The sequence below is a fragment of the Pavona decussata genome, unplaced genomic scaffold (genome assembly GCF_977016875.1).
Source record: "Pavona decussata unplaced genomic scaffold, jaPavDecu1.1 SCAFFOLD_250, whole genome shotgun sequence".
Classification (NCBI taxonomy): Eukaryota; Metazoa; Cnidaria; class Anthozoa; order Scleractinia; family Agariciidae; genus Pavona; species Pavona decussata.
The window spans coordinates 7501-64721 of NW_028145654.1; the positions used below are offsets into that span (position 1 = coordinate 7501).

At 38.3% G+C, this 57221-nt stretch overlaps 3 protein-coding genes and 2 long non-coding RNA genes across 6 annotated transcripts; 2 read left to right on the forward strand and 3 right to left on the reverse strand.

Moving 5' to 3' along the window:
* Positions 1–41: 41 nt before the first annotated feature.
* LOC146456983 (uncharacterized) lies at positions 42–1002 on the reverse strand. The gene is made up of 2 exons (XM_085092474.1): positions 781–1002; positions 42–185 (listed from the first exon to the last, which is right to left on the reverse strand). Exons 1-2 carry the CDS (start codon positions 949–951, stop codon positions 42–44), a joined length of 315 nt encoding a protein of 104 aa, XP_084948600.1. The 5' UTR covers positions 952–1002.
* A 4752-nt stretch (positions 1003–5754) lies between these two features.
* LOC146456984 (uncharacterized) lies at positions 5755–8587 on the reverse strand. Of its 2 annotated transcripts, none has more exons than XM_085092447.1 (3): positions 8332–8587; positions 7856–8154; positions 5755–5883 (listed from the first exon to the last, which is right to left on the reverse strand). In XM_085092447.1, exons 1-3 carry the CDS (start codon positions 8414–8416, stop codon positions 5755–5757), a joined length of 513 nt encoding a protein of 170 aa, XP_084948573.1. In that variant the 5' UTR covers positions 8417–8587. The 2 variants fall into 2 exon arrangements, with proteins under 2 accessions (XP_084948573.1, XP_084948572.1); XM_085092446.1 differs by having other exon boundaries at positions 8326–8587.
* A 16296-nt stretch (positions 8588–24883) lies between these two features.
* On the forward strand, positions 24884–32278 carry LOC146456985 (uncharacterized). Its single transcript, XM_085092475.1, has 7 exons — positions 24884–25073; positions 25168–25251; positions 25766–25920; positions 26010–27032; positions 27704–28703; positions 29046–29935; positions 32135–32278. Exons 1-7 carry the CDS (start codon positions 24884–24886, stop codon positions 32276–32278), a joined length of 3486 nt encoding a protein of 1161 aa, XP_084948601.1.
* A 14449-nt stretch (positions 32279–46727) lies between these two features.
* LOC146456986 (uncharacterized) lies at positions 46728–48862 on the forward strand. The gene is made up of 2 exons (XR_014858645.1): positions 46728–47364; positions 47578–48862. It is a non-coding gene; the product is annotated as an uncharacterized LOC146456986 (long non-coding RNA).
* A 2144-nt stretch (positions 48863–51006) lies between these two features.
* Positions 51007–55263, reverse strand: LOC146456987 (uncharacterized). Its single transcript, XR_014858644.1, has 3 exons — positions 55125–55263; positions 54026–54826; positions 51007–51766 (listed from the first exon to the last, which is right to left on the reverse strand). It is a non-coding gene; the product is annotated as an uncharacterized LOC146456987 (long non-coding RNA).
* Positions 55264–57221: the final 1958 nt, after the last annotated feature.

The window sequence follows — 57221 nt, forward strand, 5'->3', positions numbered from 1 at the left end:
TTTGGTCGTCCATTACGCCACAGATTTGCAGACGAACAGTTCTAGATGATTGAGGAATTTTGCTCCTTACCCTGTTCGCAGTGTGCAAACATAAATCCAGGCGGACACAAACACCGATATCCTTTGTCTGTGAATCCAGATTGGCAGGTACCACCGTTAGCGCAATGGGCACTATCACAAGCACTCTAAAAAGTTATAAAAATAAAGTATGAATGGGAATATTAACAGAGATGACCCATATTTGTTGCTCGATAAAAAATTGTAATGAGCAAATATTTAAGAGTAGCACTCTAAAGAATAAAAATACTTAAAGCTTAGTATTCACTTACAATAAAATTTTCAAAGGCGAAAAAGAAGAAAACGGATGATATAAGGGAACCGGTTATAACAAGTTTGTTCGAAGAGGACCCACCTTGTCAGCCGGGTAAGGGAGTTATCGAGGATACCAACTATCTTACGGACATTGCCTACAAAATGTTATTGAGTTGATACATAAACATTCAGCAAGCACGAGTCGCACTGCTAGATAGACAATAAAAGTGAGGTTTGAATCTCATTGTCATTCTTTTTTTCTGCAAAATAGAGGGGTGGCTATGCAATTAAGCGCCAACACTTGACGTTGAGAAAGGGGGTGCAGGCAGAGAACACCATCTATTCTGTGGTTTGGTGGGTCCTGTTCAGGTGTAGTAGTTTTGACCACTTCCCTAAGAGAAAGTACGAAAGCCTAGAAAGTAATAAGCGGAAAAATAAAGGAGAAGAGGAAGAAAAAGAAGAACTTACGTCTGCCCCACGGTATAGGTAGCCCTCTGTGTGTACAAAATCCACATCATGTCCTCGATGAGTGGCGTTATTCAAGTCACATCTGTATGTTCCCTTGGCACTTGCTGTATTTTTAAAATTAATACTGACGCAGTTGGGTTCATTGTAACAACGTAGTTCACAAGCATCCATATCTCGGACTTCGACAGTGGTTATGTTGTGATTCTTCAGACGCTTGTTAGCAAAGAAGAAAAAGGAAGGGAAGGCCAGTTCACGATATGCAACTGAAAGATTCGAATTAAATTGAAACTGATGAGACAAAAAGTGAAAGGTGTGATTATTTTTGGAAGGACCTAGATCAAAAAAGGTTTGCCCTCACAGTGTTTGGGCGTTTTAAAAAAGCCTACGTGTTGAAATACTTGTCTAGTCAAACCAAACGAGACATGCATTAAAAAACTACAGCTAAAATAGTCAATGTTTGGATTGTTCTGCTTTGTTTGAGAGGATTCTTTCACGTTTCTCTTAAGGTGCCGGGATAAGTATACCTACCTTATCAGAATTGGAAAAAGATGAAATAATGCAAGCCTGCCTTATTTTGCACTTTAAAACGACACATGCCTCTGCAAACAGTGTAAACCAAAGTAGACTAGTTCTCCAGTGTAAATCTGGGATGGCATTTTGGCAAAGAAAACGACAGCTTTTCCTGCATCTAAATCCGACCGGTTTTCTTACATGATAAAGTCCCTCCGAAAAGATATTTCACTTAAACGAACCGTTGTCTGCCCCTGTTGTTATGTAAACTAACGTTACTATTTCTGACAAAATATTGCAACTGTGTTTGACGATCATGTTTGCAGCTTTACTTTAAGCAGAGGTGGCATTGGTAGTTTTGGTTGGTAGATAAAATTTTGTTGAAAAAATGTTTCTTTTTTTTCTCGAAATTTGTATCTTAGTGGGTGCAAAGTTATCATTAAAATCAGAATAAGTGGAAAATGCAACTCTAGAGTTTACCGGCCTAGCAGCCGTGTGATATCAAGAATTATAATATATAACCGAGAAAATAGCCGTCATTTAATCGCTTTCGTCAACATTTCTTTGCTGCTTTCAAATCCACGTAACATTGGATAAAGAATGATTATAATAATTTCGTCCGGCTTTGCGGCGTATTTCGCCGGCTAAAATGGAAAATTCAGTGGGCTGAAATATATTTTATCCCTTTGTTCTAACCCAACCCGACGGCGAGGTGAATGTAAATTTGTCTTTGTCCAGCGAAACCCGCTCAGTTTAGCAGCTGCACAATTAATTTTAAAACTTGTAATTTACTATTTCTTTGCTGTTTAAAGAATTCTGTAATTTTCCTTTTGAAAACTTAGAAGCAAAGATTCTTTTGGCAAATTTTGAGGTGTTCTGCCAAAGTTTTAAGCGTATGTGACAATAAAATCTTTGATTTATACAAGAAATAAACGCCTAAGCTACGCCGGCAGCGTTCCAGATAACGCTTATTGTACTGTCGTTGATTGCCCTCTCAAATTATTATAGAACTCATTCTAAAATGAGCCTGATTCGGGTTAAAAACATATTTACGCCCGCGAACATCAACTATACTCCTATTGCTGTTCATTTAGAGAAAATACGCAATCATTTGCACTAAAGCCTGGTTTACACGTACGACGCAAGCATAAACATAAGCACAAGCATAGGCACAAGGATGTTTACACGTGCTATAAGCACAACATAAGGTGACATACGCAAGCGCAAAAGCATAAAAAAGTGGCAGAATCAAGCGGCTGGACTGCCTTTTGGCGCGAGATTTGATTCCAACATGGCGGACTAGCTATGTGCGCTGACAACTTGTCACTGTTTTTCAGATTCTTTTCTTTGTGCTTGCGCTTATGCTTGCGTCGTACGTGTAAACCGGGACGACGTAAGCATAAGCACAAGCGCAAGCACAAGACGCGTATGCTTGCGTCGCACCGGTTTACACGTAGGTTTCTTGTGCTTCTGGTTGTGCTTGTGCTTATGCTTGTGTCGTACGTGTAAACCAGGCTTAAAAGTCACATAATATTGCGAAAATACATTCATTTCCGCCAATCGGCATTCAATTACGCGAAATGCACCCTCCACAAGGATATCTGTATAATTTTGAACATTCAATTAAGTTTCAAGACTTTCATTAACGTCTTGCGAAATTCAAATTCGTCAAAGAGATTTTTGCGAAAAGAATGTAAAAAACACTCTATTGTTTGTATAAGCGCGCCAATGATTATCAACAAAATTGTATTGGTTGTTCATTGATGCTATTGACTGTTTAGCTATGGTTTAAAATTTTATTGAATATATTGTTCACTAAAATTAATGTGCGATCACGCAAAAGAATATTTTTTTGATGTTACTGAATTTATAAGGCGCGCAAATGAAAGGTGCTTCGACGAATTTGAATTTCGCCTTACGAAGGCGACGACTGTAGCTAGTTTCGAATTTTGTGTATAAAAAAAAATTAAGAAAAAACGAAGAAAGACTGCGAAGGGAACATTTTTAGAAATGTGGCGGATTTCACCTATATGCTAACAGGAATAAAATCATAAACAGATTTCAGACGATGTTTGGAAAATTTTCGAAGACGATTACTGTGTCAATAATCCCGAACATTTCCCGATAGCTGTCAGTGGGTAAGGCGAACATGTGAATTTTTTTTAAATAAAGAAAAACGCCTATTCGTTCAGCCCTGTATCTACCAAGTTGCAGTTAATCGTTGCTGATTTCCTTTCATTCTGTTCCCGATAGCAGATAAATCATTTAGAATGAATACATTAATAGACTCCATGCAAAAATGGCTGGTGTTTTCAAATATTCCGGCCTTTGCTTGCATTCAAATTAGCCTTACCAACCTCTTTCTTGAGTTCAAAAATCAACATAATACTTCACTTCAACGAGGCTAATGAGGCTAATTTAAATGCAGACAAAGGAATAATATGTGAATATTTAGCCAAGCCTAAAAGCGGAGCTCCACATTTCCTTTTTACTTCCATTTGTAGAAGTCTGTTTATTGTACGAACCTAACAAGTTCCTCTTCCATTCTGCAGTTTTTTAGTGCATATGCAGCGAACTGCTCATCGACAATAACAATGACAATCTTATACAGAGGGCAAAATTACTGAACGCTGATTTGTTGTAACAGAAGGCATTTTCTTGTAATTTTCCTTTAACTGAGGGTAAAATTAATCCTAATTGGCCGAGCGACGAAAAAGGGGCATATAAGCACTTTGATCGGAGATCGATTAGTTGGTTGGTTTGTTCTGTTGGTTGGTTGGCTGGTCGGGTTGGTTGGTTTAAATGGTTGATTGGTTGGTTGGTTGGTTTTGTCGGTTGGATGATTTGTTTATTTGGTTGGTAGCTTGCTTGCTTGGGTTGGTTTGTTTTGTCGGTTGGTTGGTTTGTTTGCTTGTTTTTTTTGTTTGGTTGGTCGGTTTGGTTTGATTGGTTGATTGGTTGGTCTTACTGGTCGGGTGTTTGGTTGGTTTAGTTGGTTGGTTGGTTGGTTTGTTTGTTCGCTTTTAGCTGGTTGGTTGAGTAGTTGGTTTCGTTTAGTTGGTTTGGTTATCCGATTCCTTGCAGTATTGGTTGGTTGTTTGATTAAATTGGTTATACAGGGGCGTAGCCAGGATTTCTAGGAGGGGGGGTTCCAAATTGGTTCCAACGAAAACGGTTGGTCTAAAATCCTTACATTACGTACGCACAAGACTTTGGCGTTTACGCTACGCAAACAGAAGACGCCTTAGTTGCCGTTGAGCAAACGTGTTTATCACTTCCTCGATATTTGTTTCTCGGTGGTAATTGATGTTCATCAACGCCAGCCCAGAATATTTTAGATAAAACTAGTGAGCAGCACGTCTGCGAATTCTTTCAGTTGTAAAACGATTTATTTTCTCCTATGCGTTTCGTGTGACTAACGCACCCGTCGTCAGTGAGTTTTACAATACAACATATGTGACCTGTATATATACCTACCTACATACTATACTATACCTATACCTACATATACTATACCTACATAAAAGACTAAAATAAATTTTACATTTCGTAAAAACGCACCTACGCTAGCGGATTTACATGTAGGAAACAGGCGAAAAGGTGTGCAAGGTGTGACATATTATGTGCGTGACATAATTTTGGGGCCCACAGTTTTAGCTAAAACTTTGACTCTTTTATGTAGGTATATATACAGGTCACTTATGTTGTATTGTAAAACTCACTGACGAAGTGTGCGTTAGTCACACGAAACGCGTAGGAAAAATTAAATCGTTTTACAACTGTAAGAGTTCGCAGACGTGCTGCTTACTAGTTTTACCTAAAATGTTTTTGCTCATGTCTCCGAAAATGCAAGTGAAACGCATTAAATAGATACCACAATGACGTTCACTGTACTTATTGTAAGCATAGAAGAGTCCATTACACTCTTGCTGGGATAAAATCACTGTTAAAAATGGGAGAGGGGGGGTTCCTTGACGTGAGAAGGGGGGTTCCGGAACCCCTGGAACCCTCCCCTGGCTACGCCCCTGTTATAGTGCGTTAGATTTGGTTGGTTAGTTGTTCTGGGTTCGTTGTTTGAATGGTTCATTGGTTGGCTGGTTAAGTAGTCAGTCCATCGGTCAGTTTTAGACTACTGTTCCTCAAGATTTCCTCGCTAATCAACAACAGATCAATTGTCTACTATTTCCATCGTTATTTTGTTTGTATTTGTTTCAGTTCCATTAGCTTCAAATTAGTAGAATTCTAGATACACCGCATTCAGATGTTCTTTTTCTTAGTCAGTGATATTATGTCTGTCTTGTGTTTTTTTTTTTTTTTCATCGTTGTATTTTGTCTGTGGCGAAATACCTAAAGCTGTCTCCTAAGCGGATTCTCAATTCAGATCGGAGCTCTAAAGCGGCTACTAAATCGATCTCATTGGGACTGCATAGGCCATAGATTGTAAACAGAAATCTCAGTACAACATCAATGGTTCTTGCCTGTTTCGCAGTTCTTTCCCGTGAATCCTTTCTTGCAAGCACATACGTAGCTGTTTTCCTCGTACAGTGACACACACTTGCCATTGTTCTTACAAGGCCAACTGCTGCAAGGTGACTGCAAATACAATAAGTAGTTTTTTAGTCATTTTAGCCAGAGGTCGTTTTCTAAAATTTTAACCAATAATAATAATAATAATAATAATAATAATAATAATAATAATAATAGTACTAATCAGTTACTTCATTGCTACTAGCTTTGAAGATAAGAAAAATACAGTATTTAGGCTTCTAACGGGCGACTCCTTTCAACATTTAGTAAACGATCATGACTGTGGGCCGATGTTTCATATAAATGCGAACACGTGCACGTGTTGTATGAATGGCCAGCTAATAGCGAATAGTTATGCGCGCCGTGTGCGTTAAGCCTTTGGATGTCCCTGTAAATGAGACTTCCTCTTCATATATACTTTTTGTAAATACTAGTTAGATGTTATCGTCTCTCTCAGTTACTTTTTCGCCACTATCGATGTTGTAACATAAAAAAAGGAATCCTCCAAAAGTCCTATGTTCTGCAAACAGTGGTGACACGGATATCTTTTATAGTAAAACAGATCAGATACAATATTCTCCCAAGGTCCCTCGGGTATGTTGTTCAGTAGCAGCAGGCATGTCATTTTTGAGTTTGTTCCAATAAATTGGTCTTTGTTTGAAATTTCCTGTGCAACCCGCCGTTTCTCAGTTAGCACTCATAGAGTAGAAGTTTGCTTTTGGTCTGTTTGTAATATTTGGATCACGATTTCAGGGAAAGAATATTATCATTAGAGATGCCTGGCCATGTCTCAGTTCTGTTTTGCTAAAATTATTTTCAGCTGCTGTAAAGTTTACATTAAAGGGGCATTGTCACGGAGACATTTCTGTATGTTGGCCAAAACAGCTCGAATATTTGACAAAGAACCCCTTCTTTAAAGTGAAATCGCTCTTAGAGCAGCGGGAGGAAAATATGAAATGGTTTCTTCGGGTAAGAACAAACTAGAATCACTTTCTGGCAATTTCTCCAAAATTCGTTAGAGGAACTTGAAAAAAATGGCCAACTTTTTTCAGTTGCAATCCGTTTCTACCCTAGTCATCCGCAGGCAAAAATGATTGATACTAGTTTCTGTGCCCTAGTAGGGCTATTTCTAACAAAATTGAACCATTGTTTTAATGTCCCCATCGAAACAAATATGTTTTTTCGCTATTCAAAGTGACAGTAAAAACAGGTGAAAGCGCCCCTTTTAAGACGCCATTCTTGCTGGTTTTCATGTTTAATTGGAGCAATTCACGACTGAAGATGTATTTCTTGGTAGGAATTAAAAAGGACGATAATTTCTGGTTGGAGAAAATAAAGGGATGAATTTCTCTTTGCTCCTGTTTGTGATAAGCAGTTTTGTCTTTTGGTGTCCGTTTGCAATGTTTTCGCTTCCGCACGTTTCCCTCGCAAAGAGTGAAGACGCAGTAAAGGATCCCTTTGGCTTTGCTGGAAAGTTGCATTGTGCTTACAAAATGTATATATTCCCTGTAAGACTCCTAATACGAATAGCATTCATGTGCAACTTTGTAGGTTTCATCTTAGGCGACTCGTTCTTGTTTTCTCGTGTTGTATGTCAGCCATCTATTCGATTACAAAGGAGTCTTCAGATGGTCGGCTTTTTGTCCATGCAACGGACTTACGCGATAGTTCGACGTTGTCACCGAGGTCAAGAAATACCCCCATCTGATATTTGCCTTATTTCGACCAATTTTCTAACCAGAGAACTGACATTTCTGGCGCAGTCCTTTGTCTTTCGAGACCGGCAGAAGGAGACAACAGCTATCGCTTCTATTTCACAAGGTGCAAACGTTATGTCTCCGTCAAAGAATCTCGCTCGCGAAATGAATTGTTCCCAACAATTTTTAGGATATAACGGTAACCTAACACCTTAGAGAATTTGATCACCCGCTAAAGAAATTTTACGAGGTGGTAAAAAATTAATTCGCATTACAGCTGAGGATAAAATTTACAGTTAATAAGATAACGGTTATCATACTGAATTAGAAATTTAACTTACCGCGATACTGAAATGATGAGAGTAATTACTGTGCACGAACTTATGCGAGTTGTTGTACTTGTCCGATGGCAGCAGCTCACACCAAAGTTTTCCGGTGTTGATATCAGGGAAGGCAGCCAAGTTAAAAGAGAAGCACGGTGCGGTTTCCAAACAGGCCAGCGCGCAGACAGAATCCCCCTCAACGAGACTTTCACCAAGAATTGTTATGTTCAGGTAGGAGAATTTGTGCTCCTTAAAATTGGCATAACCTATAGGACGGCTTGGGCCTCCGCGGCTGATCCCTTTGTTAGCTACAATCTCTAAAGTAAAAGAATATGAGTGTTTCAGTTTAGAAATAAAAAAAGTTGGCGAAACACTAGTACGAAAAACGAAACCATTAATAGTGCAAAAATCGTCCGTTTTATCGGGATACACAAGTTGTCAAAGGCCACAGAGAAATTAAAAAGGTAAGAATGAAAAGTAGAAAAAACCTTTACCTTTGGTAGCATGAACAACTGAATATGAGGCGACGACTGCCACTGCAAAAATCAACGTTTTCCGAAGTACTGAAACTTTCTTCATCGTCACTTTCAGTTTCCAAGCTATGGGCTGTATTTCAGTTCCTTCACAAACATCGTTTAGATGTTTTTCAGCACCTGCTGAATGTGGCAATATATAAAATGTATAGTTAGGTTCTGTTGATGTCACAACTGAATTCAATTCAATTGGTTAATTAGGTGTAATTAATTTAAAGCCGGCATATGTGCGTCTGTAGACGCCCCAAATGATACGTTTTACGTATTTCTTCAGCAAACATCGAAATGGTAAAGAAAATGAATATAGTTTCATACAGTATCTAGAAGCTTGAGAAATGCAGTGTAGACTATCGGCCAATGTACTCCCAGTGTCACGTGTTCACATAATCAAAACAGTGCATGCAACTCCAAAACCGAACAAGGGGCTTAATTTTCGTTGATCGCTGTTTGTAAAACACGAAATGTTAATAAAGTATAAAATGACAGATAGGCGCGCTGAACTTATGGGAAAACGAGACGTGTTGTATTTTTACCATTCGAAAATATTATTGAGAAATTCCTTTGTGGTAAAAAAAAACTTGTATTTCAAATATGTACAACGGTTGGAGAATCGCAAAATTGCTATAAACGTTGATCAAACAAACGTTAAATCAGTCCGTGTTCTTTTCACCCTTCCTCCGGCGTTTGACAATTTTTGGTCTTAAATTTGCTTCGATCATTACTGAAAAATGCAAATGAAACTGTGTCAGTATTTCAACTTTGCCGGAAAGTGTTTTGAGAGTGCTGAGATGTTTCTGAAAAGTCAATTTGAATTAAAAACAATATTGTAAGGTCGTTATTGTCTTCAAACTTTCTTAAAAGCTGTGGGACTTCTTCTGATAGACGTCGTCATGACCTATTTGAATAGGAGTAGGCGGAAGAACCGTTTTCAGAGCTGTATGAATAATTAATTACAGGTGCCATTATTAAAAATAGTAGGCGAAAGAACCGTTTTACAGCCATTCTTAGTAAAAAGCTAGGTGCAACTGGTGTAGCATCAGCAAAACATAATTTTTTTAACTGATATGCGGAGACACATAATTTTTATGAAATCTTTCTTAAACTTTCATGTAATAGAAGTAATATGAAAATTTAAGATTGCCGGTGATATGTGTTATTATTTTTTTTGGCTCCCTTTATTAAAAGGAAGTCTTTAAAATCAGGTGTAGCACGGCTTAGAATGGTAGTAAAACATTGAAATATTATTTTGTTTTGCCTACTTTCTCCTTATCTTATATTTTCTCATTAAAGTTAATATTGAGACCTAACTCAATGAGCCAGTAGCGAGCGTTTCGGATGAAAATTTTTTCTGAGGGGTACAAAATTACAGCTGTCGGGAAGAAAGGCCGAATTTTTCTCAAGAAAAAAACATATTCATGTTTATGTTGAGACAAGAAAGGGTGCAGGCTTTAATGAAAACGGTAGTTCGAGCCAGTACATCAACTTTGCCGGAAAGCGTTTTGAGAGTGTTGCGACGTTTTTGACAAGGCAATTTAAATTAAAAAACTCGCATTAATAGCTGAAGAAGAAATGAGTTTTGAAATAGACGATCCGCCCGAAACAAATAATATTGCAAGCTCGTTATTGTTTTCAAACTTTCTTAAAAGCTGTGGGACTTCTTCTGATAGACGTCGTCATGTGCTATTTCAATACGGAGTGGGCGGAAGAACCGCTTTACAGCCATTCTAAGTAAACAGGCACAGCTGGTGTTGCATCAGCAAAACATAAATTTTTGAGCTGATATGCGGAAAAAACATTTTTATGAAATCTTTCTTAAACTCTCATGTAATAGACCTAATATGAAAACTTAAAAGCCATTGCAAGAAAATATTGAGAAAGCCAAATCATTTCTAAAAATTGGAATTTTTACTAATACCACCCAAACATCCCTGTAGGTGAACTATTTCAAGAAATGTTATCAAGAAATCCCCAAGCGGCTTACATTTTAAGAACTTTAGAAAAGTTCGAAAATTCGCTTAAAAATACGTGTTTTATTCAGGAAATGGGTGCAAGTTTCAACAGTTTTCATCGAAACAGTACAAGCGTGCAAAAGCTCCTATTGAATTGATATTGGTCATGTATTTAGAAGAAATCCAACGCCTTAAGACCGCGTGAAAAGGTTTTGCAAAATAACTATTGTAAAATGGTTTGTGGCCTTTATTGTGTGTGGTTTTGGCGGTCAAAATAACGCCCAACTTCTAATCAGCGTCAAAAGTCGATCCTGGTATGTCAGAAATTGGGAAAAAAAAAATACTATACTCAACCAAAGAACTGTTATTTTATTAATTACACCTGAAGTTTTAGTTCTGTAAATTAAGACGTTTGCGAGTAAAAAATTTTAAATTGGGGCCCCCAAGTCAACGGGCGCGACCAGAAGTGAAATGCAAACAAAGGAAAACACATGCAAATTGAGGAGAAAATCAGACGGAAGTTATGACTAGCCCATCAAAACGCAAAGAATTGACGAAAATTATGTTCTCTAAACAAGTATTGCTACCTGGGAAACTAATAAAGCGAAATTGTTCGTCGAATAATCTAAAGCAAGGAAAAATCCTAAAACAAAGTAATACTGAATAAAAAAGGAAAAAACAGAAACAGCGATGGTCACGAAATGTGGTCGGGTGAATTCCCGGTTCTGAAGTAACAGGCGTTCGGTCTATTAATCATTTTAACTTCAACACCCCATCGACAAACTATGTCAGATAATAAATTTACTTTGATGAAAATGAACTATGAAATGAAAGTCAAAATTATTATAGATGACCTCTCAACAAAATGGAATGACAGCGGCTAACAAGACCACAAAGAAAACGGACCGTACTAATTGTATCCCAAATAAAATAAACAATAATTGTTTGTGCTCAAACCCAAAAAACATCCAGATGCAAGTATATCAAAGCAAACATTTACAACAATGATGAACATACCTTCCAGGCAGGGTCTTCTACAGACGTCTATCTTCTCCAAGTTCTGAGTGACTCTCACAAAAGAATTGGCTTCTGATGTTCCTCCAGGATTTTAAGAAACTTATACCCTCCATTCAGTCACAGTCTTAGCAAATGTTCACCATCTTTCTCGTGATGTAAGGTTCTGTAGCTTACCTGAATAGAATGACTTAAAAAGTAGCGAGTAACTGAAATTGTAACATATGTCCGTTCAAAGGCGCCAAATGTTGGTCTTTAATTTGGTGCCAAGTTACATGTATAGTAATTTGAATAAATTACCCTCACGCGACATTCCCCGTGTACACTAAGGCCTTCCACAGACTAGGGATTTAGTTGTCGACAACTATTTGTGATCGACAACTAAAACACGTAGTCTGTGGCGCAAGTTGTCGACAACTAAACCCCAAATTATTTGTTATCGACAACTAAGCAGTTTCCCTTTACGAAAAGGGAAACTGCTTAGTTGTCGACAACTAATAATTGTCGACGGCCTCATTTTTTGGCATTTTTCAAGTGTGTGAAAACGTTTGTTTTAGTTGTCGACTACTTTTAGATCTCTGCGCTATTGTGTCAACGGCTTTCCCCGCCAGCTTAAAACATGGACGATTGCAGAAGTAAAATAGTTAGCAAAGAAAACATTCATTTTGATCTTCCTTCTCCACATCCCGTTCTTAGAGGTGGAAATGACACCAACGATGTCATTATTGCGGCAGCTTCTGCCCACCAACAAGTTCTGATGCAAAACGATTGAACGGCAAATTTGGCGCAAAGTTTGTTCGAGGGACTTTTGGCCAACGTGCCATATAAACTGGAATGACGGCGATTTTATCACCAATTTGCGAGTAGACAGGGGTACGTTTCTTCTTATTGTTGAAAGACTGACCCCTTGGTGCCCAACCTCCCTGCGTATTGGTTGCTAAATCAGTGTTTTAACGCCAGTGTGTGGAATCCCTTTATCGGACTTATAAAGTTGTCGATAACTTTTAGTTGTTCATCACAAATAGTTGTCCACAACTTAGTCCCTAGTCTGTGGAGGGCCTTAATCACCTAATTCTGTACAGTATTTCGAAATAAAAAACACACACACATTGCATAAGCGATACATGGCCTTGAAATCTCTCTGAATTGGCTCCCTCTGGCTGGGAGACGCTTCTCTCATCGATGTACCGCCGTAGAAAATGCAATCAAAGGGGACATTCCGCAACATTTAATTTTGAGAGTTTTAATTTGACATTAAGAAGTTCACATGGTTACAACACTAGAAATGGCTACTTATTAAGATTACCAAAACCTAAAACGGAATGCGGAAAGAGAGCATCGTACTACCAATTTACTGTTGACTGGATGTCTCTCCCAGCAATTTTAAGGAAACCAATGCCCATGTGCAATTTCTAAGAAAAACATTACAAGGCTTTTAATGGATAAATATTTCTAGATAAACGCCTTATTGTTCATAGATAATCATTTGTAAATAGTTTTTAGGGTAGTGCGTGTTTTTTTTTTTTTTTTTTTTTTTTCTAGATTTTAATATTTTTACCTGAATGGAGGACCTCCCTGAAAACCATGTTGTTACGTGACGGGCGCTTCCTTCTTAAAAATTATTTATTATTATTATTATTATTATTATTATTATTATTATTATTATTATTATTATTATTATTATTATTATTATTATTATTATGGTATAATCTACAGCGTTTATAATGCTGTGTGTGGTCAGAAAAAAAGTTTTGCAGTTTTTCGACTCTTGCTGATGGAAATTTTAAATGCAGTGTTAGCCAGAAATATCCTAGTCAATACTTCTTAAATTTGAACGAGACATCAAGAGACATCTGGAAATGTATGGTCTTAGTCAAGATCCATCGTTGGAATGTGAAATGAGACTGCCACTAGCTCGTGCAGGTAAACGACATTTGGTGTAATTTTATGTTTTTAATCTTGTTGTGTGAGAGTACTATAAGGAAGGGGCTTTTTTAACCAGGATTTTTTTCGCAGGGTGCAGGCCAGCTAATTGCTGTTGGATCGCTACATGATTTTTACGTAATGTCTTGTAATTTTTACTGAAGTTCTCATTAGAGATCGATAGAATGGCTCTGGTATTAACAAATTCTTGGTTTTCACGTGACGTCACCAATTTCCAATATTCAAAACCATGAAAATAAACTTTTCATAACAAACTTTAAGTCATAGTTCAAACGGTGTTTCACAGAGGTGGTCTTAACTAGAGCTGGTCGCTTACGAGGGTGGTCGCAAGGAGAGCTTCGACTGTATTAATAAATATGGGTACATTTCTCCTCAGTTCCTGCCTCATCGTTAGTATGCTATAGGATACTAGACATCACTGTTTACCACGTTTGTTTTTGTAATCAAGGGCCATGTATGGCTCTTGTTTTAACTCAAATTTGCAGCATTTGACACAAAAGAATCTTTTGTTACAAGAACCAATGCGCTTCTATCCTGGGTTCCAGAGACTTTTATTTCCCGGTTTTCGATTTTTGTCAAGTCTTTATAGTGAGCTGCGTTTTTCTCGCGGCCTCGGCATTCGGCCGACACAGAAGATTCCCCGAGCCACTGCACGCGAAAAAAAACCCTCTGGTACCCAGGGTAACGCACTTCTTGACGGCACATTAATATGAATAGGCGATGTAAGCGTAAGTATCGCTATATCTTCATTCCATGTGCGAAAACAATTGTGTGAAAGACGTATAACTTGGGTAGCAAGCACACAGAGGCGAAAAAATATGGACTGGGATGTGAAATTTTACTTCAGTGACTTTCGTTGTGTGTAGTCGATCGCCGATTATTGATTAAATGAGGCTTATTGCTTATACAATAATCGACTTCTTTGCAGATGCAGTTGGAGAACGAAACTACCGTGCCAGATCATTGTGTAGCCTTTTCATTGAGCGATGCTAGCGATCCAGTCTGAAACGCATGACTGAATAGTCTTGACCTTCTTGACAATGAGACAGTACCCATTGTCAACGACTGGGCAACGAAGTTTCTACCGTAGAGGTACCGAGAATCGCATTCTGACTGATTCAGAAAGCGTGGCATATCCTGTCACATTTCCGTGGTCTATAAAAGATCTGACAGTTAGTTACAGTGGCAAGGATATTTTTTTAATGCAAATGTTTATTGGAAATAACAAGCTTAAGCTACAATTTGTAGTTTTACATTTCAAAAGAGTGCTGACACATATGAAAGTTCCTTTGCATTGTTTTAAACCACACGCACACATTTATACAGCACGGGACACATGAATAAAACGTACACACAAACACAATGTGCAACAGGCATGTTAAATATAGACTAAGTGAATAATGAACATTAGAGAGATTGAACTATGAAAGGCCTTCAATGCGAAGTTTGAAGGCAATACCTTGCTTAAACTCATCAAGTTGATTTGTTTTTTGTTCAGTTTTTGACGGAATAGATAATATTTTGCAAATAACAAGCAATAATTAAACTTTTTCAGCGACATATCTTAAAACCACGATAACTGACCATTACCAGATTTACCTAATAGAAACTCTTCGGTGGAGGGTGAATAGGAGGTGGCGTGTTCCCTGTTGAACCATTCCACAACGTTACTGATAAAGGACTTGGAAACGTAATCCAGTCATGCAGTCCGGACAGTACCTCTGTGGTATCAATTATGCAGGATGTGCTTTGCTCTGTTAGAGCCGATTATCCAAACGTAAGGAAGACCTCTTTTCGGCAGGACAACTCTGGATGCTATCATTCGTCCGCAACGATCCTTGCGTGCCCTGTAGTTTCGAATTCTACAGGAGTCCAAATCAGACGCATTGATTTCAGTGATTCACAGGGTGGCAGATCGTCTTGCAGCCACAATTAAGGCTCACATTCGCAGTTACATCACTGACGAAGGCCACTCAATTAAAAGACACTCTTGTCTCACATGGAGGAATTGGTAGTGTTCGCCTAGCTTGCCTGGATAAAATCCCAACGGCATCACCAATATTTTCCCTTGCACGAAAATATCTTATTTTGTACTTCGTCCCCACCCCAGAACCTTATTAATGGTCTGTTCCTAAAGCCGGGGGATATTTCCCTTTAAAAATCGCGCAGTGCATAGCGTAAGTGCACTAGGAGATTCTTTTACTAATTGCACAGTCTCCTTTATTTAGTGACGATTGTGCGATGCTACCCTAAAAAGATAACTAAAGAATATGTTATATTTCATTTTCACAATACCGTTTACGTGACTTGAAAAATGTGACAGGTAACACAACACCAAAATAAACAAGATGAATAGGCCTTATCACAGTTTTCGACGCCATTTTGACGGGTAGGCAAACAGGCTTGAAATAACAGTGTTTGTATGGAAATCCGATGTCAAATAATTTTCATAAAACATCGCTGCTGAAAAATTCATGAATTGGAAACTTTTAGCACTAGGAAAAGGATTTTAGGAAAAAAAATGGAGGGATGTAACTGTGCCAGAAAGCGTCCAGCCGTGTTTTGAACTTTCCATACATTTGTCTGTAAAGCAAACCAGCCGTGAACTGCTACTAAGAATAGTTTGCGGGAAAAAAATACAGGAAAATGTATGGAAAGTTCAAGACACGACTGGACGCTTTCTGGCACCGTTACATTCCTCCAATTTTTTTTTCCTAAAATCCTTCTCCTAATGCCAAAAGTTTCCAATTCGTGAATTTTTCAGCAGCAATGTTTTATGAAAGTTATTTGACATCGGATTTCCATACAAACACTGTTATTTGAAGCCTGTTTGCCTACTCGTCAAAATGGCGTCGAAAACCGTGATAAGGCCTATTGGCTTCTTCGTTATAGGTGTTTTTGCGAGGATTATTTACTCCCTATCTATAAATAGTTCTAATGAACAAACAAGTTAGTCTTTTTTATGACATGTTTAAATCAGACGAGGGGTTTTGCTGAAGTGAAAAATGTGCAAACTTGAAACACGGAACACGACATAAGCTCAGTGAGTAAACAAATTTGCGATGCAGGAAATCTAATTCCCAAGTGAGTTTTATACTTTTCTTAGATTATTTGAAACTCTAATTTATTTCGTTTAATCTTGTTTCTTTTTGGGCTTAATATCTAGTACTATAGCCAAGGGACGGGCCATTTCAAATTGAATCGTCGATGAGCTGGTGGGCGATGGCCCGTAATAGCCTCTGTCATTTCTTTATATTCTATAAATAATTTTATGGTTCATTTCTATCATACCTCAAAATATCTACTTTTACTGACGTTGTTTGTTTGCTCCATGGTGCACTTTGAAAGCTTCTTTAGAAGCGTTTAAACTAAAAATGATTGATTTATTTTACCTCGAAACCATCCGCGCGAGTTCATCCGACCCGATTTCAAGACCCTTAGCCGTCAAGCCCTTAAATAGCTTTTTATTATTATTATTATTATTATTATTTGACGGATAATTTCGCTTTATTAGTCTCTCAGATAGCAATACTTGTCTAGATAACAGATTTCCATCAATTCTTTGCGCTTTGATGGTTAGTTATAACTTCCGTGTGATTTTCTCCTCGATCGATTTACATGTTTTTCCTTGTTTACATTCCACGTTCTTGTCGCTTACGGCAACCTGATTGGGGGACTCAAATTAAAATTTTATTACTCGCAAGAATTGTTATTTGAAGTGTTTCCCAGAAACTTCAGGTGTAATTAATAAAATAACAGTTTCACTTAGTATTGTATTTTTTTCAATTTGTGACAAACCAGGATCGACTTTTAACGCTTGAAGTTGGGCGTTATTTTGACTGCCAAAACAACACACAATCAGGGTGCACACAATAAGAGCCAAAAACTATATTACAATAGATATCTTGCAAAACCTTTTTACGCGGTCTTAAGACTTTTGATGTCTTCTAAATACATGAGTAATATCAACTCAATAGGAGCTTTTGCGCGCTTGTACTGTTTCGATGAAAATTATTGAAATTTGCACCCATTTCCCGAATAAAAATAAAATGTATTTTTAGCTTGGGGATTTCTTAATATCATTTCAGTGAAATAGTTCACCAACAGGGATGTTTGGGTGGTATCAGCCAAAATTCTAATTTATAGAAATAATTCGAGATTCTCGATATTTTCCGACATTGGCTCTTAAGATTGCCCGTGATATGTATTAATTATTATTTTTTGGCTCCCTTTAATAAAAGCAAGTCTTAAAAATCAGGTGTTGCACGGCTTAGAATGGAAGAAAAACATTGAAATCTTACTTTGTTTTGCCTTCTTTCTCCTTATTTTATATTTTCTCACTAAAGTTAATATTGAGACCTATCTCACTAAACCAGTAGCGAGCTTTTCGGACGATAAATGTTTCTGAGGGGTACAAAATTACAGCTATCGGGAAGAAAGGTGGAATTTTTCTCAAAAAAAAAAAAAAAACAGTTTTAGATAATTATCGAAACAAGAAAGGGATCCAGGGTTTAATGAAAACGGTAGTTCGAAATCTTGAGTAGAACGCGAGCTATCTGGAAAAAAAAAGTTTTATAGGAATAGCGTTGAACGAGTTAGGGTGTCATTATTCAATTTAAACGGGGCCGTGTTAACGTCGTTTTACGCGGCAAAGTTCACACGCGATCTCGAACTACCGACAAATTTGCATATTTTGTTTACATCATGTTCATCGCATGTCACGACGTTTTATACTGAATTTTTCAGTGAGACAGCGTTCCATTGTGGATTTGAAGAGAGCGAAGCAAGAAAAGTCGCCTTGGGTGAAAATTAAGAAAAAAACCGGGATTAAAAAGGCGAAAAAGGTCAAAGTCTAATTTTTTAACGAAAACAAAAAAAAAAATTCACCTGGCAGCGAGCGGTAAAGGTTCGTGGTACTACAAGTCCGATGCTGTTTCAAAACCATCCTCATCGAAAGATATTGGAGTGAGTCGAATGAAAATATCTGCCTCGACAGCTTAGGAATCCATTGACGAACTACCAGATAGTGGAGATTCTAACACCAGCGCTTCTCACAAAGTTCACTCCATCTAAACTATACAGTTCCTATCTAAAGACTATGACCTTCCCCGAATAAAAACTCAAAAATAACCCGAAAATTTCAGATCCTTACTGTACAAACTCAGAAACAGTACTACTTATGAAAAATGTTAGAAAAACCTCCAAATATTCTTGAGTTGAAATCAGCGCTTGTCTTACAATGGAAAGTTGAAAAATAAGAAAGTTAAAATTTATTTAAATTAGCGAAAACGCACAATTTTTTTATGTCCAGCGACAAAATTCGTTCTATTTTTATTTCTTTCCTATTTTTGGAGCGGTAACCCGTAGTTGTAAGTAATCTTGTTAATTTTATGTTTAAAGCGGTATGTATTGAATTGTAAGTAGTGTCCTGTATTGTTAGTAGTGTAAGTAACCAGTAAGCATTGAATTGTAGGTAGAATACTGTATTGTCTAGTGATGTATTTATCCCGTACTGTAAGTAATGTAACTAATGTCATTTGCAAACAAATAAAAATAAAAAATAAAAAAAACAGCGCTTCTCGCTCGGAGTCCGAAATCGAATATGCCGGCGACGATGCAGCCACTTTTGCAGCGAACTTCTGCTCGCAGAACCGATGGATGTATTGATTTAGTCGGTGGTGTCCTCGCACCATACTTAACTTTGTCATTACCATATCGATTTACAATTGCAGTAACGCTGAATGCTTTCGCGCGAATTTAAATTATTGTTTTGTAACAGAACTCCGCAGGGAATGCTTCTTTGTGTTAAGCGGCATGAGCGCGTTGACAAGAATTTTAATGACGTGCGAAAACTCTGAAAATGTTTCAACTTTGTTTTAACGCGCATTCTGCATCTTCAAAGGAATTAATATGATATGTAGATTTGCCAGATTTCAACGAAATTTGGCCAAATGTTCATCAGAAAGCAATGCGTCAAAGTATGTCGGGCTTTTATAAAATTCAAAATATTTTTCCGTGACGGGATAACTCAAATACAATACAATACAATACAATACAATACAAACTTTAATGACACTCCCTGAAAAGGGCTTTTTACTGACAGTAAAAATTATTATATAAAATTTAGTGTAATACCGAGTGGTAGCAAATCGATAAAAATTATATTCCGCCAGTGACGATATCATTTTATATCCACACATGTGTGATATCATTTTTGACCAATCGACTCACAGTATTTTCGCGCGCTGTCAAGCACTCGTGGTTTTCCTTCGTTTGGCTGTCTTTCGGTCTTTTGGAGTTTTTGAGTTGGTCTTTTCGCGAGTCGAAGTTAAGTTATTCTAAAATGGAGACAAGCAGATTTGTCGAGATCACAGATGAGGAACTGATCGAATTGGTAGATGAACAAGAAAATCCGAATACAAAGAGGAAAACTGCGTACGACGTCGAATTATTTAAGAGTTTCATTCAGATATCAAATCCTGGCCTACTTGGTTCAACATCTCTTCATGAGCTTTCACCCCAAGTTCTGAACGACCTCCTTTCGAAGTTCATTTTTGGCGTTAGAAAACAAGATGGCTCCAACTATGAACCAACAAGCTTGAGAGGTTATTTTTAAAGGGAACCTCCACCTTCACAACAAATTGACGGGTAAGCGTTGGAAATAGTGTCTAAATTCTAAATTTTTGTCTAAAACGTAGAAATGACATTCAAGTGTGTTAAAAATTAGATATGATTATCAACAACTTTCGCTTTTAAATTTCCTGGGGGCAGCCATTTTGAATTTTATGACGTGTAATGGTTGCCGCTATTGTTATTCAGCAGAAGTTCTTTTGTGTAAAACAATTGAACAACCTTATTACGTCATGAAATCCAAGATGGCGGCGCGCGGGAAATTTAAAAGCGAAAATAGCCGATAATCAAATTATGTTTTTTCCGACAATGAAATATTATTTTCATGTTTTCCAATGAAATTTCAAAGAAAATTGTATTTTCAATAATGTAACGTTAACATGTTTCGAGAGTGGAGGTTTTCTTTTAAGCATCCAGAGATATCTGAACAAACAGAACTACGGCTTCACAATTTTTACTGACGCCGCGTTAAAACTATAATGGTCTACCCTCAAAGCAAGACAAAAGGATCTAAAAGCCAAGGGATTGGGAAACAAGCTTAGGACATCGGATAGCCCAACATACGAGGAAATTGAAAAACTTTATGCTTTCAAATGCCTAGGGATTGAAAACCCTCAAGCCGTTATAAACACTTTGTGCCTAAAGCAAACGCCCGACGGAAAAGAGTATTTAGAATACTCGGTTAAAAGAGAGAATTAAACTAGAACTGGCTCTGACCCTAGAGATACGCGAAAGATTAAGCCTAGAATGTACTCAGCTCCCGATCTACCAGCTGAGAGAGTTTACAAAATTTATGCAAGCGTCCATAATGAAAGAAAATGAATGACTCCCCATTTTACTTGGTGGTGAATAATCTTCAGCCGTCCAGCCTATCAATAAAAGCTTGGTTTAAAGCACAACCCATCGGGGTAAACATGCTCAACAGTTTGCTAAAAGACATGATAAAGGAGGCTCGTCTTGATCTAGAAAACAAGCGATTGATAAACCATAGTGCTCGTAAGCACCTCGTACAGAACTTAAATGACAACGAAATACCCCCAACGTAAATCATGCAGATCACAGGACACCGGAATGTTTATTCCGTAAACAACTATTTATCCTTGTCGGACAAGCAAAAAAGGAAAATATCTTGTATTTTGTCGTTCAGAGGCTATAATGACAACCAAGAACCACGCGCCTCCATGAGTACAACCAAACTCGTTACGGAAGAATATCAGTGCATTAGTAGCCCTCAAGGACTTTAGATGCCTCTAACAGGGCTTGGATCATTAATTACCGGAGCAATTGCTGGAGGAACATTCAAAATTTGCAGCAGAATACTTCCCCTGGTAAACGTGAAAGCACATTTGAAAGTATTAGTAGGAAATGGAAGCGTGTGAGGGTAGTTGAAAGCAGCGATGGAAGCCAGGAGCCTGAAGTTTAATAGAACAGTATGTTCAGATTTACTTCTTACTTTTAGCCAAATTTCTAACCATATTTAATATGCCATTAGTTTATACCAGAGGCCCACCTGTTTATACATTTTCTATTAATATGGATTTTATTTGTGGCCTTTTCGCTTAAGTCTTGCTTTGTATTGTAATAACTCGGCCTGGTTTACGATTGATACAAATAAACAACTGACTGTAAATCTATGTACTCAATTTCAAACCTTAGTTTTTGAAATAAAGAGTAAAGCATCTTTTGCTGTTTTGTTACGATTTTCTATAATAAAAAGAAAGTTACATGGTCGCTTGGAGATACGAAATTTCTCTTCTTATGTTAAAAAATATTTCACTCCTTCGCTGCGCTCACTTGTGAAATATTTTTCAACACTCGAAGAGAAACTTCGTACCCCCGCGTGGCCATGTAATATCCCTATTCAATCAGCAACATTATACTCGTCAAAACGATAGTAAATGTAAAAGTTACAATAATGTAATGATTTACATAATAAGAGAAAAAATTAAGCGAAAGAATGGTCGCTAAAAATTAAAGAACAAGGTAAAAACTTTATGTAAACAGTAAAGGCTAAGACTCGCTAGAAAGAAAAGCGGTGAATAAGTTGGCTCGAAGTTTACGCTTAAAAATAACAGAAGTTGCAGAGTTTAAAGGAATTGTCAAAACTGTTCCACAGACTTACTTTATGGTATAACTCCTGATGTGACTACAAAAAGTTTCCATTGTTCTACTTTAGGACGGGTTTTCTCCTAAACCGATGGGAATAAAGAAAAAGCCCGACACAATTTGTTAGCATATTATCTGCTAATTGATATTGTGCAGTTTGTTTGGTTGTGCGCCTTTTACGTGAGAATGGGCAATTCAGTTACGTACACGTCGCTAATATTGAGTTTGCAGGTCTCTCAGCGCTTATTTATCCAATAAAACGAAAAAAACAATGATATTTTTACAATATTCAATTACTTTGATATATAGTTTTCCGTGGTTTCATCGAAAGAAGCGCGCGTACGCAAGATTTCCGTGAAGACACCCGTGAAACCTATCAGCAACCTTGAGGTAGTTTGCCGTTATCACATACATGGGCAACCTGGAAAATGTTATTTTTGTTCATTGACAATGAAAAACTGAACATAAACGTTTAATTTAATTTCGATATGACTCCAGATTATGAAAATAGCGGCCGAAATTCTACTCAGCTGTAAGCCTGATGGTGGTTCACGCTTTTGAGCTATAATTTACGTTACCATTAACTGGTCTGACGTCCCTCTATGTAGAGAGTCAAAGGAGTCTATAACTGCATTGTATCGACAGGTATTAGTGTGCGCTTCATTGACAAAATGAAATATCTCAGGATTCGTTTATATCTTTTTCAAAAAGACATTGCGACCTTGTCGATATCATTTACGTTACCGTAACGTAAATCACGCGAGTTTAAGAGTGCCTGACTGTAACTTTCGAGAATCGCCGGCCAGGCTTGAAAAATCGAAACTCCTGATAATTTGCCTGAAGTTTACTTTTGGGGAACTATCTTCGAAAATATTATTTGAATGTTCTGGAAATTTATCGTTTTCGAGAATTTTGGAGAAAACGAAATTACGGGTTTTACCTCATTAATTATGCAAAAATCTCACGCAAAATTGGCCAAGTTCAATACGCTTGTGTTGAAACAGTACGCAACGCTCGAATACGAGGTCGGTTTTGAATAAGAGTATAGCTCACCTTCTTTCTATCAATGCGAACTATGTACACTGTTGTAGCACATTGAAGGGTTTTATGGCTCTTTGAAAAATTGACATTTTGAGGACTTCGCGATGACAAGAAAATTGAGTAAGTTTGAACGTTTAAAATGCATCTTGGTATGTCAGGTATCAAATCGAGAGGAACATTGTGATGAAGCTTGGCTGTTCGTCTTTAATAATTCGAAATAAAAAATCTGGGCAATCAATGCACGCGCTGACAAAAACCAAAGTTAGCGAGGCTTCGTTAACAAATTTGCATAAATTCGCAATTGTCGAGAAAATGCTATGTTGTGGCGACTCGAGGAAATCATTGACCCAAGCTATCCTGAGATGGTCATTTTATCTCACTTATTGCACTTGTTTGTTTCTCTTTCCTGTTTAAGAACGTGATGGGAAAGGTCTGGTCAAAAAAAGGAAAAAACACGCAACGGTAAAAGAAATATTCGCCAATTAAGTTCTGCTGGGAAATTTGCATAATGCAAATCTGCCAATAAATCTTTCTGTAAAGGAAATCTGATTGGGAAGGTTTCATTAAGAGCCTATAATTTGACGGAAAAACTCCATATAAAAGGAGTCAAACAACATTAATCTGATTTCAACAAATAATTGTTGAATCTTAACGTTTTTAAATTAATAGTGCCAAACTGCCACTCAGTATTGCGTTACCTGCGTCACGTCAATAGCTGTCGCTTGTGCTGCGAAATTGCCATTTACAACAACTAGAATAAAGACCTTTATTTACTTGCATATACGCAGTTTTGACAAAAATAAAACTTTTACATATCATTGAAGTCACGATTAAAAAATACACGGTTGTCAAATGAGTGCGAAAGTTAGACAGAGTCGAAAGTGGATATTATTAATTAAATCAAGTTTGTTTACTGGAATGCTTTTTAAATAGCTAGTCCAACCTGTTTTAGTGGCCTTCTAAACAATGATCACCCAGATGCAGGTCAGTAAACTGAAAAACTCTCTATTCGTGCTATTTGAAACTGTGCCTTTGCAAGCGACTGAAAAACAATGTCAGCCGGCACGCCATGCATTTTAACGTAATTACTGGTATGAAATATCACACATGCTTCAGAACCTGTGTGCCAATTTCCGTTTAACAAAATAATAACTCAGTTTCTACCTACAGTCCTCATTGGCTGTAGGGCATGCATTTATCTTTGTTGAATGTCAACAACAGAAACACTGGTATCTCAGTGACACTGTATAGACGCAATGTCTACTGCATACTTGTCAGGCCATGAACAACACCTACATGGTTGGGTACGTGGTTGGAGGATCACGATCAATGATCATCAAACATCCTGCAAAAGCAGGTTTTCACCATATCGAAACCTGAGACGAACGTTAAAAAACTAAAGTGCCGGGCTTTCTTCATAGCGTGTTAAAAATCCAGCTGTTTTGCTGTTTGCACTGTCGATCCTCACTATGTTATTCCCAGTCCCCGTTTTGTGGTTCGAAAACAACAATAAAGCGACAAAAACCGCTATCGAAACTTGATTTTTCCATCTTAAACTACCTGAAAATGAATACAAGAAAGATATGATTTTCAGACTTCAGTTCTCCTTAAAGCCCAGTCCTAAGTCCGTAGTCCTCCTATTATACCCTATTCAATCTTTTTTACCCAGTCCGTGGTCCGCAGTCCCTCGCGCGCGTTTCCAATTTTATACTGACCGCGTTGTTTACGTTGCAATTTATTTCAAAGAATACTATTGCTAGTAATTAAGTTTTCAGATATCGTACAGGGTTTTTACAGGTGATTAGCTTTATCCCACATTACGTTTAAGAATGTCCTTTTGTAGTTTCGCTTCCCTGGTTGGTGGAGCTTGTGGTCCAAGTCCTGAAAATCCGACCGTGGAACAGTTTGTCGATTTGAAAGACTGCAATCGGGATGTGACAGCACATTTGAAGTTTTGTAAGATAATAACGAATGCTGAGGAAATCGATAACGAAAGAAAATTGTTACTTGCCCGTGCAGGTGAGTACTATTAAACGCAATGAATTTTTTCCCCTGTGACTGGACAACGTATTTACTCAGTGGAACTGATTGAAGCTTACCTATTGATTTTCAGGGATTTTTGTCGCCCAAGAATGCCAACAACATATGACAGTCTGCCCCAAACACAGGGATGCGTATGGTATTCGTTGGCGGACTGGTAAGACAAGATGCTGTGTACCAACACAAGTTGCCGGCCATAAATCAGGGTCTAACCGGGGTGATCGAGGAATAGACAGCCAGCAATCATATTTTGTCTTTGAAGAAACTAGACTACTTGTTCCAGCTGGGTCACGTAAGTAACAAAATTCATGTCTACTGGCCGCAAGATTTTTCCACACTTTTCATTTATTTTTTCAGTTTGTGTCGAATATCAATTTTATTTAAAGGGAAACGCTATACGTGATTGACGTATTTTCCACTCTCGTTCCCAGAGGCCGCGTTAAACCTCGTTCAGCGTTCCGCTGGACAAGGGTAACGCGGTCGACGGCCTCTGGGAATGAGATTGCGTTTTTTCTTGAATAACACGCACGCGTTGCCCACGCGCTCTGTATTTGCATAGATGAGTTGTGGGAGGGGGTGTGAAGTGTCCCGTCGCGCTGTCCCCCCATTTCTATTTGAGCCTTGTGATTTCCACACATGCTGTTTACCCGATTTTCATTCCTTTTATCCAGCTATTTGCAGGCAATGTAGAGAGTATATTGGAAAAATGATAGCCCAGAAGAAGTCTTCTGAGGAGCCATCCGAGCAAGGTGCCTTCCCCCTGCTTACTCATCAGTATCCTTCTGCTGTTGCCGAATCATCCATTGTGCAGGCAGAATTAACACTGGTAATTGTTGTACATAGCAAACAATCAGTGCTGTTATAATTGTCCATATTCCACACGACACTCAATTTCTTTTTTTTTTTTTCCAATAGGAGAAAGAAGCGAGTAGTAGTGAGGATATAGCTGAACATATCAAGCGCCTTTCGATTGATGACACCTTCGTCCTTGGCTCGTCCGAAAGTACGGCCTCGTCTTTTAGTGGAGAAGTGGTTGTTAGTTGTAATAAGCCACTGAGATTACTTAATGCTTTCCTTGAGGAGTGTGATGTTAAAACGATTGATAACCCGCAGCAAGGGTGGAACAACTGCGCTGAAAGAACAAAGAGAAGATACATTCAACAAACCAGAGACGTCCTTGTTGCAGTATTGAAAGTAGTATCACCGGAAAACGCAGGCTACCTTTGGACGGCTATCCAGGCATCGAAAGCTGTGAACGAAGTGCTTGGTGTGGAGGGAATTATGTTTCCATCCCAACGTCTATACCTTGAGGCAATAGCAGAAACGTACAAGAATGCTGGCAGCTGGGACACGCGACGACAGATTCTGTCCATCATGACTGGTGTTGCAAGTTTGGCTGCTATCCGAGAGTACATCCCCGGTCTATCGCAGTACAGGTACACAGTGGCAAACTTGCATCGTCTACAACACGGAGTGGGAACACCTGTGCCTATCGAACATATGCATGCAGCGAGGGTTCGGATAGATGATGATCAACTGGACCACTTTATGAACTTCATCGCAAGTCCGCACATTGTGCAAGACCTGCCTTTTGGGCAAAAGTATCTGCACCTATCAAACGGGAACGTTCTTGAAGTTCCAAATGTTATTCGAGCTGTAATACCAGAACGAATAATTGCTCAGTACGAACAGTACTGCAAAGAAGTGAGGTTTAATCCCTTCAGCACGCGAACAATGCGGAGGATATTGTCTGCGTGTAGCGCAACAGTGCGAAAGAGCCTCCAGGGCCTGGACTATTTCGCAGCCGATGGTGCTTCAGCATTTGATGACCTGAGTAACCTCCTTAATCAGCATTCAGACCTGATGGCAGCTGAATCTCAAGAAAAGTGGAAAGATGCATTAAAGAATGCCAAACTGTACATTAAGGGAGATTTCAAGGTAAAATAGTAAAGTTCTAACCCACAAAGCTTTCGGCGATCAATTTTCCCTACTGCAGTGAGAGATCCACGTTCAGCGTTCACAATAAAAAATGCACCTCTTAATCAAACAATAATGCTGCAAGTCTACGCAGGATCTGTAAAAGATTTAATCAACCAAAAATATAAATGACTCAAATTTCTGCAAGGCTGATCGAACTGCGTAGAATCGCCTATTATGCTGGCCATCTCCTAGAATAAGACATCTCCTTTTTCTTCCCTATCGTTAAAATAACCGCTCACTTTAAAACAATCACCATCCAGTTAATGTACGCTTTTCCGCGTTCCTAGCAACACTGACATTTTCTGGATATCAGGGTAAAAAAAATCTATACGGAAGCTTTTTTGATAGACACGCTTGCTCGGCGTTTTCAATGTTGATGGGTGCGCGTTGGGTGTGTGTGTGTGTGTGGAAGGGGGGGGGGGGGGGGGGGGAGAAATTAGCGAAGTGTTTCTCTCTTTCCAAATTGGATATGTTTCATATATTCTATTATTATATTTTTTTAGTTTCAACTTTTACTATTTGTCGGGATTTGTTTTCTTAAAAATGCTTTTCGTAGCTTTTCGTATCTTCGTAGTTTTCCATTATACTTCAAAAACGTGTTTCTCTAAGTAATAAAAAATATTTCACAGGTCCACGTTGCTAATGAATCGCCTATTGAAGACCACTGTATGGCATATGCATTGAGTAACCCACATGACAGCTCCTTTAGTCAGAAGTGCGAGCACATTCACGAAGAACAATGCCTACAATGTGAAGAGCTTAACTCCGTTTTACAGGAGATTCAAACATTTGTTGAACAGGCCACTTTTCATTCCAAAGATGATGGCGACGAAGCCGTATATGTGGCAACGCACAGCAAGGAGATGATTCAAGCATGGAAGGCTCACCAGCTACGCACAGTGAGGCAAGACCAGGCGAGAGTGCAGATTCTTCGACAACTTGACAGCAGCTCAGTCTTAATAACCCAGGACTGGGCCATGAAATTCCTACCCAGAAAGTACCGCGAGTCCCAGTCGGACTGGTTCGGTAAAAGGGGCATTTCGTGGCATATATCTGTCGCCGTGCGCCGCCACAACGATCAGCTAGAGTCTCAAGGATTTGTGCATATTATCCAGAACTGCACCCAGGGAAGCTCGGCTGTCGTCTCAATCATGGCTCATGTCCTGAAGACCTTAAAGAAAGAACACCCAGAGATACAGAAAGCGTTTTTCCGCCAAGATAATGCGGGGTGCTATCATAGCACGGTTACCATCGCTTCCGTACCAGCTATAGAGAAAGAATCAGGAATTCAAGTCGTCGAGGTTAGCTTCTCAGATCCCCAAGGAGGAAAGGGGCCTGCTGATCGCATGGCTGCAACGATTAAAAGCCACATCATAAGATTTGTAAATGAGGGTAACGATGTTACCAACGCCAAAGAGATGGAGAAAGCAGTCCTGTCGCATGGCGGCCTCCCTGGGATTCGAGTGGCGTCACTAGATTTCCTTGGGGAACATGAAAATTCCGGACTGCGACAGAAGATTCCTGGTATTAGTAAACTTAACAACTTCAAGTTTTGCGATGGAGGATTCCAGGTGTGGCAAGCGTATGATATTGGTCCGGGGAAAAACCTTCGACTCGAAGGAACAGATGGTAAGCCTTACTCTTTGTCAGGCTCTGTTGTTTCTTCATTTGATTTCGAAATTCGGTAAGGCAAACTTTACGAGTAAGCCCCAGCTATAAGAGTGATTTTATTTTTACTTACACAGGGGACGATTTGTTTCTTCTTGACGCCATTATTAAAAAAAGGCAGTTTAACAAAAAAAAAAAAAAACGTCACCTTTTATTTTCCAAAACTGTTCACATGTAAGATAGTTTTTGAGTAAGTTCAGCCATACTTTTCAGTAGAATTCGTCTTTTAACTGATTAACATATTTTGTTAAAGGTTGTTCATTGCCGGAATTCGTGATCTAAAATTATGTTTTCTTGTCACAGAATGTTATTTCCAGAAGATTTCGGTTGCTTTCTCACCTGGAGATTTCAAGGAGGTGACTTCCCGCAAAGGCCAAAAAGAGGGTGCTGGTTCAACTTCTACTGCAGCAGAGCCAGACGAAGAAGACGAAAGCCAAAGTGAAAAAGACAAGCAAGTGTTCCTTTGCCCTGAAGAGGGCTGCACTCGTGGTTTCCGGAGGCACTCTTCCTTGGAAAAACATCTCGCATTTGGATGTTGCACAAAGACAATTGAAAGAGAGACACTGCTAGACAGGGCAAAGGTTAAATATGCTGCGAGACTCCAAGAAGGCGAAACCTCACTTCCAACAATAACTTCAACCAGCTCCTCTACACGTAAGTCTCGGGCAGCGCCACTTGAAGGCTGGGCACTGAAACAAGCAAAGAAAGCTTATCGCTTTAACGATCAACAACGCCAATACCTTACAGCTAGGTTCAACATTGGCCAGGAGAGCGGCATGAAGCTTGATGCCGAAGTTGTCGCTAAAGAAATGCGGCGAGCACGAGGATCTGATGGAGAGCGGCTGTTCAAAGTGTCTGAATTTCTGACAGCCCAACAAGTGGCTTCATTTTTTTCCCGAATGGCGGCGAAGGTAAAGCAACAAACTGTTCCGGGCGAAACTCTCAGTGAACCAGATATTCTTGCAATGGAAGAAGAGCAGAACCTTTCCAGTGCAAAGGGGGCTGTGATTACTGCATTGGGTGTGAAGCACCCTATAAGCTTTGAGCAATACAATATTTGTAGTATGGTCAAAGATAACACCCTTGCAAAACTAAAACTTGGTGTCCTAAAACTTCTTTGCGAAAAGTTAAGCATCCCATTGCCAAGTGATCAGAGGAAAAAAGCACCATACATATCTCTTCTGCAAGATATGGTGAGAAACTGCTCTTGTAGTGCAGATTAAATATGCAAAAGGTTGCTTGATGATCATTGATCGTGACCTGATCCAATAAGCCCACGTGCACAACCATGTAGATGTTGTTCATAGCCTGACATGTATGCAGTAGACATTGCGTCTATACAGTGTCACTGAGATACCAGTGTTTCTGTTGTTGACATTCAACAAAGATAAATGCATGCCCTACAGCCAATGAGGCCTGTAGGTAGAAACTGAGTTATTATTTTGTTAAACGGAAATTGGCACACAGCTTCTGAAGCATGTGTGATATTTCATACCAGTAATTACGTTAAAATGCATGGCGTGCCGGCTGACATTGTTTTTCAGTCGCTTGCAAAGGCACAGTTTCAAATAGCACGAATAGAGAGTTTTTCAGTTTACTGACCTGCATCTGGGTGATCATTGTTTAGAAGGCCACTAAAACAGGTTGGACTAGCTATTTAAAAAGCATTCCAGTAAACAACCTTGATTTAATTAATAATATCCACTTTCGACTCTGTCTAACTTTTGCACTCATTTGACAACCGTGTATTTTTTAATCGTGACTTCAATGACATGTTAACGTTTTAGTTTTATCAAAACCGCTTTTATGCCAGTAAATAAAGGTCCTAATTCTAGTTGTTGTAAATGGCAATTTCGCAGCACAAGTTACTTTGTGGGCTTGACGTGACGCAGGTAACGCAATACTGAGTGTCAGTTTGGCACTTTTAATTTAAAAAGGTTTTAATTTGACAATTATTTGTTGAAATCAGATTAATGTTGTTTGACTCCTTTTATATGGAGTGTTTCCGTCAAATGATAGTCTCTTAATGAAACCTTCCCAATCAGATTCCTTTGCAAAAAGATTTGTCGGGAGATTTGCATTATGCAAATTTCCCACCAGAACTTAATTGGTGAATATTTCTTTTCCCGTCGCGTGTTTTTTCCTTTTTTTGACCAGACCTTTCCCATCACGTTCTTAAACAGGAAAGAGAAACAAACAAGTGCAATAAGTGAGATAAAATGACCATCTCAGGATAGCTTGGGTCAATGATTTCCCCGAGTCGCCACAAGATAGCATTTTCTCGACAATTGCGAATTTATGCAAATTTGTTAACGAAGCCTCGCTAACTTTGGTTTTTGTCAGCGCGTGCATTGATTGCCCAGATTTTTTATTTCGAATTATTAAAGACGAACAGCCAAGCTTCATCACAATGTTCCTCTCGATTTGATACCTGACATACCAAGATGCATTTTAAACGTTCAAACTTACTCAATTTTCTTGTCATCGCGAAGTCCTCAAAATGTCAATTTTTCAAAGAGCCATAAAACCCTCCAATGTGCTACAACAGTGTACATAATTCGCATTGATAGAAAGAAGGTGAGCTATACTCTTATTTAAAACCGACCTCGTATTCGAGCATTGCGTATAGTTTCAACACAAGCGTATTGAACTTGGCCAATTTTGCGTGAGATTTTTGCATAATTAATGAGGTAAAACCCGTAATTTCGTTTTCTCCAAAATTCTCGAAAACGATAAATTTCCAGAACATTCAAATAATATTTTCGAAGATAGTTCCCCAAAAGTAAACTTCAGGCAAATTATCAGGAGTTTCGATTTTTCAAGCCTGGCCGGCGATTCTCGAAAGTTACAGTCAGGCACTCTTAAGGTGTGAATTTTAACCTCAGTATTAAGCTACTCATAATGGTAATAGCTCAAACATTCGTCATCGTATAAAGTGTGTGATACGTTAACATAACTTACAAAAGACAATAAGGTATTCAATGCAAATTCGTTGTTCTGAGTTGCTGCCGTCACGCAGTCAAGATAAAAATTTAGGTTCTGTTGAAGGAAACATGTTCTTTCCTTTCAACCACGGCAAGCCTTATAAGCAAGAAGTCTTATTGCACCTGACAAAAATTTAGGAAAGATACGCTTTCCTCTGATGTTATCGTCCTTTGGAACCAGTAAGTTGTTTCCTCTTGACTACGTGCTTTGGAAACGTAACGTAAATGACAGCGTTGGTAACGTAAATGATATGTTGCGGTATGCAACAAAATTGGCTCTGTAACATACAATTTTGCGTTGACATGAACTAAGTGATCTTGCAATTACAAAGGCAACTATACTTCACCATTATTTCTTTAGTTTTTATTAATTCATAGTTCAAAACACAATTTGTTTTTTTTTTGTAGTTACAGAAGACCTTAACACGACCTAAGAAAACTCACAACACTCAGCAGCTGAACATTGGGGGACGAATTCACTCCAAATACGACCAAATCTGGCTCATTGGAGGGCAGAGGAAGTTTATGATGACAATGGAGAGGCCTGTGTGAAATTCATGAAAAGGAGAAAAGGGGAGAGCCGGTGCTCAACGAAACTGTACTTCATGTGGCCTGAAAGAGAGGATATCCAGTGGGTTAAGATGAAAGACATAGTTTTTAATTTACTCTGTGTGATCGAGCCTCCATCACAATCCAGCAAGACCCACAGGACCTTTCAACTATCTTTGGCAACAATGGAACTTATAGAGGAAAGGTTTCAGTCATCAATCGTCTAGTTGACATATAGGAACTTGACTTGATCAAAACTTGTCATTTACGTTATTGTTCCTCGAGTACATTAAAATAGACGGACAAATTGAAATTAGGGTAAAGATTTTAACTCATAGGTCATGTTATTTTGTCGTTTCTGTTCATTTTATATATGATCATCCTTAAAAGAAAAAACAAGTTAAAGTAATTTTCGTACAGAATAAATTAAGCATGAAATTAAGGCACCTTATCCATTTACTTAAGCTTATTCTGCAAGGAACCACGTTCCGTTTAATCTTTTAATGTAAAAAAGCAGCAAAGACTTTATTTTTCTGGTAAATTTGAGACAATCATCTTTAAAAAATGCAATTCTTCTGGCACATTTTATTAATCAGCAGTGGCAAATAAGGTTAGTTTTCTTAACATGCCCCACTTATATATACAAATATACAAGTGTAGTGTTCAAGCATAATTATGCACCATTATTTTCCAATCAGGATAAAGCTATTATGATTGATAATATATTGATAAGCAAGGTGCGAGTTAACGGTTTAGTTGTTGTCATGTGATGTTCTGTGTGAGCGGGTAAATTAAAATACTGATCTGAGATGCAGGCGGTCCGTTTTCATTTGAGAGCTTGTACCGGCGTTCTACAACAAGAATATATGTCTGGTCATATTTAGGAAAATAAAGCATTGCCTTTAAACAAAATGGGCCAGTTATTCTTTTAAAAATACAAGAGTTTTTTTGATGGCAGTGGGTTTTATGCTCAACCTTATGACTTTTTGATGAATAAAGATTTTGAGGACATATTTTACATAAATGTAATTCATACTATGCCCGATAACCAGGATTATTTTTGGAGACTTTTCTGTGAAAGTGATTCTTCAACATTTCGGACCTCCTTTTAACCCCGTTAACTTAGAGTGGCTGTGTAGGAGCTGTTTGAATAATTACTAACAGGTGCTTTTATTAAAAACACGGGAAGACTAAAGGATAAATGATTTTGCAAAGGTTTCCTTCTTGTTTCCTTCAGTCCGCTATCACTATAAAACACTGTACAAGAGAAACACACACAAAAAAAGACGAATAAAGAAATACTTGACTGACGACGACTTTCTCTTTTTCTTTCTCTAATCGATTCCTAAAGGCAATTTACTCTGTAAGCAGTTAAATAGGCGTAAACATAAGCTGGTAGGTTTGTTATAGTTGTCACAAGAATAGTTTATAACTAAGGCCCGGTTCAGGCGCCGAACTTTTCATAAGCCGAACCTAATACCTCGAATTAAGTACATGAAAAGTTCGGCGTCTGAATCAGTTGAGAACGGCTGTTTCAATTTCGAACGGCTCAGCCGTTCTTCCCGCCTGGCTCGGCCGGGAATTTCGGCTTTCGAACGGCTTTGATTCAGACGCCGAACTTTCATGAGCCGAACCTGATGCATAAATTATTATAACGTATTTCAAATTAAAAAAAACGCTAACATTTCGATTGGTTTTGCTTCAAGTAAATTAAGTTCGACTAATTAAGTTCGGCGTTTGAATCAAAAGGCGGGATTTTCGTGATTTGGGCGGACCTTATTTTGAATTAAGTTCGGCTCATGAAAAGTTCGGCGTCTGAACTGGGCGTAATTAGTCGGTTTGTAGTTGAGTTGTCTGTAGAAAATTTGAAGTTTTATAAATCGCTTTGTTCCGGGACTGCTGCCTCGTTGAAAAACGAGCTTGTAATTCTATCTAATACAGGAAAAAAAAATTAACTGTATATCTGCACACGATTTGTTTGAGAACTCAAGTTTTAAGTATTTGCAAATTCATTTTCCTTGTTGTCAATAAATACAGACTGCGAGGGAGTGACTCACCGAAACATATTGATTTGTCATGTCGGTGCAATTTTCGCTTTCTTAATAAACTTTAAAAAGATGGTAACTACCTAACTGCACGCAAGTTAACTACAAAATAAACCGACTTTCGAACGAAACAAACAACCTGGGTCAGAAAATTTGGAAATGTTTCACTTTCAAACTTTTTTGAAGATGAAACACTGATTCAGCAATGTTGCACGGTTTAGGGTTAGGGTTAGAGTTAGGGTAAGAACCGTTTTTTTTTTATTTTTGGATTTTTGTTTATAACTGTAAAAAAAACTTCAATGCTTAAACGAATTTTAAAGGACACCTCTCTGGCTTTCATTTTATTTTTTTTTTCTTCAGTCTGCTCTTGATTCTATTTATTGACAGATGGTTCATAATTTCCAGAAGGAAGAAATACTAGTTTACTTTCGCGGCGTGCCCATTGACATATCAGACAACAATCAAGTCTTCAACATGACATTCCTGTCTTGCTTAAAAAAAATGTTTTTTTTTGGGCTTAACTACTCGAGAAATAAACACTGGTTATAGTTTTTTTCCACAGTAAATTTGTAACGGGGCCTTGCTTTCATTTTTAATTTTGTATTTCGCAGGGCAATCGGGTGTCAGCGACGTGCATGTTCAGCTTGTAGATTACCTTCTACCTAGCGTTGTTTAATTTACGCGCCTTCTTTCTCTTGCTATGTACACTATACCGGATAGCTCTTGTGCTGGCACCGAAAACATATCGGGTAGGGCTTTCCTCCACAGACAAAAAACGCCGATTTTCAGATCTGCTCTGTTTTGTGCCGGAACAATGCTCCGCTGCTTTGGGTATTGAAAGAGAATCGTCACTTTCAAGAATAGGTTTTCGTGACACTTTATTGAGATGTGTGAACAGAGAATCAAACCGAAACGGAAGTCAAAGACGAGGAGCGAAGATTGGACTCTAGTGGAAAGGTGCATGCGGCGGTTTTGGGCCACTTCTGTTCACACTGTACTACACCTTTTGCCCCTCATTATCAGGAAATAAATTTTCATTAGCGCGAAAACATTGGTCGATAAAATTAATGTATAATCAGGTTAACTAGGAAATGAAACATTTCAATTTGTGGCAGAGTCATTAAGGAGTTTTGCATCGAAAAGAAGATTCATTAAGGCCAATTAGAATAGCGTTTTATCGAAAACAACATTCTTTAGTGCGAATGAAGATTCATTAACCTAGGGTTAACGTTCCATTGCGCGAATAAAATTTCAACTACAAAAGATTTTTAGTTACGTGGTTTCTGACTAATTTCCCAATGGATTTATATGGATGCTTAAATTTAAAAATGATGCTGTACATGTGCACACTGGTTTCGCAGTAATGGAGCACAGAGTTCGTCGAAACCGTATCCCAATTGAGCATCGTGAAAGGATAGTTAGGGCGTTTGAAGATCCCCGCGAGAAGAGGAGAAACGTGAACACGATAATTGCCAGAAAATGTGCAGCGTGGTTTAGGTTTATGCAGACTTACATATACCACGATGTTTGAATGGGGAGTTGATTGAAGGATAGCGCTAAGACTTGCTTGATTGTTACGCTGACTGTATCTCTGTTGTAATGAATTTTTTTCCTCGTTAAAGAACATTAAGAAGCGTCTAATGTTTGTTCATTCTCTTAAGAGTTTGCTATTTCCATTAAATTGAACTGATATTCGCATTAATGAACGTTCTTCTCTATGTAAAACGCCTTATTGACGACACCGAAAATTAAAGCGTTTGTCTATTTTTATACAATGATTACACATTCGCTTTCATGATTTAATTTTTAACACTAATGAAAATGTATTTCCTGATATTGAAGGGCAAAAGGTGTAGTTGGAATATTTTCTCGCAAGAGCATGCTATCCAGCATAGTGTAGACTAAATCGGTGTTTCGCAGTTTGGTAAGTGATAACCGTGTCAGAGAATGACAAGGCTTGAGTAAATAATATCCTCAAACATGTTTAATTATTTTCTTTTCCTGATAAATTGTTTGGTTGGTAAAAACTTTGCACAAACATGTTGGTTAACGTTAACATCATCAAAATTGTGTTGTTTTTGGCTTTATTTCGCTCCTGTACACGAAAAACCTAACAGATCGGGGGCTTATAACAGCCGTTCTGAAAGCTAAAGGATACTGATTTCATAGCCTGATAAAATTAGCAATAATTAATCATCTGCAGTATTTCAGTTGCGTCTTAATTTCTCGCGTCATTATCATGGGCACTTTTAATCAAAACATAGTGACTCACGAAGCCCGGTCGACAATAAATACACCCTCATTTTCTCGTACTTAAAGGTGCACCATCACTTATATTTTATCCCGTTATTTTACCCGTAGTCATCTTTTTTTTGCGCTGAGTTTTTTATAACTTATCCTTCCCAGAAAAATAAACTACCGCTTCAAACGTCAACTTGTCCACTAATGCCGGCTTAATGATGTGCGTTTTTGTCAAACATTACGTGTCTTTCCTTGTGCACGATTTCACATATATGGTGAAGGAAAACGCCGCAGTTCGAGGCCAAGTGACCCACACGGCCGAAGCTTAACCCGGTTGTTGAAGCAACTAGGAGCATTGCTACCTACTCCCTGTATGGGATGCTTAGCCATCGCAGGGTTACACCAAGCTGTATGTTGTTGGACCCTGTCTGTTGGTCCCGCCAGGATTCAAACCCTCGACCTCCCCCGCAGCTGTCCGATGCCATACCAACTGAGCTAACCAGGCGGTGGCAAAGTTTTTGTCCATATCGTTAATTCAAACAACGTCAAACTATGTTGTTGTTATTCTTGCTGTATTGTTGTTAAGAAAAGTGCAAAGTTCAGACCTCTTCCTCACACCAACCCCGCTCTTTTGACACATGCATTTTCTCTAACAGGAACAGTTGCCATGGCTACGATGCCAGTCAAGTTATCCTTCCGAGAGGATCAAACCCCTGATGGGTGCGTGGTGGGTGACCTTGAACAAGAATTGGTGCGGATAAACATCTGTCATCATGGAACTGCTCCCTGGACTACAACAAAATGGATAAGACTTGTGTTGGACTGCTTAGGGTTGGTAATAGTTCCATAGCTACATTTGATTTACAGTATAGTTCAACTGAAGGGACCATGTTCGATAACTGGCAATACCCAGTGAGCTGTGCTCGTCGAGAGTATATCCCTTCACACTGATTCTTTGTATACAGTCATTTCAACTAACGTTGTCGGTTCAAAGCATGAAGCTAAAAGACAAGACCGAAAGTTTACGTGGGATTTTTATGAATAAATTCATCAAAATCAGTCATGCCTGGAGAGAACAATAGGTTGTAATTAGCAGGACAACGACTTGCACGTGCAGGGATGGTTTTAATGAAATTATTCATAAAAAATAATACCACGAAACATTGCGGTCTTGTCTTTTAGCTTAGTTTAAATGCGACAACGTTAATTGAAATAGCCGTATCAATCAGGTTCATAGGCGGATTCCTTACTAACCACGTATCCTCCATATACCTGTTATCCTCTAATGTGTGCAACTTTCGTGTTATCGTGATTTCTGAGGATTTCCAGAGATTTCCTGACCGATTCAGAAGTTGTTCGACGGGAGTTCACAATGTAAGGAGTAGATAGGAATTGGGCGTTCAACGTACGGGAGGTAAGGGAGGTATGACGTCACAATAGCCCAGGAGGGTGACATCATCTGAAAACAATGGTATAACGGGAGGTTAGGGAGGTAGGACGTCACAATAGCCCCTGGGTTGACATCATCAAAAAGTGATGACATCATCTAAAAATAGTATAGTGACATCATTGGGGTGGAGGAGTATTATATATATATATATATATAGCATTACAAAACGATGATCTCATAGTTTAAAAAATAGAATAGTCATAAAATAGTTATAGAACTTTCCCGCTATGAAGTAGGAGACACAAAATATCATGGTTCCAAGCAGTTATTTACCATTAGTGAGTTTAAATCATTCGTTAAGCCTCGGTTGGTGGTTTGAAATTTTTTGCTCTACGGAAGGTGAAAGCCCTTTGGCCTTTTGCAACCTACACTTGGGTAGTGTGAGGTCATTATTTTGCCTGGCGTTCCTTTGGTGAATTTTTGGACGGTGTTGAAATCATTCTCGAAGATAACCGGGAGTTAGGTTGTTCATTCATTTGGACCATTTGTATACAGTAGTCTATTTTTATTGTCCGTCAGCGTATGAAAAAGCGATTACTGTCAAGCACATTATTCACGAATTGTGAGTTTCAGTAATAATCATACATTTTCAGTGATTCTATTTTGGATGAATTTGATCGAGATTATGTGATTTTGTTCGTTATAAGAGATGAAATCAGACATCAGACATCGGACGCGTGTTTCGATTCACGCACCGTTACTTAAGCTATTATGTTAATTAAGTTGAGCTTTGTCGGGGATTAAACAGTAAAAATAGTCTTTTGTTGACTTTGTTTATCACATTGCTCCGAATAATAAGAATATTATTACGGTTGATCGATTCCGGGCTGCTTAAATTAATTTGCATGTTATGTTTGGCGCGCACTGAAAAAATAAAACACGCTCAGAATTTACTGAAAATTCTTTATTTAAATCGTTAAACAATTCAAATACAAAGCAAAGTTCTTATTACAGCGTTAATCATCTTTATCCTCTTGATCGCTAGGAGGATAGAATCTCATTTTTGATGTCCTTTCATCCTTGTGTGTGATTGCGCCACAATTTAATTAAAATTCCTCCTCTTGAGGAGCCTTGTATGGATGATTTCTGTTAGTTCGCCGGGATCTTCTTGAGGGATGATCATCGTCATCCAGGTAGTTTTTAAACCGAATTCGAGGTAGTTTTTTTCTTTTCTCTTTAGGTGAGGGTACTGTGGGAGGGGGTGTTAAGATGGACGAGGGAAGTGACGCTTCCGCGGGCGTCTCTTGTGTTGCGATTGGTTCTTGGGCAGCGGTCGCCTGTGTAACCGTGGGCGTTTGGACAGCGGCTGCCTGTACAGCCACTGGTTCTTGATCTGGCATAAGATTGCTAGAAAGTTGTCTCTGTTCTTCAGAGGAGCGTGGATTTGATTCTTTGAGTCTGGAATTCAACTGTTGTTTAAACGTCAAATACTTGTTTTGCAGCTGCATGTAATGCTTTGCTCTTTCGTCATCTCCAAGGTCTGATCGTGAGAGAAGACCATCCATTGAATCTTGTAATTTCTGCATTACTGGTACTACTGGGGGAGTTTTTACGTTCTGTTTTTTGAGGTACTGTAGTAGTTCTTGCAAGGTATTATCCGCTACCGCTACGTTATCAAATCGTTCTTCGCCAGGTAGAACGTTCGTTTGCAATGTACAGTTGTCTTGAGTGGTGGTTTTAAGATCAACTAGGAGATAACCAAAGTGCCTCTGTACGGCCTGCTCATAGGGATTAATAAAGAAATCGGTGTGCCTGGGATACATTTGCTTAGCCAGGGTCAGAACTTGAAGTTTATCCCGGGGGTTCTTGAAAAGGACTAAGTAGTGACTGTTTAAGCTGATACTTCGACTGCCTTTTCCTTGATGAAATAAGTTCTGCACGATGTAAATTATGCTTAGGTTGCGATGATGGGATCCTCTTGTAAACAGGTTGACGATTCGCTTGTCTTCACCGGCATCAGCCATCTGATCATCGATCACCATTAAGTTGCCGTTTGGCGAATGTCAAAATGGGAGTCATGCTCTAGATTGGAAGGAATACCTCTGATAAATTCTATGTTTGGCATTGTTGCCATCAATTCTAGATAAGCGGGCTGCCACTGCCAATAACACCAAACAATCCTCTCTGGTGGTAGGTTGATTGCTCTTTGAGCCTGTTGCAACAAAGATTTTACCTAGACAGTCTTTCCTGATCCGGTCATCCCAGCAACCATACAAGTAAATGGATGTACAAATTGAAACCGCTGACACTTTTCTACAGAAAACGGCATAGCTCTGAAGGGAGTGAAACCAGCATTGCGGTGTTTAGACATCACGTGTCTTTGCATACTATCTTTTCTACTAAAGGATTTTTCGCAGAAGGAACAGAACCAACTCATGTCATTTCGGCGAAGACTTAACGTAAATTGAAAAAAACGTCGAATGTGTCACATTTATATAGAATTAACCCCTATTGTTTTCGCCACTACCCCCACCTCCACCACCACATTTCTATTGGTTTCCTTCACCACCGCCACCGCCCCCACCTCCACCACCACATTTCTATTGTTTTCCCTCCACCACCACCACATTTCTATTGTTTTCCTCCACCACCGCCACCGCCCCCACCTCCACCACCACGTTTCTATTGTTTTAACTCCACCACCACCACATTTCTATTGTTTTCCCTCCACCACCACCACCGCCCCCACCACCACGTTTCCATTGTTTTAACTCCACCACCACATTTCTATTGTTTTCCCTCCACCACCACCACCACCACGTTTCTATTGTTTTAACTCCACCACCACATTTCTATTGTTTTCACTCCTCCACCTCCTCCTTCTCCTCAAGTCTATTGCTTCCCCCACATCCTACACAATAAAAGGGGAACTTACTTTCTTAAACTCATTCCATGATCATGTCTCGCGTTGTAAAGAACAACCGGGGTTTCCTTCAGCTCCTTTCTGATTGCCCTTCCAAGCAGCGTCAGTTTCTCTTGAGAACAGCTACTCCACAACAGTTGCATGCGTTATTGCAAGTTATTTATAATGTACTTATAGAAAACATACCAGTGTCTGAAGAAGTTAGGGCCTTATTGCGTTCGCATAAGGATGCTCTTCTAAATCTTGCTCAGCGAAATGTTCCCTACAAGACAAAGAAATGCATCCTTGTGTAAGAGGGCAGTGGGTTTATACAAGAATTACTGACCCCTGCAATTAGAAGCTTGGGGTATCTTGTGTTATAAAAGAGACCGTGGATTCTGAAATTTGGCCATTTGTGTCTCTCTTTCAACGAGTGCTGGTCGATATGAAAAGAAAGATGGATTGGGATAAAGAGAAGGAAAGTGAAATGGAGGATTACTCAACCTCTGATGAGGAAAGTGACGATGAAGAACCCCGGATAAAAGATGTCTTGAACAACCTTTCCAACGCCGTTTCCAGAAAGCACGCTTCTTAACTATTGCATAGTATGGCTACTTCTAAAAATATCTTGTTCTGGATACCTAGTGGACTGCTACTCCGAAACCAGCGCGCAATACCAGTAACAAACATCTCAGAGCTGGTCGAGTATGTGTTACTCCCTTATAACGCTAAACTAAACCCCGTGCGCTCAATACTTTCCTAGATGGGCTGGCAGAGCTCGGAGTGAATAAGCGACTGATCAAAAATAAAAAAACTTCTAAGCGATTTGTTAGAAAAAGAAAAAAGATACCAGGATAAAGAGGACGAATCAGGTAATGAGGCTAATGATGAAAACTTGTCGGACAGCAGTGAAGAGGAGGAAACCAGTTCTGAAAATAGTCAACTTGAAGAGTCTCATAACAGCAGCCTGGAAAGTGATTGGGAAGAAGAGGCCGAGAATAGTAGCGACTCAGTTGAAAATTCAACGATAGCTCAGGGAAAAGTTCATGATCCGTGCCGACACTGCAACAGTCCACATGGATATGATACCGTAGTCATGAAATGTCCTAAGTGCTTTTGGGAAGATAACTGTAAAGTTTGCCCTATATGTGATCACAAGATTCCTCTTGAACGAAAGCACGCGAAGGAATCTCTCCGTCGATGTTATGATTGTGGCGCAATCACACACAAGGATGAAAGGACATCAAAAATGAGATTCTATCCTCCTAGCGATCAAGAGGATAAAGATGATTAACGCTGTAATAAGAACTTTGCTTTGTATTTGAATTGTTTAACGATTTAAATAAAGAATTTTCAGTAAATTCTGAGCGTGTTTTATTTTTTCAGTGCGCGCCAAACATAACATGCAAATTAATTTAAGCAGCCCGGAATCGATCAACCGTAATAATATTCTTATTATTCGGAGCAATGTGATAGACAAAGTCAACAAAAGACTGTTTTTACTGTTTAATCCCCGACAAAACTCAACTTAATTAACATAATAGCTTAAGTAACGGTGCGTGAATCGAAACACGCGTCCGATGTCTGATGTCTGATTTCATCTCTTATAACGAACAAAATCACGTAATCTCGATCAAATTCATCCAAAATAGAATCACTGAAAATGTATGATTATTACTGAAACTCACAATTCGTGAATAATGTGCTTGGAAGTAATCGCTTTTTCATACGCTGACGGACAATAAAAATAGACTACTGTATACAAATGGTCCAAATGAATGAACAACCTAACTTCCGGTTATCTTCGAGAATGATTTCAACTCTTTCAAAAATTCACCAAAGGAACGCCAGGTAAAACAATGACCTCACACTACCCAAGTGTAGGTTGCGAAAGGCCAAAGGGCTTTCACCTTCCGTGGAGCAAAAAAATTTCAAACCACCAACCGAGGCTTAGCGAATGATTTAAACTCACTGATGGTAAATAACTGCTTGGAACCATGATATTTTGTGTCTCCTACTTCATAGCGGGAAAGTTCTATAACTATTTTATGACTATTCTATTTTTAAACTATGAGATCATCGTTTTATAATGCTATATATATATATAATACTCCTCCACCCCAATGATGTCACTATACTATTTTTAGATGATGTCATCACTTTTTGATGATGTCAACCCAGGGGCTATTGTGACGTCCTACCTCCCTAACCTCCCGTTATACCATTGTTTTCAGATGATGTCACCCTCCTGGGCTATTGTGACGTCATACCTCCCTTACCTCCCGTACGCTGAACGCCCAATTCCTATCTACTGTAAGGAAGATTTCCGAATCGAAGATATCTCTAAATACAGCTCGCCGTTGTGGGGCTCTCTGAACAAGACTATAGATATATAGATAGCGGCTTTATTTACCCTCGGCCATAGCATAATTTGAATGGCCATTGTATTTTTTTGAACCGGACTGTAAATATTGCCCAAAAAATATGTATGTATGCTACATCCTAACCAGCTCAGAATTGTGTCGTAAACGCTCGTAAGAAACAGGCCCCCAGCCACCTCGTTTCTCACTCATTCCGATAGGACTAAGTGCTTTTAAGTTTGCATTAATTTAAAATATCAGAAAATCGGTCGAATTTTAAACGTGCATGGATGCAAACGAAAGAGCTGTCCACTCGGTCGTTCAGCTGTTCATCTGGTTCCGCATGTTCGTTCACTCGGTTTTTCATTTGTTCGTTTTCGTCTGCAAGCACTAGGTGGACCGTTTGATCGTTAACTTGGTCACTCGACTATCCGTTCGTGTGCGTTTCTGGGTTAAAGTGAACTTTGATTCCATCAAGTTTAATTACTAGTCAATAAAGATTCTTCCAAAATATTTTTGTCCTTCAGTTTTGAATTACACTTTTTATTACCTTTAGCTTGCAATTAGGCTTGCAATTAGGCTTGAAAACCGCCTTTAAAAGCGGGATGAAAACCTTGATTAGCTTTTAACCGTAGATTAGCGATAATCGGCTATCCTTCAACCCGACCCTGTGCTCTAACCAACTGAGGTACGAGGTGAGCTGGGAGCTGCTCGTTGAAATTAAACTGAATAAGTTTGATAATGTTGCCTGTTTCTTTTTCTTCTGCTATATTTGTCTCCAATCTCAGAAGTCAATCTCCTTCCGATAAAAAAACCCTGCTGAATATAATCCCATGGAATGGTAGGGCTAGATGGCTGTTTAAGACGGTTGTCTTAATGTTTTAAGGCCAATGCATTTTTATTCAAAACTCCCTTCAACGAGAAGTCTCCCGGAAATAAGTCGCGAGGCTTGTCACACGATATTTTATTGTCTTCCAAATTTCCTGCCCAGTTCTCCCCCCATCTTAATTGCGCAGGAACAAACGTGTCACGTATTTTTGCCGCCAAACTTGGTTAAGTTAACACGACGAACTACAAAATAATCTCTCAGCAGCAAAGACATTTATTAATGTCGTCATAAAATTACATAAGAGAACAGCAATATACATAGCGGATAAATATTGTCGGCTATTACATGGGTCGTGGTTCGTGCATTCTGAACAATTGATTGTTTTGAAAGAGTCTTGAAAGCCTATTTTGTTATTGCATGAAAACGTTCTAGACTTTTTGAACGAGCTTTGAAAGCCTTTGCAAGTTACGGTTCTTAATTGGGAGAGCACCCACACAAAACAGCTTTCCGTCCAAAACCAATCTCCAATTGTCTGAGTTTTATTTGACATTAGTGGCACGAACCATCATGCCATTTAATATCCCAACAACAACATGTCATTAACTATTCTCACTGTCTAAATAACCACGACACTAGCCTGTGCGGAACACTGGAATGTTTGTAATGCCTCGGTGTTTTAAAGGCAATGCCACACGTGTCTCTTGGGACTTCATCTGCCTATTTAAGCAATCTATTCCTGCTCTTTGGTCCGTCTCGCAAAGTTACGCCATTCTGGGATTTCAGAATGTTTTTTACCCACCCAGCCCCCCTTCGGCGACGCGGCCTACCTTTCCTTTCTCTGTCTTACGACCCTCTTTTTTTGCAAAATCTCTTCTCCCATATCTTAATTCAGCAAAGGCAGTGAGTGGTTGTAATGACAGTGAAAATGGCTTACTAGTCACTAAAGACACTTGTGTACAATCTACGCTATTTATGTCTGAATTTCGTGTGGCTAAAGTCACACGAACCATCAAGTCAATAATAATATTCCAGCAACAAATATGTTCTCAAACAAGCTTAAGTTTAAAAAAACGTTTAAAAGCTTGAACATGCAGTCGGTATACATACATGTAATCTACGTTATATACACGGTGTCGTCTTGCAGACATTGTGCCACCCATTTGAAAAAGAAGTACGCACAATTTGCAACAGGACAACACTTAACTCGATCTAATCAACGTTTGCCTAGCATGCATCTCAAATGTTCAAGGAAGTTTTGCTTTTTTTTTGGTGTCAGTTAATGTAAACTTTAGATTATTCTCCTTTATAAAGGACTCTACGTAAAACATGTAAATTAACACCCTACCATGGAGTCACTACGAATAGAGATACTGTATTACCAAAGTCTTTTTCATTTTATGTGCTTTTCTCTTTTTTTTTTTTTTTTTGCAATTATGGTCTTTAGTGATGTATATGTATTTCCCAAGTCAACTTTTTCAACTAAATATACTTTGAAGTGACATGCATGCAACTGAACTAAAATCCTTTGTACATGTGGCATACAAGTGGGCTGATGGGAGGGACGAAACCGCTTATGACCGTTCACTGTAAAACGTTAATGTTGTGTGGACTAGTAAACTTCTTCAATCTTCAATCTTGCCGAATTCCTCGCCCACATATAACTGAATGTTGAAAAATTATTACACCAGGAAGTTCTCTTAGATCAACTCCCCCCTTCCTTCGCCCCTTCCACTGCCACAAGCCTTAAAAAAAGCCGCAGTAAAACCCCCACGATTTACTAAAGACTTGCGTTACTTTCCTCCTAATAACATGAATGTATAGGGTAGACTCCCATCATCTCAATCCTCTTGCTATCTTAATGGATGCTGTGTACACTTTTTATGCTATACCAAACTCCCCCATTCTAAATAAATTCCTTTGGGTGTTCGAGATAGTGGGAGTCCACTGTAGCTAATAAGCCCTCAAACATGCAGCACCTATCGTTAAAGAGATTTGATAAATTTACCAGTGTTATTGTAATGTTTTGTCCTTTGTCTAAGGATGCGAGTCGGTTATCAAATGAAATCTTTCCAGACTGATAAAATGTCTGATATCAGATCCTTGATATTTTACTTAACTCGTACATCTTATTTCGAAGCGCAACCTTGATTCTGTCAATAATGTGGTCCTAACTTTCACTGTGGTTGTCACTCAGTATGGTTGAGTGCAATCAAAGTCAAATTCATAAAGATTTTAAGAGTTCACACTAGCTTCTGAGTTTGTGGGTGGGTGCAACCAACCTTAAACTGATGGCGGTTTAAGTTCACACTTTTCAAGTTGCGAGTATTAGCGGAGCTCTCGCGCGCGCCGCAGGCGCGCGCAGCGGAGCCCCATAGCTAAGAGAATCTGGTAACCCGTGAATGCGAGAAATTTTGGTTTGGTTATGACGTCACTTTTGTCCATCCATACGACCGTACGTCCGTCCGTCCGTACGCAGCGGTTGTTTCGCCCGAAAGTCCCGATTCGCCAACGGCATATATCGCCCGGGCTCACGTCGATTAGCGCGATGTTTAAAATAATAAAATGGAAAACTTACATTGGAAAAAAAAGCTATAAGACCTACACAATAAAACGAGCGAAGAGAGTCAGTAAAAATTGTACAAACAAACTAAAAGAGGTCCTTATGTTGAGGTGCCGAGTTTAGGAATTTACCTACAAGATGATTGATTATAATTTCAAGACAAATAGCTGGCATGTCGATTTGTAACAAATATTATTTAATTGATTTACTTTTGTTAGCGGGAAATTTTACCGCGAAGTGAAAACTTAGAACTAACAGGAGCTTATGAGCTCCTGGAACTAATCATGAAAATCCATATGGAATTTGTGAATACGGTGTGATTTCGTCCTGCGAATCGACGCAAGTTCGGGCGAAACGCTTTCGGGCGAGTCGACTTTCGGGCGAAACAACCGCAATTTAAGTTCCACAGGAAAACTCAGGTTGTGTGAAGCTGTGCTGCGATCGTGCTGCGATCGAACTGCGACCCTTGTTTATTTAGCGGGAAGTTGCCTTTAAGAAAAACACAAAGACATTTTAAAGACAACAAAATACAAAGTCAAGTTATGTAACCGACAGCGGGAGAAACAGCAAGACGACTATCGGCGGGAGAAACAAATCGACTTGCACATCATCAGAATTTTGAAGTGAAACCATCTTACTTCGACCCGGCGCGACGGATCGTTGAATTTTTCCTCTTGAAGTGAAACGTTTCGCTCACTTGATGTTGTAAAACGAACAGAAAATCAGGAATTGGAATAAAAGGACTGGTTATTCTCAGAAGAGGCGAGTATATTCATGTGATTTTGTTGACAAAATTTTGCTTGTTTGTTGTCTTGCAAGAACTTGTTGTTTTGCGCGCAGTGTTGACACGCCGTTTGCGTTTAATAAGCTAAATACTGCAACAGAATGCTGTTGAGCTCACTTTTTTCGGTCCATGTTCATTATTTCCCTTGGAGTTTTATTTTCTAATCTACTCCAAATTTTGCCTTCCAACAGCGGGAGAAAGAGTATAACTACGAATCGCGGCTGGCGGGAGAGGACGTGGCATAAACAGCAACCGAATCTTGAAGTGAATTAACTCATTTTACTCCGATCCGGCTTGGCGAGACGTTGGATTTTTCCTCTTGAAGTGGAACGTTTCGCTCAATTAACGTTGTAAAACGAACGAAAAAATCAGCAGTGGAATAAAAGGACTGGTTATTCTCAGAAGAGGCGAGTATATCCATGTGATTTTGTTGACAAATCTTTGCTGGTTTGCAAGATATTGATTTCTTGCAATGTTGACAAAATACTGCTAACTTAATTTAGAGCATTCTTTTTCGCTCATTGAACACAAATACTTAAAAGAATAGGATATAACGGCAAAGATTTAGATGTGTGAGTATTCTTGACTGAAAGTCTTTTCAAAGAACGTTAAAAGCAAAGTGTGATTTCATTTTCATCAAATGAATATAATTAGCTTACACAAAATATTTATTCGCTTGTTTGTGCAAATTTTTTAAAGATCGTAAGTGTTTAGTTTATTTCTGTACAGATTGTTATATACCGGTATATATACAAGTTCGCATCGAAAAAGAACAATGACGACAGAAAAAAAAATATCAATAGGAAGCTATAGGAGGAAGTACCCGTCCTGAATATTTACCTTCAGTGTACATACATTTATTAGTTTGATATTTGATTTTGGACCCCCACTCACATAATCATGTAGCTTAGGATGCCTCTTTTACTGAAATGGGTTTTTGGGTTCAAAACGATACCTTACTACCTTGTATAACAGGTAGTATATTTATTCACATGAAGCCAAGTATAATTTAAAGTTTAATTTTGAAGCGGCAGTGTATTTTGCAGAATGCCAAATGCTGAATTCATAAAAGTCCTTTTATGGAATGGCTGCCATAACAACAACTGACTTAAAGCTAACTGTCTGCCAGTATAACCCTAGACAGTAAAGAGAAGTGCTCAGACCTAAATAACTTCATTTGTTGCTTAAAGGGGAAGTATGATGGGGTTTAATTGACCTCTTTTGTTAAAAATGGTGAAGTAAGACCTTCACTTTGCTACAAAATAATTCTAGACCTATAAGAGGAGAAAAATCAACTCAATTCTTGACAGGAACAACTCGTGATTTGTTATAGCAGATTTTCGAAACAAAAATATGAGAACTTGAAAAACGTTAGCCTAATATTTTTCAAGTTTCAATCCATTGCGACCTACTCTGTCCCTGGCGAGAGGCACTAATCGACAGTTTTCATGCACTGGGGTGATAATTTATAACAAACCTAGACAACTATTTTTTTTGTTTCTGTTGTCAGACAAACATTTTGGGGTTTTGAAATTACATCAAATTTTGTGTTACTTCCCCTTTAATGCTAATCTGTCATAGGTAGCATTAAAGATGCAACATTTGGCATTCAGGGCTGAGTTGCTCGAAGCATGGTTAGTGCTAACCATTGGTTAAGAGGTATTAAAACCTATAGGTTGTCATGGCATTTAACCCGGGTTAGCGCTAACCATGCTTCGAGCAACTGGGCCCAGCAAAATACCCCTGCCGGTTAAGCAACAAAAAATATTATTAAGGTCTAAGCACTTTTCTTTACTATCTAGGGTTAAGCAATTCACCAATTTAACGCAAAGCATGTGGCACTCCGTCCACTTCTAGTGCTGCACCTTTTCTTTGCCGGCAATGGTCAAGTTCACACTCGCTATCATCACTCTCACTCTCACTAAACATCCCCTCACTTTCACTACACCATGTTTCGCCCACAACAACGTCGTCTCCATCACTTTCGTGATCATCATCGTCAGATGTGTGTTTGTTAGCTTGTAAAAGACGCTGGCCTGGCACTTTCATTGTCGCTGTAATGTCTGTCCCCTTGCTTCTTGTAGTTGACTGGTTATTAGCACAATGTTTCATTTCTCATTTTTTTCTTGTATGGGAGTGTTTTTTTCAAGTAAATGTCAAGTTCAAAAACATAAAGAGATTTTAACCCTGTAGACAATAGTACTAACTCTTTCCAATTGTAATCCTTGGTCTCGATTTCGTCGGTTCTTGACGGTTGCTTGATTTTGCAAATCTTTGAAGAAATGGAGATGATTTAAATGGTCCAGGTATATTTTAACTAGCTCCTCAGAAGCCACAAAGGTACAGTCTATAGAAGAAAAGTCTGTAATTTCTTTCACTGTGTTCAGCTTTCCTTCATTGTTTGCGCTGACTTTAATTTGTACCTTAATTTTTTTTATCCGGGAAAGGGCGTGGAATTCTGCACATCATGGAGCCAGCCAACCAATTTTTGCATGAAGCGCACTGCAGCTGCTTTTCCTTAACCTTGTAGGAACTATCTTTGACAAATTCCATGTAGAACTCTCCAACATCATGGTAATCATTTACAGTATATGGTCACAAATTCAAGCAAAATAATATAATTATAGCCAGGGACATGTTTTTCTCTGAACTTTCTTATGCCTTCATGAAATTATGATTAGCTGGGTACTGTTGAAAAAAAAAAAAACCTCCTCCCTCTCTGTTACAAATGCCCTTATGTAATCTGACAGAACAGGTGCATCTTCAATGTGCAATGCTATGTCGTGACCAACCCTCCATGCATTTCTCTTTATTCTTGATCTTTGCAATTTTCATAGTAATATAGTCACTGAGCCATCTTCTAAATTTCTTCATCTTATTTGTCATGAAAAATTTTCCCATTTTATAGAACTGCTATCGATAATGGCTAGCATCTCTAACTGCAGAATTAGTTCTTTCAGCTTCCCCCTGGCCACTGTCTTCATGTGGTCGATGTATCATCTTCTGTTAATCATTTCGGTATCTTGGAACCTGACTTCATCAAACATCTTAATTAACTACTGCATCATAAATACTGTACATGCAGTATTTATGATATGGATCACATTAAGAAATGGCTACGATTGTATTTCATCACCAGAAAAATTGATTTTTAAAGAGAGTCTATTGGTATGTTAAAGAGAGTATACAGTTACAATCAATTTGTATGATGAATGAACATTTTTTTCAAAAAAGAAGGTAGGGGGCTAGGTCAATGTAATTATTTATATGGAATATTAGAATGATTCCTTGGCAAAGCAAACAACAGCTATTTATATAAATGTGGTTTATAATATAAAACCACTGCATTCTCTATGCAGTGAATGTCAGCCTTTATACCATTTTAATTTTTAGTAAAGGATTTTTGAAAGTGAAATGTATTAGTTAATTAAGATGCAAATTATGTCATTAAATGTTAAGACTCCAGAAATGCTTGTATTTTCTATTTTAGAGGAGGTTTTAAACTTAAGTTAAAAGGGGTGATAGGGGGGAGTGGGCATGGTATTTTACCATGGTTTGGAGGATAGCTCATGAGGGGAGGGGGGAAACAGAAAAAATATTAATTTTAGAACATCATTGGGTGGGGGGGGGGGGGGGGGGCTTCCAAAATATGAAAGGGAAAATTTTATAAATAATCATAGGCGCCTATATGCATAAATAATGAACCTTCTCTCAGGACTGTTTTAAGATCTGCCACTGCCTGGGCACAAAAGCCATGCACAGAGGGTCTAACCTTTTTTTGGTAGATTAAGACCTTGAGTTTTAGCCGTAACAAAAATAAATTGATGTAAGCTTGTTATTTGCCATCACAGATCATAACAGATGTGATGAAAACACTGTATGGCTCAAGAATCACTTTGTTAATGGAAGTTTTTGTTGAGGCAGTTCATAAACTTGTAAATTATTTATTCTTGTTTGAAAGTTCTGTGCACTTTTCCCATCAAGGTATAGATCCAGTTGTGTATTAAATTTCTTACCTTTTTATGAATGTTTATGATGGCAGGAACCAAATAGAATAGGCACTTACTGATGTAACATTTTTCTTCAGCACAAAAGATTTTAGTTAGTTGGCAAGGTAGGGCTATTGCTCTAGCATGGTGTGTACAACAGAGATTGGCCACTGGATGCTTGTGCCAAGCTGTGTTTATAAGCATCAGAGAACTGTCACTCAATATTATTATTCTTATAACTATTCAATTGATAAATCCAGGCTTGACAAAAATATGCTGAACATGGGGCATTCCCTGTATACATTTCCCATCACTCACCAATAATCTGGAGAGGAGATGGCTGATATTCAGGTCATGTTTAATGCAACCAGACCCTGGCTTCTGTTGATAACTGTGATTACAGATAAAAGGTCAAACTTCTTATCAGCCATCTCTTTTAATGAAAAGAAAACTTTCAAACATGGTAGTGAGTAATGAATTATGAAAATTATTATGTGTAGGTATTAATTTTTACAGGGCAATCTCAGCTATTTGAACCCTCAATTTTTAATCAACACTCCTGATTCTTTGAACAAATAGTTGTTAATTCTCTTGAATTTGCTTCAGTCAAATTTTTACCTCCTATTTTTTTTTTAACAAAATTCTGTTTCCCTTGCAGGTTAAAAACAATTGGTATTCCACTTTAGTGATTCAGATATCATTATTATACAAACGTAACTACCGGTATACTTCAAGTTAATTGTTAAATTCTTTTACTTACTTTTGATTACCCTACAATAACTGTTTATTTTTCATGGGTTTTGTGACGTCAGTGACCAGTGCTACAGTTTTCTACACCTTATCACATAGTCTAGTATACCTTTCTCAGTAACATAAGGAAAAACACTAAATAAAATATTATTTTCCTTTTCCATTCTGTCCACTGGGTTTACAGGTGTATGAAAAATCTTCTATATTTATATAAGGAGAGTATAAACCACTGATTGTTTTGAAGAAGGAAGTAATAAAATGCTTTTAATTTGCAATATTTCAAGCAAAATGTTAGCTGTATATCATTTTGGGAATAGAGAAGAGGACTATCTTATGCACACTCAACTCTCTTTAAAACCAGATGATAAAAAGTAAAGTAAGGAATATTTTTACAGAATGCTTATTAAATGATGCATGGTAGGTATCCTGCTGTGTAAAAATGAATGGGACTTCTCAGATGAGGTGCTATCCATAAGCTGGAGTGGTGTCTGAGGCTGCAGCGGTGTAGTGTTTAGCAGTCTAATGACTTCTTCAATTAGGATTTTGCTTGTAAGGACAACAGGTTAATAGGTTGAAGCAAGGCCTGTACTTAAATTGAACAAGATGCCCTTAATCCGCATTATACGAAATGCTTAATGTAGCCCCATTTATTCCCCATGATATGTTTTGCAGATATTTAAAACTATCCTCCCTTCGCAATTGAAATAGTTGAATGGTTTTATTCAGAGAGACTGCGTGATATTTTATCATTGTGTTACTGGGAATCATAGCGGGAATAACTGTGCAATAACATCATGACCCCACTGAACTGGTCTGGCTTCCTTCGCTTTAAATTATCCAATCTGTTTGTGAAAGCGTAGTTTCTTCGGTACTACTTAGAAGTTATTATTTCGATTTACCGCTTGAAAAAGGTTTGTTTTCTTTTCGAAAACGGCAGATCAGAGTCTTAAATTCAGACATGTGGCCGCCATTGAACAAAAAACAACTTTTCCAAATGGTGATTTGCTTTGACGTCACACAGTTAGAGATAAGTGGGTCCCCTCCCTCATGATATACACGCCGATAATGGATTTTGATTGGGCCGTTTTTGTTCAAGACAATCAGAACAATAAATCCCTTCTGGGAGAGGGCAGAATTTAATCTAGGTTTTATGAATAAATCAAATAATGATTTGACGTCACACAGGAAGGGATGAGTGGGTCCCCTCTCTTGTGATATGTGCCTAAATAATAGATTTTGATTGGGCTGCTTCTGTTGAAGAAAATCAGAACAATACATCCCCACTAGGGGAGGACATATTTTAATGCATAAATTAATGTGCACATTTGTGGCTACAATGAAGAAAAAAAAAAGATACCCGACCCAAACCTAGACACGGCCTGGCCTGCGGGCATTCCATGTAAAAACCAGAGAATAAAATCTGCAGTGTAAATTTGTGTGACGAAGAAAACCCCGTAATTTTCTCCTCAGTATTACCTCAGTAACGAAATGTGGTCCATGCAAGGTAAAGTAAAACTCTTTGACTTTGGCAGGATTCAAACCCGTTACCCCAGGATTTTGATCACTGATAGACCAAATGTACTCACTCTAGGGCAATGCGAAATTTAATTGGTTTCCTTCTCACACAGAAATTTACACTCCAGAGATAATTATCTGATTTCCCAGCTGTATAATCAGCACTGTACAGCACAAAATTTCATTACCCCTAGTTAACTGTTGTTTTATTTCTTTACTTTACTCCAAGTGAACTCTCATGTAGCAACGTGTAAAAAAAAAAACTGCTGGGGATAACTGACCCCACAACTGCCTGATGGGTTTTTTTGGTAAAGATTTTGACAGGGACAGTTGAGGATTTAATTACCCAAGTGTTATTTAATTTAATGTCAAACAATTTGCTTACTTTAAAAACCAGGTACAAATGGCTAGGGACAGCAAAAACATTTTTTTCCTGTTGAATAAATTATTAAACTTACAAAATTGATTGCATTCAACAATAAATTACATAGAAAGAACGCACTCCTTACACAGATTGGAGTCGAGATTTATTGGGACGACCAACCTTGATTGCGATGAATGAAAGGATCTTGGAACATTAATCTGGCACCCCCTGCAGATTTTGTAGGGGGAGATAATATTATCACCAACTTAGCAAAGGAGGGAGAACCTAGGATAAAGGTCAGCAAATGCACTCTCTAAATAAATCCAGTTTTGATTATTACTAGTTTTCATATATAAAAAGCAGCAAAAGGCACAAGTGATTGTCATGTTGACTTTGCAATATCAAGAATAAGAGGCAGACAATTGCAATTACTGCTGTGGTTTCCCTGAACAAAACAGTACCACTTTGCACTCTCAAAACAAAAGAATTAATGTGATTTACAGGAAATTATGAAAGGTTCATGTTTTTCCTATCCCTTGACTCTCTAGTAAATCAATATCAAAGGCATGGAACTGAACACCTAGTTTAAGTTTATACAAAAACCAAAATAAACAACTTTATGTGTACAAGAATAGCTATCAACCTGGGAAAAACAGAAATTTTTAAAATGAGCTTTTTAATCTAATTTATTTAATTAATCAGCAACAAGTACAGTACAGTATTTTAATTAAAGAAAATAGAAAAATGACACAAAGCTAACTTGACTTGAAATATTTATCCTGTATTCAAACATCACCAATGTGCATCTCCCTCAAATAGAACCTAAACATCAACAAAAAAAATCACTCAATTTGACTAGAAAACGAAATTTAAAATATTTTGAAAATCCCCATGATTAATTACTCTTTAATTGGTCCGCAGTTTGAATATTATGTAATCTAACCGACCACATGAATTCATATAACGACACTGGCCTACTATTGTCCGTATTTGCTTGCAATTTTAACATTATCTTTATTCAACATCAGAGGTTTCTTTTAGAAAATTGCTCCCTCTAGTACAAAGGTGTGCATTAATAAGAGCTTACATAAGTTGACAAAGATTTGAAGTTAGTCCTTACCTCCTAGATTGACAGAGCCGTCGGACCTTTTGCCTTTCGCCGACACAGCAAAACCCTTTCTACCTTTGACATTCATCACACTAAAAATTTTCCTTCAACCCAATAAATCTGCTATAGAACGGAACATTTTTCAGTCACGCAGGAAAAATAAGATGAGGCGTAGGAATTTACTTCGATCGCCTCCAAATTTGAAAACTTCTGCAAAGTTTCCTGGCGCTTTAAAAGATCCTTGATCCACCACGCTGATTAGATGCGCCATCCTAAACACTGCTATTTTTATCCAAATCTCTAGTACAAAGCAAAACTAAATTCTCCTATTCGCGGCCGCCATATTTGTGTACGAAGAATCTGGGTACTAGCAATGTTGGTTCCTACGCGCGGGGGCTCTGGGGACGAGATTTGGGCAAGGTGACTATATGGTACCTTAACATGAATTACTTGCCATTTTTTTAGACAATAGCCCTTTTCACGGTTGACTTTTCTCATTTGCATTACAATGTTATCCAACGTGGATGTGAGGCAATTTCGGGCTAAAACTACAAAATAGCCCGAAATTGCCTCACATACATGCTAGATTTCATTGTAATGCAAATGAGCAGAGTTAACCGTGAAAAGGGCTATTGTCTGATAAGGTCTGTTAAGACAAAATCAGCAATAAATAATTGTACCCTCTTTATTACATTGTTACTGTAATTGTTGATGGGCAGTTTGTTGCGTATTCACTAAAAGTATATATATATCTGCAGAAAGGATGAGGAACTGGTAAGGTCACTACGTTCATACGATAAGCAGATTTCTATAAATGCTATGAAAAAAATCAGAGCTCCGCTTTTAGGCTTGGCTAAATATATATTACATTAACACAATCTCGTGAAACGAAAATTGGGAAAATTAAGTCCAGTTTGAACAAAATTCGACCTTGCACCGATAGGATTGGAAAAACAATTTTCTGTAGAACGATTAAGTCTGGAGGGAAATTCGTATCCCGTCTCACTAACATCATGTTAATACAAATTAACATTTCCGCCACTTTTTTCCCAAAAAAATTCAAGCTTTTGCAATTACTCTCAAAATAAAAATCCTCTTTAGAACGTTTGCGCGAAAAAGTTCTGCCTCACAGATTTTTTTCATACTTTAGGTATGGTCAGCTAATAAGTTATTGATGTCAGAAATGCAAAAAAAAAAAAAAAAAAAAAAAATGGGGATCACCGACCTTCGTTTCAGAGATATAGCGCTGGAAAAATACCCTTATTTTGAAAAGTTGGGCCTTCGTAACTCAAAATGATCTCCATAGGTTTAAGTTTAAAATATTCAATATGACTAACTGGAGACAAACTTTTTTAGTTAAATTTTATCTAAGGGTGTATGTTTCGTAAATTAGTCCAACTGGTGTCATCCTCGTAATTAAATGTAGCCCTTAAAGAGGACATTTGCGATCGTCACACAGCCAAAAAAAAAGGGAGCAATTCGATGGCGCGTGGACAGAAAAATAGAAATTAATCAAACTTCTGCTTCATAGATTTTTATCACTTTTCCTTAAAACGTAGACAATCTATAAAGAAAGTGATCAATTGAAAAAAAAGTGCGGGTCACCAAACATCTACGAGAGTTATAAGCTAGACAAAGTAGTCGTTGTTGTGACAGATTTCCAAAGTCACGTTTTTGCGTGACAGGCCGGAGAAGCACTGGAACCTAAACAGGGCTATCCATCCTGTAATTCACAGCTCAAGATGGTTGCTCGATTCAATGTTTTCGTTCGAGTGTGCTGTCAAAACTCTGATCGTTTAAGTTGTTTATTGCTGTTCTACCTTAAAAACTTTTACAGCTGTTTAGCCAATGCGAAGAAAATGCATCTATAGCCGTTAGCAAGGCGAAAATGTGAGAAGTAAGCTTATTTATTTACCTAGAATGGGTATGTGGAGATTGATTGTACACGGGTTTAGTGATCAATAAAATTGCTCTCTTGTAAGGTAAGACTTTCTCGTTTACTATCAAAACTTAAAAAAAGCTTAAAGGTGACTTCGTTTGACGATTAGACGACATAACACTGGACGAAAAAATGGATTTGGTCCTAATTTGCACTTAGCAAATTTAAGC

What these genes read in the sequence shown, in the direction of transcription:
- LOC146456984 (XM_085092446.1), bottom strand. Translation starts at nt 8,416, where the DNA reads ATGAAGAAAGTTTCAGTACTTCGGAAAACGTTGATTTTTGCAGTGGCA. An exon ending in TCATGCTACCAAAGGTAAAG is followed by an intron (nt 8,155 to 8,325) that starts GTTTTTTCTACT and finishes CTTTTACTTTAG; the next exon opens with AGATTGTAGCTAACAAAGGG. An exon ending in CTCATCATTTCAGTATCGCG is followed by an intron (nt 5,884 to 7,855) that starts GTAAGTTAAATT and finishes TTGTATTTGCAG; the next exon opens with TCACCTTGCAGCAGTTGGCC.
- LOC146456983 (XM_085092474.1), bottom strand. Translation starts at nt 951, where the DNA reads ATGGATGCTTGTGAACTACGTTGTTACAATGAACCCAACTGCGTCAGT. An exon ending in ACCTATACCGTGGGGCAGAC is followed by an intron (nt 186 to 780) that starts GTAAGTTCTTCT and finishes ATAACTTTTTAG; the next exon opens with AGTGCTTGTGATAGTGCCCA.
- LOC146456985 (XM_085092475.1), top strand. Translation starts at nt 24,884, where the DNA reads ATGTCCTTTTGTAGTTTCGCTTCCCTGGTTGGTGGAGCTTGTGGTCCA. An exon ending in ATTGTTACTTGCCCGTGCAG is followed by an intron (nt 25,074 to 25,167) that starts GTGAGTACTATT and finishes ATTGATTTTCAG; the next exon opens with GGATTTTTGTCGCCCAAGAA. An exon ending in TGCAGGCAGAATTAACACTG is followed by an intron (nt 25,921 to 26,009) that starts GTAATTGTTGTA and finishes TTTTTCCAATAG; the next exon opens with GAGAAAGAAGCGAGTAGTAG.